Raw genomic sequence first — 72,089 nt, 5'->3', positions numbered from 1 at the left:
TGCAGAAAAATAGATTCGATTATTGTGAAATTCAAACATGAAAAAGCATTCAGATTTGGCGTTTAAATTTAGAATACACAATTTCACTAGGTGTTTTATGAGAAAACAATGAGCAATTTTTTAAATACTGAACAAAAAATAATTTACGCAGAAAAGAGAGTGAACAATTTTTTAAATAATGTTGAACAGAAAATAATATTATGCAAAATCGTAGAAATAGTTTATGCAAAAAACAGTGAACAATTTTTATGAGAAAACAATGAACAGTTTTAGTTAATGCAGAAAACATAATTTATGAATGTAGTAAGCAGATTTGAATATACAGTAAACATGATGTGCAAAGAGCAAATTTTATTAATGTAGAAATAGATTTTATCAATGCAGAAAAATAGATTCGATTATTGTGAAATTCAAACATGAAAAATCATTCAGATTTGGCGTTTAAATTTAGAATACACAATTTCACTAGGTGTTTTATGAGAAAACAATGAACAATTTTTTAAATAGTGAACAGAAAAATAATTTACGCAAAAAAGAGAGTGAACAATTTTTTAAATGATACTGAACAGAAAATAATTTTATGTAAAATTGTAGAAATATTTTATGCAAAAAACAGTGAACAATTTTTAAGAGAAAACGATGAACGATTTTAATTAATGCAAAAAACAGAATTTATGATTGTAGTAAGCAGATTTGAATATACAGTAAACATGATGTGCAGAGAGCAAATTTTATTAATGTAGAAATAGATTTTATCAATGTAGAAAAATATATTCAATTATTGTGAAATTCAAACATGAAAAAGCATTCAGATTTGACGTTTAAATTTAGAATACACAATTTCACTAGGTGTTTTATGAGAAAACAATGAACAATTTTTTAAATAGTGAACAGAAAATAATTTACGCAGAAAAGAAAGTGAACAATTTTTTAAATGATGCTGAACAGAAAATAATTTTATGTAAAATTGTAGACATAGTTTATACAAAAAACAATGAACAATTTTTATGAGAAAACAATGAAAAATTTTAATTAATGAAAAAAACAGAATTTATGATTGTAGTAAGCAGATTTGAATATATAGTAAACATGATGTGCAGAGAGCAAATTTTATTAATGTAGAAATAGATTTTATCAATGTAGAAAAATAGATTTGATTATTGTGAAATTCAAACATAAAAAAGTATTCAGATTTGGCATTTAAATTTAGAAAACAAGATTTCACTAGGTGTTTTATGAGAAAACAGTGAACAATTTTTTAGATAGTGAACAGAAAATAATTTACGCAGAAAAGAGAGTGAACAATTTTTTAAATGATGCTAAACAGAAAATAATTTTATGTAAAATCGTAGAAACAGTTTATGCAAAAAACATTGAAAAATTTTTATGAGAAAACAATGAACAGTTTTAATTAATGCAAAAAAAAGATTTTATGAATGTAGGAAGCAGATTTGAATATACAGTAAACATGATGTGCAGAGAGCAAATTTTATTAATGTAGAAATAGATTTTATCAATGCATAAAAATAGATTCGATTATTGTGAAATTCAAACATGAAAAAGCATTCAGATTTGGTGTTTAAATTTAGAATACACAATTTCACTAGGTGTTTTATGAGAAAATAATGAACAATTTTTTAAATATTGAACAGAAAATAATTTACGCAAAAAAGAGAGTGAACAATTTTTTAAATAATGTTGAACAGAAAATAATTTTATGCAAAATTGTAGAAATAGTTTATGCAAAAAACAGCGAACAATTTTTATGAGAAAATAATGAACAATTTTAATTAATGCAAAACACAGATTTTATGAATGTAGTAAGCAGATTCGAATATACAGTAAACATGATGTGCAGAGAGAAAATTTTATTAATGTAGAAATAGATTTTATCAATGCAAAAAAATAGATTCGATTATTGTGAAATTCAAACATAAAAAAGCATTCAGATTTGGCGTTTAAATTTAGAAAACACGATTTCACTAGGTGTTTTATGAGAAAACAGTGAACAATTTTTTAGATAGCGAACAAAAATAATTTACGCAGAAAAGAGAGTGAACAATTTTTTAAATGATGCTGAACAGAAAATAATTTTATGTAAAATTGTAGAAATAGTTTATGCAAAAAACAGTAAACAATTTTTATGAAAAAACAATGAACAGTTTTAATTAATACTGAAAACAGATTTTATGAATGTAGTAAGCAGATTCAAATATACAGTAAATATGATGTGCAGAGAGCAAATTTTATTAATGTAGAAATAGATTTTATCAATGCAGAAAAATAAATTCGATTATTGTGAAATTCAAACATGAAAAAGCATTTAGATTTGGGGTTTAAATTTCGAAAACACGATTTCACTAGGTGTTTTATGAGAAAACAGTGAACAATTTTTTAAATAGTGAACAGAGAATAATTTACACTGAAAAGAGAGTGAACAATTTCTTAGATAATCCTGAACAAAAAATAATTTTATGCAAAATGCTTGAAATAGTTTATGTAGAAAACAGTGAACAATTTTTATGAGAAAATAATGAACAATTTTAATTAATGTAGAAATTAATTCATATTTTGAAATTAAAATCTTTATATTTTACAATGCTCCTATTTAATTAAATAAAAACATAAAAAATGCTACATATGTTTATGTTTATGTTTATTTGTTAATTGTTATAAAAAAAAAGGTTATAAGGAACTCGAGTTTACTAAACTCGGGTTCCTTACAAGGTACTTGAGCTTGGTGAGCTTGAGTACCATATAAATAAACATAAACATAATTTTATTTATAATAGGTTCTCGAGTCTGGTATACTCGAGTACTGTGTTGCATGGAACTCGAGTTTACTAAGCTCAAGTACCACATTATTTTTTTTAATCACACAAATTCCAGCTCAGCAGTGCCACGGTGGCGGAACTGATGAGGAACTCGAGTTTCATAAACTCGAGTACCATTTGGAACTCAAGTTTTCGAAACTCGAGTTCTAGAAAAGTGGTATTTCCCTATTTAGTTCCGAAACAATGTTTTTTTTGCTACAAATTTATGAAAATTGTGGTATTTGGCCATTTTGGCCGTACAACAAGAAGTCAACAGTGAAGATGTGCATAGAGTATGGTTTTATATATATGTGTGTGTGTTTGTGTGTGTGTGTGTGTCACATTCAATCAAAATATACAAGTGGAATCAAACAAATCATATCCTCCATTAATATACTTCTCAAATCTTCCAAACAATTTTGGATCCTTCTCTTTAAGGACATTAGCAAAGAACATTTGGGCTTATTAAGTGATAATAATAATACAAATCCAATTTAGAAGTCAGCAAGCTAATTTAATATGTCTGGTGCATCGTGCATGCTCTTATATTTGGTCAAAGAATTCCAATCCTCAACACCCCCTCCCCACCCCCCACCAACCAATTGAACAATGAAACCTACTTGATTTCAGTGAAATTATCTTACAACATGGTTCATGAATTTGAACTTTTGGTTGCATATAAGAATGAACAAATAAGCTGAGGGAGTTCCTAGATAATAGAGATAAATTGTACAAATTAAGAAAAGGGGGAGGAATTTTAACTTCCCAATATTACAATTTACACGCTTAAGGTCCTGTAATGCTAAGTATGAAACCTACCCTATATATATATCTGATAGGCCAAGAATGTATTGACCCCTTTAGTAAATTAATCAATTAATTAATCAAGTTAATTAATTAGATTCAATTACATGCAATAAGCATGGTAGTACAAACAAATCACCAATTAATTTAAATTCATCGGAAAATAAATATGACACGGGTGATTTGTTTACGAATGGGGAAAACCACTGAGACAAAACCCCACCGAATGAATTTAAGGTCACCACTCCTGAGAATCCACTATTTTCAAAACAAGCGATTACAAGTAAAGGAATCCCAGTACCTTATACCAACCTACAGTTGAACCCTTACCCCAATACACAATTTGACTTGTAATGTAGTGACAATCTTTCCTTTCAACGCACGGCTCCAATTCCGTGACTAACCAATTGATGCATGGATCCTAGTACGCGACTTACTCCTTTGCACGGATCCAAGTACATGACTAACACACCAACTTGAGAAAGATGTTGGCTGCAAGGTTCTTCAGTTCATCCAAAAGATAAAAATAAAAAAGCTCATTGGTTACAAAACCCTTGGTGTAAAGAGTAGCTTCTTCAATGAAAAGATGAACTAGGTAAACTTTTATCTTCGGTTGCACAATGCATGAAGGGATGTTCTGATTCCTTGTGCAACACCTTGTGACAACTTTTAAAATAATCCTTATATATGTCTAGGGTTGTGAGAAAAGAAACCTTACACAAATACACTTGGATATGCGTGAAAACAGATCTGAAAATTTGAATTTCGTAATTCTCAATAGATACTGTTTTGTTGAGCTGCTATTGAGCATACGCATTAAATCTAGATAGATATGATCTGTCGAACTATCTATCGAGTTTTAATGAACAACACTTTCTTCACTTGTTTCTTGGACAGTCCTGCATAGCTTCAATTCTAGACTTGAACTCTTGTTCCTTGAAGTATTAAACCCATCACAAATCTACCCAATTACAAGTAAAGTGCGTTTTGTTAAAGGATTTGCCAATATACATAACATATGTTCTAACAAGTTTCACATATGTCCTAACAATATTCATAATGATTATTACAGTGTATGAATTTAATATGTAAAGAATGTTTTACCGGACCTGTTATAAATAAAATTTGGTTCTTCATGATCTAGTAATCGATAATCATACCATTCTGGCAACGACTTTCATGATATCATCCATAGTTGGCCTATGCAGAGGGTCATCTTCCAAACAAGCCTTGGCTAAAACAGCTAAACATAAAGCCTCCGCAAGAGGACAATCATCCTTCAAAGACGGATCCATTAAACTCCTCAATTTTTCAAAACAACCACCTTCACTAGCTCCTCCCAAGAATGTGATGGATTCCTTGAATGATTTTCCATTAAGGTCCTCCTGTGCCGAGATTAGCTCAAGCAAAATAACTCCAAAGGCAAAAATGTCTACCTTTTCAGAAGTTGAGCCATGCTGAAGGTACTCTGGTACAACCCATCCTCTGACATTATCTTTACCATCCATTTCTTTCACAGGCCCAACAGCAGCACTAGTTCCAATATTTGCTAGTTTTGCTTTCCAATTTGTAGTAAAAAAAATAATTGTACTACTCAAGCCCAAGTGTGCAAGGGGGAGAAAAGTGCAATAATGTAGATGGTGTAGCCCTGTTGCAATATCAAAAGCAATTTGTGTCCACCTGTGCCACTAGAGAGGGTTAGACAAGCAGTGCCTCAAGCAGCCATTGCCAGGGAACTCAAACACAAGATAAGAACAGGAAAAGTCACCTTCCCCATAACAAACACCATGTAAATTCACAATATTGATGGGATTAATTTTTTAGTCTAAATCAATAGCCTGCCGGGTGTTTTCAAACTTTGTCTGTTGGATCATCACTTCAACATTATTGATCAACCCCTTATAGACCTCGCCGCCAATCTTGTTTTCTTCACTGAAACCTCTAGTTGCTTTCTTGAGGCCCTTTATGATGTACATGAACAATGAGTATTTTATTTCAACAAGGATATCTAGAGATAAACATGAATTTGCAGACCTTGGAGAGCTTCTAACTTGTGAACAAGAGATTAGAGAGCTTCTCACCCTTCAATTTCTTTAATGCCTTTATACCACATGCAACCAAAGCTACAAGTACCAGAATCGCACCAGCAATAGATATTGCCATATACAAATTCCTTGATTTTGTGCTTTTTGGTTTTGTTCCATTGGAAATTGTGGGAAGAAAAGCAAGAGTTGGAGGTGGAGGATCCGGGACATTGAAATCCATGACGGGAACTTCTGTCAATGGTATCAAAACTGTTGTGTTTGGAAAAACGGTTGGCTTAGGTTCTAAATGATTAATAACCCTTAAATCTCCAGGAGAGATACAAAATTTCTTACTCAATGTTTTCCAAAATAAATCATTGTTTTCTAAGATCAAATATGACACATTCTAATTGGTGATTTAATTAAATAAAGAAGTCTGGACTAAGTTTTGAAATATGAACTAGTTACATGTATCAGATGGTCCATGACTTGATGCTAGAGACAGGGGAAGAGGCATGTATAAGGGTGCGGGGGCCATGGCCCCCCAAAATTTTAAAATTTTTAAAAATATATATACAATTATTTTTATGTTCAAGCCCAATTTAGTATACAAAAATCAGAGTTGGCCCCTTCAAAATTTTGAATTAGTCCAATAATGCTCTTAAACAAAATAATTGGTCTAATAGTTATAGAGATATAACTTTATTTTTGGCAATTCTATTTTTGGCAATTCTAGCATCTGCATGATCTTCCACATGGGTTCTCCACCACAAAAGATACATGCTAGTAATCGTCACCATCTCTTGATTAGGCACCCTGGCAGCCTTAAAGTACTGCTCCATATTTCATAGGAAATTCTCCAAATCCATGGCATTCCTGGCACCATTAAAGGGCTTTGGTTTAGGCACCTTTACTTTGGTGGCCACTTCCCCCTCCCTAGGCAAGCCACTCATTGCTTTCTTCAACAGGGCAATTTATGTTTCAAGTTGGCGTTGGGTCTCCCTTACTACCTAGTTCTGGGTGTCCAGTTTAACAACCAATTCTTCAACACGATTCAACACAATATCCCTCTATTCTACAAGATCATTCCCCACCATAGTAGTTTCTATAGAGAGGGCTTCCAATCTGTCACACACAGAAAGTTGTTCCCCCTCTCTAGGAACTTCGAGTATTATCTCCAAGATAGTTACCCTTGTCTTGGTGTTTGAAGACATGGCAGCCAAGCTCTGATACCAATTGTCACAGGGTCAAATTTTCTTTTAAATTTTCTGCCTATGATGGCACTAAGCCCCTGACCTAGTCTCAACCAACACACCACACACACACACTGCATGAATACTTATAACAAAATTATAAAGGGAATTCACACATAGTATTTATAGGGCATCAACCCCAACCTTTATTACTCAATATCAAGTACAAAGGAAGCCTAGAGAATACACACGAAATTCTCTAAGCCAAAATTACACACTGATGTTGACAGCCCCAACAGCCTAAGATAAATGCACAGAAATAAATTACACACTCTGCCAATGCTTCAGTAGCCCACACACTTGTTCTAGCACGTTTTAGAAGGCTTGGCCCCCTACCTAAGCCTTCTCATCAGCATCACAGCCCACACAGCATGCTTATATTCAGCACATCAAGTAACTGCCATCAGCCCACTCACACAAGTCCATGCATTCTGCTAGAACCAACCAGCCCAATGCCTTGCACAGCATATCATAATCACAGTAGCCCAGCACTGCCTTGCACTCAAGCCACCAATGCCATGCACCATCACCTAGGGTCAACACCACTTGCTGCAGCCCAACATCAAAATCCGTCTCTACCCACCATGGCCTTCCTCTGCCATGGCCTTAGGGAATCATATGGAGCAAGGTGCCTCCACATGCTGCACTCATCACACTCATCATTCTGAATCCAACAGGAAGACCAGGCTTGTCCCCCTCAAAGAGCAGTTAGGAGCCTTACTAGATAGGCATGAAGAGCCATTGGTGTGTTGAGAAAACATAGAGCCAAGTGGCTGGCCTGATGTTGCCCTAGCATTCCAATTCCTCATGCCATCATAATCAGCAACTAAAGCTCCTAACACTGTGTCTGTTTAGTTTATGTCCGGTTTAGGCAACAAAAGGTAGTTGTTTTCTTTTTATGGGAAGGGATAATAGGAGAGGAATTAAGAGATGTAGGATCGACTTTGTGAGCGAGTGAAGTATCAATAATCAATATAGGAGGTTGAACTGGGCATAACTTAGGACAGAAATTTCAATGGAAAAAAAAACATTTCTGCGAATCAAAGTTCTTAACAAAAGCTTATATGATGGTGGAAATGTTTGTTCATAATTGTTAGGACATATGTGATTCATGTTATAAACATATGTCAACATTTTATGTAATTGGCTAATCTTTTGAAAAAACGTACTTTACTTGTATTTGGGTACATCTAGGACAAGTTTAATGCTTCAAGAAACAATGTTTCAAGTTCAAGTGTTAAAGCCATGCAAGGTTATCCAAGAATCAAGTGAAGAAGTTTTGTTCATTAAAGCTCGACATAGTGATGAGTTTTATGCTAGGCTCAAGGACATAGTGAACTCAGAATTTAATCTTGGGGAAACCATTCCCGAACCCAAGATTATGAGAAAAGAGCTCAAATCTCTACTCGAGAGATTTCATGCCAAGATCACTGCTATAGAGGAATCAAAGGATATTGACAAGATTCCTTTGACAGAGCTGGTTGGTAAGCCGGGTAAGGGCAAGAGCATGGTATTGAAGGCCAAGAGCAGTGACACGGATGAGTCTTCAGACGATGAAGATTCTAAAAAGAAGTCCTACATCACTAGGCAATTCAAGAAGTTCATGAAGAATGCCAATACAAAGGGCTTTGACAAGGACCACTAGTAATCAAGTTTTTCTCAGTCTAAGAGCCAAGACAAAGTGAAGAAGGATGCTAGGGATGGTGGTTAGTACATTGTTCCCTCAGGACCAAAGTGTTTCAGGTGTCAAGGATTTGGTCACATGAAACAAGAGTGCCCTACTTATCTCAAGTCGATTAGGAAGAGCAAGGCACTTGTTGCTACCTTAAGCGACACTAAACCTGAGGATGATTCTGATAATGAAGATGACAGAATCCTAAATGCCTTCATCACCACTGTCAATCCTACTAAAGGGACTGTAGAAGATGTGGATGAAGAAGAAAACTTGGTGGAATCAAAATTTGAGAAGATGGATGAACAAGATGACATCCATACTGCCTATGCAAAGTTATATAAGGTCTCTAAAAAGCATGAGAAATTGTATAGGTTGGCCACCAAGAAGCTCAGTGATGTGGAGCTTGAACGAGAATAGCTCTCCACCAAGTATGATGAAGTCAATCAAACCATTGGAGCACTGAAGTTTGAAAACAATTTCTTGGCTGAGAAAACCAAGAAGCTTGAGGCAGAACTATTCCAAGTTAGAGCTCAGTTGGAGAGGACCTCAAGTGCAAAGCTTGATGAGATGCTTAGCATTCAAAAAATCTGCCTCCGATTGAACTGGTTTAGGGTATGATTTTTCTTCTCCTAATATTGCTTCTTCTAGTACTACTGTTTTTGTTTCTCCTACTAATAATATTGAATCTGAGAATAATGATACTAAACTATGATAGCTAGTAAGAACATAGACAATGGTAAATCTATCTTAGGAGCACCTCATAAGATTATTAAGAAAGAAACCAAAAACCCTAGGGCTAAGAAGAGTAATGCTTAAAAGTCCAAAGACAAGAAGCAGCATCTCTATCATCACTATGGAGTAGTTGGACACACTCAACCAAATTGCTACAAGTGGCAAGCCACTCAACAGAGCAACAACATGGTCTCAGCAGGAAACCTAAGTCAGTTTCCATCCTCTCTTTCTCCTCTTGGTAAGCTTCTCAAAACCCTAATGTTTCTTTTGAACTTGAACGGTTGCAATTCTTCCCCCTCACCATCGGTTCAAGGTTTCACCAAAAGGAAAGGTTCTTCCAAGGTGTGGAAGGAAAAAGGCTTTAAGTGAGTCAGTCACTTTTTCTCTCTCTCCCCTTCTTTTTTTGTTTTTGCATCACTTGTGTGTTTTGCTTTCTTATTTTCAATCAATCTAGTTTTTATGCATTGCTTTGGTTAACATGTTTTTGTTGTTTGTTTTCAATTTTTTTTTATTAATTTTTTTCCTCCATAAAAATAAAAAAAATTGAAAAATACAAAAATACAAAAACAGTGTGTGTTTGTGTACATTAGTACTTATGTACCTTGTATGGCCAATGAAACAAAGTTATCTAAACTTTGTATCACTTGTAGTTTAGATTAGCATCTTTATACACAACTAAGCAAGTGAGTTTCGTGGCTCGTGTTTGTGATTAGTAAGATTAATTTATCTCTTGTACTTAACACTCATATCACTCTTTTTGACGGGAAGGACTAAAAAATCCTAAGAGAAAGGCATAAATAACCATCTCACCATTGTTGCAATCATGGAATGACATCAGTATGCTTCAGCATAGCAAAAGTGCAATGTCAAAAGCTTAACATAATTGTGTATTTCTTTTCTCTCTTGTATGCCCATGCATGATATGCTTAATAAAAGAAAAATATGCAAAGAAAAATTAAAGAAAAAAAAAACAAAATGCTTTAAAACATGATTGCAAGCGTGTATTCTAGGAGATATGGGAGTTATAGGATGTTCCTCGAAGGTGATAGTCCCCATCAAGCAGTTATGATCGTGTGTTAGTTAAATTGATTTACTCATATCTCAAATCATCATAACATAGAGACACTTATGCAATCTTGCAATGTTTTCACACGCAACACGCAATATTTTTTGCTACTCTTGATACATGTGCAGGTACAATGTTATTTGGTCATCACAAGGTTTACATGTGTTAATGTATGCTCATTAAACTGTCTTAACTTGTTTTTGAAATATAAAATTGGTTAGACTTGTTTACTCTGTGTGTGTGTGTGTGTGTGTGTGTGTGTGTGTGTGTGTGTGTGTTTTTGGATCTAAATGCATGGCATTTTTCTTGATTGAGAGATTTTTTGAGAGATTAAAATGTTTTTTTTATCCTTGGTTGAGTTGCATGTTTGATTGCATTTATGTTTGTGTTTTTCTCTTCTTTGAAAAACTATTTTTTTTAAGCAATCTCAACAGCTCCTCGACACCTCTCGACAGCTAGGCTATCTATCGAGCTCTTCAGCTTCTTTTTATCTCAATCTTGATAGCTTCTCGATCCATCGAGAAAGTGTTGTCTCCTTGATAGATTCTTAATAGCTTCTCGATCCATCGAGCCCCTTTTTGCTGTGGACACCTTTAGACAGCTGCTCGATAGCTAGATCTCTTCAAGCCTTTAAAGCTCGACACCTCTCAATCTGTCGAGAATTAAAAGGTTCTATATATAGAATCCTCACATTTTCAGGTTCACTTCTCTCGATCTCTCTTGACTCCTGTTGACTCCTCACCTCCCAAAACTTCTTTCTCTCACTCCAAACTTCATTCCCAAAGGTTTTTTGAGCCTAGATTGATCTTTCTTCTTCTAGTAAGATCTCGTTTCTCTCATCTATCATGCATTTCATGCTTTCTGACCTAACTTTTGGGGTTTTTGAGAAATTTTTGGGTTTTTCAAAATTGATGAAGCTTTGTGAAATTTTTGGGATGGGTCTTGCCTAAATGGCTTTAAATCATCATGCATTGCATCATATATGCATTAAAACAATATTTCATGCATTTAGATGTGTGCTTGACTTTGTTGTAAATTTGTGTGCTGGTAGGTTTAGATTGGGCTGAGCCCATGATGTTTTTAATTTTGAATGTCACATGTTCAGGCATTTTCATGCATACGTACCTTCAATTCTCTATATTCTTATATATTGATTGTATTGGTGCTTTTATACATGTCTCTCTCTCTCTCACTCTCTCTCTCTCTCTCTCTCTCTCTCTCTCTCTCTCTCTCTCGGTTAGTTGCTCTATGGCACCTAAACAAAAATCTACTCCATCCCGGAGCCCTCTTCATTCCGGGGCATCCTCTTTTGATCCTACCCCCTCTAACATTCGGTTCTATGATGATACAGCCTGACAGGACTTTCAGAGAACTTTTCTAGACGAGGCATTCATTTGGAATGCCAAGTCATTTTATCGGACTTCTCTGACACTGACCTACCCACTGTCATTCACAGTAGGGGTTGGGAGTCACTATGTGATGTCCTGGTCACTTGTCCATCTGTGCTTATACAGGAGTTCTACTCCAATATGCATGGATTTGATTATTCAATACCTCATTTTTCTATTCACGTTCGAGGTATGCACATCGTGGTCACACCGAATATAGTATCCAACATGCTCCATGTCCCTAGGGTAGCGCATCCTGACTACCCTGGTTGTGATCATCTTAAGACTGTGACTAAAGACGAGCTTATGACCTCTTTTTGTGAGCGTCCCTCTGATTGGGGTGATCGTTAGTTCCCTCATTGTTTGGCCTTTGCTAAAGGTCCTCAATTCATTAATATGGTGATGACGTTTGTTTTGCATCCTTTATCTCATTGTAACTCCATTACGGAACCCCGTACTCAGTTTTTGCTTTCCCTCCTAGAGCATCTCACTATAGATTTTCCCTCTCATTTCATTTTTTCACTCATAGATGTATATAGAGATACGGCGACCCATAATAAGCTCATCTTCTCTTTGGCTATCACAGGGATTCTATGCCACTTTTCTGTCCCCTTTCCTGTTTTCGACCACTTCCATGTCATCTGTTCTATAGACGCCGCTACCGTTAAACGGAGCGAGGCGCAGCTTCGTTCGAGGCAGTCCGGGACAGCGATTCCTCCAGCTTCTACAGCTCCATCCACATCCACTCCTTCTTCTTTAGTGGGCGGTGTGACTCTCGAGGACATCATGGCACAGCTTATGCGCATTGATGCTCACGTCGACACTCTTAGTGATGAGTTATGTCAGGTGAACACCCGTGTTAGTCGTATCACACGACAATAGGCTGTCATGGGTGGCTTTGTTGCTTCTCCTCCTCCTACTCTAGGGACTTCTAAGGATGAGGACGATGATGCTGATGTTGATGCTGATAAGGATAATGGTTTGGGCTTTCTTTTCTCACAACCCTAAACATATATAATGATTATTTTAAGGGCCATCTAGGGTTGCGCGAGTATTGAGCAAAGTCTTGTTCATGCAAATTGTGACTAGAGACAGAATTTGCCCTAGTTTTTCTTTCTCTTGAAGAATCTGCTGTCTTTGTACACCATAGGGTTTTATGACCAAGCAACTTCATGATCTTCATCATGTGATGAACAGAAGAACTTTACAGCCAACATCCTTCTCAAGTTGGTGATCAAGTCGCATACTAGGATCCGCGCATCTATTGGTTAGTCACGTACTAGGAGCCGTGTAATACAATGAAAGATTGTCACTACATAACAAGTCCAGTGGGTATTGGGGTAAGGGTTCAACTGTAGGTTGGTATAAGGTATTGGGATTCTTTTACTTGTAACTGCTTGTTTTGATAATAGTGGATTCTCGGGAGTGATGACCTTAAAATCTCCCGACGGAGTTTTTGCCTCGGAGGTTTTCCTTATTCATAAACAAATCACTGTGTCAATTTATTTTCTACTGCATATTTATTTAGTTGGTGATTTTTTTGTGCTGCCACGTACTTTGCATGTTAATTTGATTAATTAATTAAACTTGGCTAATTAATCAATTAATCCATCGCAAGGGGTCAATACATTCTTGGCTTGTCAATAATTTTTACAAAACCCTTACTTTTTGATCTTGTTCTCTTATTATTTTATGCTTTTTTTGTTTTGAAAGGAGAGAGACATAAAAAAGAGCAAAAATACATATTTAGCCTCATTTTTAACAGAGGTGAGTAATGGAACCCTAACTAAGCTAACCTTAGGTGGGTAAAGTGTCAAATTTCAAATCACAGGTAGGCAACTTAAATTTTGGTCAAACCACAAGTGGGTAAGTTGTAATTAGACCTTATTTGAAATTGTGTATTGTATCAAACCTATTAAAAAGTAGATATAGTAACTTTTATCCTAGACTATTTCTAAGATTACTTAATTTACATTACACACTATAGGTAATATCAATAAAAGTAGGATTATATAGTCTTTAAAAATAAATAGGTGCAACTATAATGTTGATCCCTCAAGTTTACCTTATGTGTGTAATTGGTTCCTCAAGTTTCAAGTGAGCACAATTAGTCCCTCAAGTTTTAAAACTGAGTTGTATTAGTCCTTTTACTAACTACCATTAGTGGTATTACTTACATGGTTAACGGAATAATGACTTGACATTTTTTTTAATGATATAGCTTTTTTTATTAAAAATTACAAAATAAATTTACAAACCAAATTAAAACCAATATTTGCAACTGATTCACAAACCCACCGCTTAAAAAAAATCACAAACCCACCCACAAAAGAGAGAAAGGGAGAAAAGAAATCCAAGCATGAACCTACTGCCAGTGGAGACCCTAGCCATAGCTGCCACTGGTGACAGGCCAAGCCCTAGCCACCACCAGCGACAGCCCAAGCCCTAGCCACCGCCGGCGACAACCACACTCTTCCCTGCTTCTCTCGCACACTGCTTCTCTCACACACTACCTAAACATTTTGATGTGAAGGAGTACATCAAAGTGTTTTTATTCATGGATTAATGTTTTTTTTTGTCAATGTACTATCTCGTGTCAAGACCAGTATCATAATCTAATGCCTTATATGATATGGCACTACTTCAAGGTTTTGGCTCTGTTTACAGTTGGTCTTACCGCTCCATGGCTCAAAAGTCACCCAGGTTATTTGCTTGTGGTTGATGCTGAATAGTTAAGGTACCAAAGACAATTTGATGCCACAGGAAGCTCATGTAATAATACATTCACAACAACATTTGTCTGACATTTTTGTTGATGTGAGATGTTGTCATCTTAATATAGCTATTCAGAAATGACTACTATTGTCTAGCTTAAACAAAATAGTCCAATCATGAGCAAGGGGAGGCGGCTAGGGTAGAAAATACTTTTTTTATTATATATAATTTGGTTGGTACCGTGAATATTGTTTCTAACGAGGAAACTAAAATTTTTAATTAAAAACATGCCACATAAGTAACACCACTAACGGCAGTTAGTAAAAGGACTAATACAATTCAGTTTTAAAACTTGAGGGATTAATTATGCTCGCTTCAAACTTAAGAGACCGATTGCACACACATGGTAAACTTCAGGGACCAATAATGTAGTTTCACCAAAAAAATACTACTAGAACTCCTCTCAGTAATAACTTGATGCGTGTAGGATGGAAAAACTACATACAAAGAGAGAATAGTCATATAATCGAAAAGGTCTAGACACCCTTGTTTGTAAAAAAAAAAAAAAAAAAAAAAACACTTCTAAATATATTGCAAAGTTTATTGAAGGTAAAAGGACAAGACTTGAGACTCCATAGTTTGTTTCGGCATAAAATGTTTTCCTACTTGTAGACGACTAAATCTCTAGTTTTAAATAAATCAAACAAGTAAAATAGTTTCACAAATGTGAATTTGTATTGATGAATATGTGGTACAATTCACTTAAATTACAAAAGAGTGATCCTCTGATTCAGTCTCCTTGAAAGACTTGTTTATTGGAATTGTAATAATGTGATTTTGTTTCAAACACCAAAAATCATTCAATTTAATTGAAGGATGGATCGAAGACCCTTGAAACAGAATTACAATGAATCTCTGGCTATGAGCTTGTTAGAAATTCTTTGTTCTTCATGTTCTTCACGTTCTTGTACATTATTCATGTTCTTGGTGCGTTCTTCGTCTTCAAAGGTTTGTAGTGGAAGTTCTTCGGTGCTTTAGAGGCTTGAATCCATAGAGCTTCGTTGATTTATGGTTTGTTGAAATTTCTGGAGGCTTTTGAGCTTGATTCCAGCAAGCTTCAAGATCTAGGTTGATAGCTTGGATGGTTTTTGCTTCAAATGTTCTTTGGTTTTGAGGTTGAAGTTTTTGAAGGCTTTGAAGCTTGATTCCTGCAGAGCTTCTATACTTTTGAGTGCTTCTGAATCTTCTCTAATGCTGCTTATGCTCTAGATGCCTTGGTGTCTCTTTTAATGCCTTAGGAAGGCTTCTATTTATAGGAGTTTAGGGGTGGGTGAGCGACACGTGGCGGAGTCTGATTGGTGACACATGTCACAGTCTGATTGGTCTGCTTATGTCATCGCTTACATGCACTGGATTGCTTATGTCATTGCCTACATGTGCTGGGCTGATTATGTCATCGCTTACACATGCGAGGCTGCTTATGTCATTGCTTACATGCATTGATGCGTGATTGGGTTTCGCATGCATTTTATGCCCTTATTTCAATGACACTTGGCAAATTTCTATTGGTTTTTTAGTAGTAATAGCAAAACCTAGTAACAATACGTGGCACTTTGTAATTGGCCAGTGGACTTGGTAGTATGATGTGTTAGCTTGTGATAGGTCGGAAATTTTCTCTCTACAAATGCCCCCTCAAGACTCGTTCATGCACACAGTTTTGGAGTGTGGTGAGTAAATGAGTCTCAAAAACAGATTTTTGCACTTTACTCTTCAAGTGAATTAGTTGAAGGTGTGAAGCTTTCAGTAAGATGAAATAATTTCAGAAGAGTAGACTCACCCATATGAAAGGCTTTGATGAAACTGAAAAGGGGTCTGCAAGTATTTGAACGTACTTGCATGACTAGGCCTTATTAACAGAGGTTAAGTTGAAGTAATTTTAGAAGAGTATTTTGGATCGTTGGTGGTGATCACAGGTTGTAGAAGATGGGGAAAAGGCGAGGATGTTGGCTAGGTACAACATGCAAAGTTATAGGGCTAGCCTCGCATTTTTAAGAATTCCTAGTAAAGTGATCTCCGGTAAATCTACTTCGGATTATGGTGAGGACATATGGGAAAGTGGTTGAATGTGCTTGTGTTATCGTATTTCCCAAGTTAAATTGAGGTAATTTCAGAAGCCTATGGATTTTGGGTCTACTAGTGGTGGTTGTGAAGAAGATGGCGATGAAGATGAAGTGAATGGGTGAAACATATGACACCATGGAGCTGGCCCTGTACGTCGGGGACTTTTTGGTGTAGATGTTTCTGAGGAGTATACTTTGGAATATGGGACTGATTGCATGCTGAATGAGGTCCGGCGACAAGTTGTTGAATGTGCCTGTGTGATGGGACCATGCCAACGGGCGCTAATTGAAGTAATTTCAGAAGAGTACTTTCTAAAATACTTCAAGTAGAATTTAGGTTGGAGTAATTCCAGAGAGGTACCAGCAATGATGACCTTTGGGTCCCACGTTGGTGGGAACATAGAATGAGGCTTTGGTGACCATTTACCGACACCAAAGGTTGATTTATGATGAGTTGGTACATTGGAGGTCATCGTAAGTGTTAGATGGGGGGAAATTTGTAGGATACCCCAACACCATTTACAACCTTCACCTAATGCCACTTGTTGGAAAAACAAAAAAAATGAAAGATGGAGCTAACTTGTGATCCTGGTTTTAGAAACCAGCCAAGTTGTTGTTTGTTCCAAACCGCTGCTTCTACTGGAAGACCAAGCAATTGGAGAGAGACTACAGGGTCCCTGAGCTTAGAAACAGGTGTCTCTATTGGACTTAGATTTCTTGGCCAACCAAGTCCAAGGATGCATGGAACAACAATACCAGCCTTGTTATGAGTAACTTTATGGAAAAATGAGGTCGTTAAATAGGGAAACAAAATTTGTTTGGATCTTAAAACAGTAAGGATGTTGTGAGAAGAGTTTCTACAGAACCATGAGAAGGTTGGGTTCAAGCTGATTACAAAGTAATATTGGTTGCTAGGTGTTGAGAATGATGAGGCTATAGTGAGAAATGGTTGTGAGAAGGAGGACTTGAAAATTTGAAAGAAGCAAATCTTCATTTCATGATTTAGTGTGTTTTTCTTGGTGAGTTTCAATGAATTCGAACCTTTCATTTATAGCGGAGAGACCGAGAATGGTAGATGGGTATGTTAGGTGAGAATGATGGATGAGAATTTTTTGTGAGAATGGTAGGCACTGAATGGAAATGGTAGGTGGCAGACCGGTGGGCACAGAATGAGAATGGTAGGTTGGAGTAGTGATCCAATGTAATTTCAAATTCAAGACACACTTGTGAGAGTTCATCTGTTCTTTGAAAGGGAAGCCTTGATGAAGTCTAGAGGATAATCTTGAGGGAATCCAAACTAGGGATGGCAATTTCTGCCTGACTCACGGGTACTCGACCCGGCCGACCCTAATGGGTCGAGTTTTATCCGACCTGATAAAGAATAAGGTTGGGTTTGGATTTCAACAAAAAAAAAAAAAACCCAAACCGGGTTCGGGTCAGGTCCCAATTTTTACAAAAATTTGCCCAAACCCGGACCTGACACGACCCGACTAGTTTATATATATAATTACTAAAATACCCTCATATATATATATATATATATATATATATATATATATATATATATATATATATATATATATATATATATACCTATTGTTATAAACCCTTAAATTCTAGTCCTCACTTCATTTCAGCTCACAGCAGCCCACCTTTCATCTCCACTCTTCAGCTCACACAGTCTCACTCACACACTCACAAATCACAATCTCACTCACTCTCAATCTCACCTTCGGCCAACTACCCAACCTTTCACCACCGGTCCAACTCTCGCCGCCGTCCTAAGCTTTTGCTATTGTCCCAAGCTGATCGGCCAAAAACGTATTGACCCCTTGTGATGAATTAAGTTGATTAATTAGCCAAGTTATTAATTAATCAAGTTAACATGCAAAGCGCGTGGTAGCACAAACAAATCACCAATTAAACTAAGTATGCAGCAGAAAATAAATGACATAGTGATTTGTTTACGAATGGGGAAAACTTACACGGCAAAAACCCCACCAGATGAATTTAAGGTCACCACTCCCGAAACTCCACTATTATCACAACAAGCAGTTTCAAGTAAAGGAATCCCAAGTACCTTACCAACCTACAGTTGAACCCTTACCCCAATACCCAATTGGACTTGTTCTGTAGTGACAATTTCTCCTTTCAATGCACAGCTCCCAAGTACGTGACTAACCAATTGCGCGGATCCCAGTACGCAACTTCAATCACCAACTAAAGAAGATTTGTTGACTGCAAAGTTCTTCAATTCATCCACATGATGAAGATCAAGAAGATACTTGGTTACAAAACCCAACGGTGCAAAGACACAGCAACTTCTTCACAAGAGAGATGAACTAGGGCAAGAACTTTGTCTTAAGTCACAATTTGCAGGAACAAGAATTTCTCAATGCTTGTGTAACTTGCCACACTTTGAGGGCCCTTAAAATAATCCTTTTATATGTCTAGGGTTAGGAGAAAAGAAGGCTCAAAGACACATCCATGGATTAGAATCAAAACAAAACTATGAATCTGTTTTTCTTAAATCTCGACAGCTACAGGTGTCGAGGTGCTAACAAGCAGCTGTCGAGCCTCGGGGCTAGACTAGCTTCTTAAAGCTCGATAGATGCAGCTGTCGAGCCAGCTGTCGAGCTTTAATGAAGAGCACTTCTAAACTTGTTTCTTGGATAGACTTGCATGGCTTTAACACTTGATCTTGAAACCTTGTTTCTTGAAGCATTAACCTCATCCTAAATCTACCCAATTACAAATAAAGTGCATTTTGACAAAGGATTAGCCAATTACATAAATAATGAATGACATATGTTCTAAACAAGTAAAACACATATGTCCTAACCAAGTGAAACACATATGTCCTAACAATCTCCCTCTTTGGCAATCCGTGACAAAATCACAGCCAACAAATGAACATATAAGAGAAGTCATAAATCACTCAACTCATATTTACATGTTGAATACAATAAAATCTATCCTAACACATACTCTTGAAAAACTTTGCAAGAAGAGAGTTTATGACAAGTAGACTTTGACAACCTATATTTTTGAAACACTTTAAACAAAACTCATCAAGGCATCTTAGTGTGAAACAGAAATAATAGATTGCATACAAATAAAGAAACATGTGTATAAAGAGAGAAAGGAAACAACACATGTAGAGATAGGTGAAATAAGCATACATCATCATATAAATAGCAAAAATGAGCACAATGTATGTAATAATGGTCACAAGACCTAGGTACAAGAAGAAAACTGTATCTAATAGTAGAGAAAAGAAAGAAAAAAAGAAAAGAAAAAAAGATACAAGTATCCTCACTACATCCCTCAGCACTCAACACTCTCCCTATCAAAAATGTCCTATACAAGCTCTCCCCCTAAGTATGACTACTCTCAAACCCAAAACTACTCTCCATTTTTGTCACGGGTGACAAAAGGTAGAGTGTCAAGTAGACATCTCATCGGTAGAACTAGCATCTCCATCATCATCATCCTCTGAAGCATCATCGTCATCACCATCATCATCCTCAAACGGAGAAGCCACAGGAGGTGGTGGAGGAGAAACCTCGAGAACAAAACCACCCATGGTCGCCTGTCGCCTAGCAATGCGACCAACACGAACATTCACCTGATACAACTCTGTAGAGAGTGTATCCATGCGAGCATCCCTGTGCTGAAGCTGCGCCATGATATCTCCTAGTGACACATCGCTTGAAGAAAAGGAAGGAGCAGATGAAGCACGAGCAGATCTGGATGGAGCGGAACAGGAGGAAGGAGCTATAGGACCTGTCTGTCACGACCTCAACTGTGCCTCACTACGTTTTATAGTAGCGGCATCTATGGTAACCATGACAGAAAAAGGGTCAGAGACAGGAAAAGGGATAGAAAAATGGCGTCAAATCCTCGTGATAGTGGAAGGAGAGATGAGCTTATCACGGGTAGCTGTATCCTTATACACATCTATGATAGAAAGATGAAGTGTGAAGGAAAGTCAATGGTAAGATCCTCAATAAGAGACAACAGAAAACGAGCACGAGGCTTTGTGATAGAGTTGTAGTGAGAGAGAGGATGCAAGACAAAAGTCATCACCATGTTTAAGAAACAAGGACCTTTAGTAAAAGGTCGACATGACGTAAATTGGTGCTCACCCCAATCAGAAGGGCACTCACAGAAAGCGAAAATCATCTCGTCTTTGGACACAGTCCGTAGACGCTCACAACCGGGGTAGTCAGGATGCGCAATCCTCGGTACCTGGAGCACAGCGGATACTAACTCCGATGTGACGACTATGCGCTTACCTCGAACACGAGTGAGAAAGAGAGGTACTGAATAATCAAATCCATGCATGCTAGAGTAAAACTCGTGGATTAGCACGAAAGGACAAGTCACCGGGACGTCACACAGTGACTCCCATTCCCGTTTGTGAAAGACATCGGGAAGGTCGGTGTCGACGAAGTCTGCCAGAACAACTTGGCGTTCCGAATGAACACCTCGTTTAGAGAAATTCTCCGAGAAGTCTTGATGGGCTTTCTCATCACGGAACCGAACAAAAAGAGGAGTAGGATTAGAAGATGAGGAAGCCCTAAAACGAAGAGGGTTCTGGGTCAGAATAGACTTACGTTTTGGTGCCATAGACACTATTAATGTAAACAGACAGAGAGGGGGGGGGGGGAAAGGAACACACAGAAAAGTCCTAAAAACAATTCAAATATAACAGGTATATTGAAGAGAAAACGTATGCATGAGGAATGCATGAACATAGGACAAGCAATATGAAAAACATTATGGGCTCAGCCCAATCCAATCCTACCAGCACACAAACATATTACACACATCTAAATGCATGAGAATATCGTTAGAATGCGAATGAGATGCAATGCATGGAGTTTTCTTAAGATCAAATCTACAAGACCTATCCCAAAATTTCAACAAGAACTCATAAATTTTGAAAAACCCCAAAATTTTTCAAAAACCCCAAAACGTAGGTTTCAAAACATGAAATGCATGAGAATGAGGGAAAAGAAGCTTACTAAGTGAAGAAAAACTTGAAGAAGCTTAAAGAAACCTTGAGAAAAGGAATTGGAGTGAGAGAGAGAGAGGTTTGGAAGATGAAAAGACAGCGCTATCGAGAGAGAGATCGAGAGAAGTGAGAAACGGATCGCACAGAACAGTTATATAGAACCTCAGTAAATCCCGACAGATACAGGTATCGAGAGGTGTCGAGACATCTGTCGAGGTAGGTGCCGAGAAATACAACGTCAATAGATCCAGCTATCGAGAGGGTGTCGAGGAACAAGACAAGACATGAGAACAGATGCTCGATCGATCCACCAGGTGTCAAAAAACTATCGAGAGGACAGAAGGTTTCTCGATCTATCCAGAAGGTGTCGAGAAGCTATCGAGAGGACAGAAAGTTTCTCGATCGATCTAGAAGGTGTCGAGAAGCTATCGAGAGGACAGAAGGTTTCTCGATCGATCCAGAAGGTGTCGAGAAGCTATCGAGATTGCGATAAGAAAAAGCTGAGAAGTTCGACAGACAACCAGGTGTCAAGCCAACTTTTCAAACAGTTTTTCGAGAAGGGAAAAACACAAACAGGAATGTAATCACGCATGCAGCTCAACCAATGATCCAATCAACATATTAGACTCTCAAAATCATCTCTCAACAACAATTTTAAGTACAGGGATCTCAAAATACACACTCACACACTAAACAAGTCTAACCGATTTTATATTTCAAAAACAAGTCAAGACAGTTTAGTGAGCATACATCAACACATGAAAACCTTGTGATAGCCAAATCACATTGTACCTGCACATGTATCAAGAGTAGTAAAGAATATTGTGTGTTGTGTGTGAAAACATCGCAAGATTGCATAAGTGTCTCTATGTTATGACGATTTGAGATATGAGAAAATCACTTTAACTCACACACAATCATAACTGTTTGATGGGGACTATCACTTTTGAGGTACATCCTATAACTTCCACATCTCCTAGAAAACACGCTTGCAATCATATTTAAGTCATTTTTGATCTTTTTGCTTTTATTTTCTTTGCATATTTTCTTTTGATCAAGCAAACCATGCATGGTTATATAAAAGAGAGAAAAGAAATACCCAATTCTGTTAAGTTTTTGACATTGCACTTTTGCTATGCCAAAGCATACAGATGTCATTGACATTGCACTTTTGCTATGCTGAAGCATACAGATGTCATATCATGATTGGCAAGTAACAGTGGTGAGATGGTTATTTATGCCTTTCTCTTAGGATTTTCTAGTCCTACCTGTCAAAAAGGGTGATACGAGTGTTAAGTACAAGAGATCACTTAACCTTACTCATCACAAACAAAGAGCCACAAAACTCAGTTGCTTAGTTGTGCATAGGAATATTCATCTAAGCTATAAGAAATACAAAGTTTAGAAAACTCTGTTTCAAATGCCATTTTAAGGTTCACAAGAACCGATGTACACAAACACACACTGTATTTATATTTTTTTTTTCAATTTTGAAAAAAAAAATAAAGAAAAACTAAAAACACACCAACAAAAACATGTTAAACAAAGCAAACAATGCATAAAACTAGACTGACTCAAAACATTAAAGCAAAACACACAAGTAATGCAAAAAACACAAACAAGAAGGGGAGAGAGAGAAGAAGTGAATAAATCATTTGGGACCCTTTTCCTTCCACACCTTGGAAGTTCCTTTCCTCTTAGCAAACCCTTGAACCGGTGATAAGGGGGAAGAATTGAAACTGTTCAAGTTCGAAATGAACATGAGAGCTTTGAGAAGATCTCCAAGAGGAGCAAGAGAGGTTTGAAGCTGATTCTAGTTCCCAGATGCTAGCATGCCATTGCTTTGTTGAGTGGCTAACCACTTATAGCAATTTGGTTGAGTATGACCGGCAATACCACAATGATGACAGAGATGCTGCTTCTTCTGTTTAGGCTTTTGAGAGTTAGCCTTTTTAGTCCTAGGGTTTTTAGTGTCCTTCTTCTCAAGCTTAGGGGGTGCTCCTAAGATAGATTTACCCTTGTCTAGGTTCTCACTTGCTAAATCAGTTTTAACATTATTATTATCAATTTCAATATTATTAGCAGGCGGAACAAAAACAATATTACTAGTAAAAGCAATATTAGAAGAAGAGAATTCATACCCCAATCCTGTTCGATCAGAAGCAGATTTTTGAATGCTGAGCATCTCATCCAGCTTCGCACTTGATGCCCTCTCCAATTGAGCTTTAACTTGAAACAACTCCGCTTTAAGCTTCTTGATCTTCTTAGCCAAGAAATTGTTCTCTAATCTCAATGCCCTAATAGTTTGATCAGCTTCATCAAACTTTATGGAAAGTTCCTCACAGTTAAGTTCCACATCACTTAGCTTTTTGGTGGCTAGCCTATAGAGTTTCTCATGTTTCTCAGAAAGCTTGTACAGTCTTTCATAGGCTGTATGGATATCATCTTGATCATCCATCTTTTCAAACTTGGATTCCACCAATTCCTCTTCTTCATCCATATCTTCAACAATCCCTTCAAGAGGATTGACAATGGCAGTGAAGGCATTCAAAATTCCGTCATCTTCATTGTTGGAGTCATCCTCAAGCTCAGTGTCGCTCAAGGTAGCAACTAGTGCCTTGCTCTTCCTAATGCTCTTGAGATATGTGGCACACTCCTGTTTCATGTGACCAAAGCCTTGACATCCGAAGCACTTAGGTCCTGCGAGAACAGTGTACTGACCGCCTTCCCTAGCATCCTTCTTCCCTTTTATCTTGGCTCTTGAACTGAGAAGAACTAGATTGCCTACGGTCCTTGTTGAAGCCTTTTCCATTTGCATTTTTTATGAATTTCTTGAATTGCCTTGTGATGTAGGACTTCATCTTAGAGTCTTCATCGTCTGATGACTCATCTGTCTCACTGCTCTTGGTCTTCAGTGCCATGCTCTTGCCTTTACCTGTCTTGCCAATTCTTGTTAACCCTAGCTCATAGGTTTGCAGATTACCGAACAACTTAGTCAGAGGAATCTTGTCAATATCATTTGATTCCTCTATCACCGTGATCTTGGCATGAAATCTCTCGGGTAGGATCTGAGCACTTTCCTCACAATCTTGGGTTCAGGAATGGTTTCCCCAAGATTGAAGGCTGAGTTCACTATGTCCTTGAGCTTGGCATAGAACTCATCAAATGACTCATCTTCCTCCATCTTAATTTCTTCGAAGCTTGTAGTAAGCCTTTGTAGTTTTAAATCTTTGACGGCCTTTGTTCCCTCATGGGTTGTCTGGAGAATGGTTCATACTTCCTTAGCAGTTTCAGTGGAGGATATCTTCTTGAACTCCTTATTAGTGACCGCATTGAATAAGGCATTCAATGCTCTGTTGTTGAAGTTTGCCGCCTTGATCTTGGCTTCATCCTAATCGGCCGGCGCTTCTTTAAGCTTGGTCCAGCCTATCTCCACAGCTTGCCACACCTTCTCATCTAGAGACTGCAAGAAAGTTCTCATGCGTACTTTTCAGTATGCATAGTTAGTACCATCAAACAATGGAGGTATAATAAGAGACTGACCTCTATCCATGACAAACAGGGGTCAATGGATCACACACAAAGATAAACCCTAATCAAAGTGTGCCTACTCTGATACCACTTGATTGGCCAAAAACGTATTGACCCCTTGTGATGAATTAAGTTGATTAATTAGCCAAGTTATTAATTAATCAAGTTAACATGCAAAGCATGTGGTAGCATAAACAAATCACCAATTAAACTAAGTATGCAGCAGAAAATAAATGACACAGTGATTTGTTTACGAATGGGGAAAACCTACACGGCAAAAACCCCACCAGATGAATTTAAGGTCACCACTCCCAAAACTCCACTATTATCACAACAAGCGGTTACAAGTAAAGGAATCCCAAGTACCTTACCAACCTACAGTTGAACCGTTACCCCAATACCCAATTGGACTTGTTCTGTAGTGACAGTTTCTCCTTTTAATGCATGGCTCCCAAGTACATGACTAACCAATTGCGCGGATCCCAGTACGCGACTTCAATCACCAACTAAAGAAGATTTGTTGGCTGCAAAGTTCTTCAATTCATCCACACGATGAAGATCAAGAAGATGCTTGGTTACAAAACCCAACGATGCAAAAACACAGCAACTTCTTCACAAGAGAGATGAACTAGGGCAAGAACTTTGTCTCAAGTTACAATTTGCATGAACAAGAATTTCTCAATGCTTGTGCAACTTGCCACACTTTTACGGCCCTTAAAATAATCCTTTTATATGTATAGGGTTAGGAGAAAAGAAGGCCCAAAGACACATCCACGGATTAGAATCAAAACAGAACTAGGAATCTGTTTTTCTTAAATCTCGACAGCTACAAGTGTCGAGGTGCTATCGAGCAGCTGTCGAGCCTCGAGGCTAGACCAGCTTCTTAAAGCTTGATAGATGCAGCTGTCGAGCCAGCTGTCGAACATTAATGAAGAGCACTTCTAAACTTGTTTCTTGGACAGACTTGCATGACTTTAACACTTGATCTTGAAACCTTGTTTCTTGAAGCATTAACCTTATCCTAAATCTACCCAATTACAAGTAAAGTGCGTTTTGACAAAGGATTAGCCAATTACATAAATAATGAATGACATATGTTCTAAACAAGTGAAACACATATGTCCTAACACAAGCTCTGTCAGTGTCATCGCTCTCCCTCAAGCGACCTTGCCGACAAGCATTCCCTCAAGCGACCTTGCCGACAAGCACTCCCTCAAGCGGCCTCGTCGACAAGCACCTCAAGAGATCAAGCACCTCTCCTCACGGACCTCACCTCGCTGAAGCCTCCACAAGCTTACAAGGCCACAACCCTCTCATCTATCTCACCTCGTTGTGAACTCAAGGTTTTGCACTGAAAATCGTTCATTTTGTTCAAAGAATCAAATTTGTATTTTCTAGTTTAAGTGCTATTTTTGTTGAATAGGATCGGCTTGTTTGATTTGATTTTGTAGGGTCTATATATTAATTCTTGTTTTTACTTTTGATGTGGGAAAATTTTGTAATGAAAAAAAAGGGTTTCCGATCTGTTCAGATCTGGATTTTCTTAAGTGTCCCCTCCTATTTGGTTGCTAAGAAAATCAGTATTAGGCAAACTTTTTTTTTTTTATTGGGCAACAGAATGGGCCCTGAAGTGGCATGGCCCAATGGGGCCCGACGGGGTAGGTCTGGGTCGCGGGTCTTAGCTCGCAAGTCGGGTTTGGGTATTAAAAAACCCAGCCCAAACCCGACCCGTTGCCATTTCTAATCTAGACCAAATGGATGAATCTTTGATAGGCCAAAAATTTATTGACCCCTTGTGATGAATTAAGTTGATTAATTAGCCAAGTTATTAATTAATCAAGTTAACATGCAAAGCGTGGTAGCACAAACAAATCACCAATTAAACTAAGTATGCAGCGGAAAATAAATGACACGGTGATTTGTTTACAAATGGGGAAAACCTACACGGCAAAAACCCCATCGGGTGATTTTAAGGTCACCACTCCCGAAACTCCACTATTATCACAACAAGCAGTTCTAAGTAAAGGAATCCCAAGTACCTTACCAACCTACAGTTGAACCCTTACCCCAATGCCCAATTGGACTTGTTCTGTAGTGACAATTTCTCATTTCAATGCACGGCTCCCAAGTACGTGACTAACCAATTGCGTGGATCCCAGTACGCGACTTTAATCACCAACTAGAGAAGATTGTTGGCTACAAAGTTCTTCAATTCGTCCACACGATGAAGATCAAGAAGATGCTTGGTTACAAAACCCTACGGTGCAAAGACACAGCAACTTCTTCACAAGAGATATGAACTAAGACAAGAACTTCGTCTCAAGTCACAATTTGCATGAACAAGCATTTTTCTATGCTTGTGCAACTTTGCCACCCTTTAACGGCCCTTAAAATAATCCTTTTATATGTCTAGGGTTAAGAGAAAAGAAGGCCCAAAGACACATCCACGGATTGGAATCAAAACAGAACTCAGAATCTGTTTTTCTTAAACTTCGACAGATAGAGGTATCGAGATGCTGTCGAGAAGCTGTCAAGACACGGGGCTGGAACAGCTCTTTAAACCTCGACACATGCTAGCTGTCGAGCTTTAATGAACTTGTACTATTTAGCTTGTTTCTTGGATAGACTTGATGACTTCAACACTTGATCTTGAAACACAGTTTCTTGAAGTATAAAACTCATCCTAATTCTACCCAATTACAAGCAAAGTGCGTTTTGTCAAAGGATTAGCCAATTACATAAATGAACGACATGTTCTAAACAAGTGAAACACATATGTCCTAACAATCTTCCCCTTTAGCAATCCGTGACAAAACCACAATCAACAAATGAACATATGAGAGAAGTCATAAATCACTCAACTCATATTCACTTGTTGAATACAATAAAATCTATCCTAACACAAACTCTTGAAAAACTTTGCAAGAAGAGTGTTTATGACAAGTAGACTTTGACAACCTGTATTTCTGAAACACTTTAAACAAAACTCATCAATGCATCTTAGTGTGAAACAGAAATAATAGATTGCATACAAATAAAGAATCATGTGTATAAAGAAGGAAAAGAAAACAACACATGTAGAGATGGTTGAAAGAAACATACAACATCATCACATATATAACAAAGATGAGCACAATGTATGTAATAATGGTCACAAGACCTAGGTACAAGAAGAAAATGTATCTAAAGTGGAGAAAAGAAAAAAGATACAAGTAATCCTCACTACATCCCTCAACACTCAACACTCACCCTATCAAAAAATTCCTATACAAGCTCTCCCCCTAAGTATGACTACTCTCATAGGGTAGAGTGTCAAGTAGACATCTCATCGATAGAGCTAGCATCTCCATCATTATCATCCGAAGCATCATCGTCATCACCATCATCATCCCTAGAGGCGGAAGCCACAGGAGGTGGTGGAGTAGAAACCTCGGGAGCAAAACCACCCATGGTCGCCTGTCGCCTAGCAATGCGACCAACACGAACATTCACCTGATACAACGCTGTAGAGAGCGTATCCAGGCGAGCATCCATGCGCTGAAGCTACGCCATGATGTCTCCTAGTGACACATCGCTCGTAGAAGAGGAGGGAGTGGATGAGACATGAGCATATCTAGATGGAGCGGAATGGGAGGAAGGAGCTGCTGAACCTGTCTATCGCGACCTAAGTTGTGCCTCACTACGTTTTACGGTCGCGGTGTCTATGGCAACCATGACATGAAAAGGGTTGGAGACAGGAAAAGGGATGGAAAAATGGCGTAAAATCCTCGTGATAGTGGAAGGAAAGATGAGCTTATCACGGGTAGCTGTATCCTCATACACATCTATGATAGAAAAGATGAAATGTGAAGGAAAGTCAATGGTAAGATCCTCAATAAGAGACAACAGAAAATGAGCACGAGGCTCTGTGATAGAGTTGTAGTGAGATAGAGAATGTAAGACAAAAGTCATCACCATGTTTAAGAAATGAGGACCTTTAGCAAAAGGTCGACATGACATAAATTGGTGCTCACCCCAAACAGAAGGGCGCTCACAAAAAGCAGAAATCATCTCATCTTTGAACACAGTCCGCAGACACTCACAACCAGGGTAGTTAGGATGCGCAACCCTCAGAACATGGAGCACATCGGTTACCAACTCCGGTGTGAAAACTATGCGCGTACCTTAAACGCGAGTGAGAAAGAGAGGTACTAAAGAATCGAATCCATGCATGTTGGAGTAAACTCTTGGATCAGCACGGAAGGACAAGTGACCGGGACGTCACACAGTGACTCCCATTCCCGTTTGTGAAAGACATTGGGAAGGTCAGTGTTGGCGAAGTACGCTAGAATAACTTGGCGTTCCGAATGAACACCTCGTTTAGAAAAGTTCTCCGACAAGTCCTGATGGGCTTTCTCATCACGGAACCGAACAGAAATAGGAGTGGAATCAGAAGATGAAGATGCCCTAGAACAAATAGGGTTCTGGGTCGAAATAGACTTACGTTTTAGTGCCATAGACACTACTAACGCAAACAGAAAGAAAAAAAGGGGGGAGAAGGAAACACTCAGAACAGTTCCAACACAATTCAAATATAACAAGTATATTGAAAAGAGAGAACGTATGCATGGGGAATGCATGAATATGTGACATGCAATATGAAAAACATCATGGGCGCAGCCCAATCCAATCCTACCAGCACACAAACATTTTGCACACATCTAAATGCATGAGAAGACTATTAGAATGCAAATGTGATGCAATGCATGGAGTTTTTAGATCAAATCTACAAAACCCATCCCAAAAATTTCAACAATAACTCATTGATTTGAAAAAATATATATATATATATTTTAAAAACCCCAAAACCTAGGTTTCAAAACATGAAATTGCATGAGAATGAGGGATAAGAAGCTTACCAAGTGAAGAAAAACTTGAAGAAGCTTTAAGAAACCTTGAGAAAAGGATTTGGAGTGAGAGAGAGAGAGAGGTTTGGAAGGTGAAAAGACAAATCTATCGAGAGAGAGATCGAGAGAAATGAGAAACGGATCGCACAGAACCTTTAAATAGAAGATCGGTAAATCCCGATAGATACAGGTATCGAGAGGTGTCGAGCCATCTGTCGAGGTAGGTGTCGAGAAATACAACGTCGATAGATACAACTATCGAGAAGGTGTTGAGGAACAAGACAGGACACGAGAACAGATGCTCGATCGATCCACCAGGTGTCGAGAAGCTACCGAGATTGCGATAAGAAAAAGCTGTGAAGCTCGACAGACACCCAAGTGTCGAGGAGGTATCGAGGAGGTGTCGAGCCAACTTTTCAAAACAATTTTTCGGGAAGGGAAAAACACAAACATGAATGCAATAACGCATGCAACTCAACCAATGATCCAATCAACGTATTAGACTCTTAAAATCATCTCTCAACAACAATCTTAAGCCCATGGATCTAAAAAAAAAAACACACTCACACACTAAACAAGTCTAACCGATTTTATATTTCATAAAAAAGTCAAGACAGTTTAGTGAGTATACATCAACACATGTAAACCTTGTGACGGCCAAATCACATTGTACCTGCACATGTATCAAAAGTAGCAAAAAATATTGCGTGTTGTGTGTGAAAACATCGCAAGATTGTATAAGTGTCTCTATGTTATGACGATTTGAGATATGAGAAAAACACTTTAACTCACACACAATCATAACTGTTTGATGGGGACTATCACATTTGAGGTACATCCTATAACTCCCACATCTCCAAGAAAACACGCTTGAAATCATATTTAAAGCATTTTTGTTCATTTTGATTTTATTTTTTTTGCATATTTTCTTTTTATTAAGCAAATCATGCATGGGTCTACAAAAGAAAGAAAAGAAATACCTAATTATGTTAAACTTTTGACATTGCACTTTTGCTATGCCGAAGCAAATAGATGTCATTGACATTTCACTTTTGCTATGCCGAAGCATACAGATGTCATATCATGATTGGCGGGTAATAGTGGTGAGATGGTTATTTATGCCTTTCTTTTAGGATTTTCTAGTCTTACTCGTCAAAAAGAGTGATACGAGTGTTAAGTTCAAGAGATCACTTAACCTTACTCATCACAAATAAAGAGCCACAAAGCTCATTGCTTAGTTGTGCATAGGAATGCTCATCTAAGCTACAAGAGATACAAAGTTTAGAAAACTCTGTTTCAATGGCCATTTTAAAGTCCACAAGAACCGATGTACACAAACACACACTGTTTTTGTATTTTTCTGATTTTTCAATTTTTTATTTTTATTTTTATCTGAAAAGCAAAATAAATCAACAACTAAAAGTAAGCAAACAAAAACATGTAAATAAAGCAAAACAAAGCATAAAACTAGACTAACTCAAAAATAATAAATCAAAACACACAAGTAATGCAAAAACAAAAACAAGAAGGGGAGAGAGAGAAAAAAAATGAATAAATCACTTGGAACCCTTTTCCTTCCACACCTTGGAAGAACCTTTCCTTTTTCCAAACCCTTGAACCGGTGAAGAGGGGGAATGATTGAAACCGTTCAAGTTCGAAAGGAACATGAGGGCTTTGAGAAGATTTCCAAGAGGAGCAAGAGAGGGTTGAAGTTGATTCTGGTTCCCAGATGCTATCATGTTATTGCTCTGTTGAGTGGCTAACCACTTATAGCAATTTGGCGAGTATGACCGACAATACCACAATGATGACAGAGATGCTGCTTCTTCTGTTTAGGTTTTTGAGAGTTAGCCTTTTTAGTCCTAGGGTTTTTAGTTTCCTTCTTCTCACGCTTAGGGGGTGCTCCTAAGATGGATTTACCCTTGTCTAGTTTCTTACTTGCCAATTCAATTTTAACATCATTGTTCTCAATTTTAATGTTATTAGCAAGAGGAACAAAAACAGTAGTATTAGCAGAAGTAATATTAGAAGAAGAGAATTCATACCCTAACCCAGTTCAATCCAAAGCAGATTTCTGAATGCTGAGCATCTCATCCAGCTTTGCACTTGATATCCTCTCCAGTTGAGCTCTAACTTGAAACAGCTCCGCTTCAAGCTTTTTGATCTTCTCAACGAAGAAATTGTTTTCGAATCTCAATGCCCCAATAGTCTGATTAGCTTCATCAAACTTAGTGGAAATCTCTTCACGCTCAAGTTCCACATCACTGAGCTTCTTGGTGGCCAGCCTATAGTTTCTCATGCTTCTCAAAAAGCTTGTACAGTTTCTCATAGGCTGTATAGATATCATCTTGATCATCCATCTTTTCAAATTTGGATTCCACCAATTCCTCTTCTTCATCCACTTCTTCAACAATCCCTTCAGTAGGATTGACAGTGGCAGTAAAGGCATTCAAAAATTCTGTCATTCTCATTGTCGGAATCATCCTCAGGCCCAGTGTCGCTCAAAGTAGCAGCTAGTGCCTTACTCTTCCCAATGCTCTTGAGATATGTGGGACACTCCAGTTTCATGTGACCGAAGCCTTGACATCCGAAGCACTTGGGTCCTGCTGGAACAGTGTACTGACTGCCGTCCCTAGCATCCTTCTTCCCTTTATCTTGGCTCTTGAACTGAGAAGAACTGGATTGCCTACGGTCCTTGTCGAATCCTTTTCCATTGGCATTTTTCATGAATTTCTTGAATTGTCTGATGATGTAGGACTTCATCTTAGAGTCTTCATCGTCTAATGACTCATCTGTCTCACTGCTCTTGGCCTTTAGTGCCATGCTCTTGCCTTTACCCGACTTGCCAATTCTTGTCAACCCTAGCTCATAGGTTTGTAGATTTCCAACCGGCTCAGTCAGAGGAATCTTGTCAATATCCTCTGATTCCTCTATTGCCGTGATCTTGGCATGGAATCTCACAGGCAGAGATCTGAGCACTTTTCTCACAATCTTGGGTTCAGGAATGGTTTCCCCAAGATTGAAAGCTGAGTTCACTATGTCCTTGAGCTTGGCATAGAACTCATCAAATGACTCATCCTCCTTCATCTTAATTTCTTCAAAGCTTGTAGTGAGCCTCTGTAGCTTCGAATCTTTGACAGCCTTTGTTCCTTCATAGGTTGTCTAGAGGATGGTCCATGCTTCCTTAGCAGTTTCAGTGGAGGATATCTTCTTGAACTCCTCATTAATGACCGCACTAAATAAGGCATTCAATGCTCTGCTGTTGAAGTTTGCCGCCTTGATCTTAGCTTCATCCCAATCGGTCGATGCTTCTTTAGGCTCGGTCCAGCCTATCTCCATAGCTTGCCACACCTTCTCATCTAGAGACTGCAAGAAAGCTCTCATGTTACTTTCCAGTATGCATAGTTAGTACCATCAAACAATGGAGGTATAATAAAAGACTGACCTCTATCCATGACAAACAGGGGTCAATGGATCACACACAAAGATAAAACCTAATCAGAGTGTGCTTGCTCTGATACCACTTGATAGGCCAAAAACGTATGGACCCCTTGTGATGAATTAAGTTGATTAATTAGCCAAGTTATTAATTAATCAAGTTAACATGAAAAGCATGGTAGCACAAACAAATCACCAATTAAACTAAGTACGTAGCGGAAAATAAATGACACGGTGATTTGTTTACGAATGGGGAAAACCTATAAGGCAAAAATCCCACCGGGTGATTTTAAGGTCACCACTCCCGAAACTCCACTATTATCACAACAAGCGGTTACAAGTAAAGGAATCCCAAGTACCCTACCAACCTACAGTTGAACCCTTACTCCAATACCCAATTGGACTTGTTCTGTAGTGACAATTTCTCCTTTTAATGCACAGCTCCCAAGTACGTGACTAACCAATTGCGCAGATCCCAATACATGACTTTAATCACCAACTGGAGAAGATTTTTGGTTGCAAAGTTCTTCAATTCATCCACACGATGAAGATCAAGAAGATGCTTGGTTACAAAACCCTAAGGTGCAAAGACACAGCAACTTCTTCACAAGAGATATGAACTAGGACAAGAACTTCGTCTCAAGTCACAATTTGCATGAACAAGAATTTCTCTATGCTTATGCAACTTTGCCACCATTTAACGGCCCTTAAAATAATCCTTTTATATGTTTAGGGTTAGGAGAAAAGAAGGCTCAAAGACACATCCACGGATTGGAATCAAAACAGACTCAAAATCTATTTTTCTTAAACCTCGACAAATAGAGGTATCTAGATGCTGTCGAGACACGGGGCTGGAATAGCTCTTTAAACCTCGATACATGCTAGCTGTCGAGCTTTAATGAACTTGCACTATTCAGCTTGTTTCTTAGACAGACTTGATGACTTCAACACTTGATCTTGAAACACAGTTTCTTGAAGTATAAAACTCACCCTAATTCTACCCAATTACAAGTAAAGTGCATTTTGTCAAAGGATTAGTCAATTACATAAATGAACGACATATGTTCTAAACAAGTGAAACACATATGTCCTAACAATCTTAAATTTTGATCTTGGGAGCTTAAGTTTTGGACACTGCTAGTACTTCGGAGAAGTGGGTCAGATTGGTGGTTTTCAAGTCCAAGATACATAAGTGGATTTCAAAATCAGAATCTTTGTGAAAATCTGAATAGGACAAGTTTTGCTCGGACATCTTAATTCTTGGTCAAAGTTTACATCAAAGCCAACAGCTGTAGAATCACACTATTTAAGCAATTTTGGATCCTCAAATGAAGAAATAGACCCCAAAATTGGAATCTACGCGAAAAATTGCGCAAGACATGTCCTTTTTGAAAATTGTGACTTTTGGTCAAGATTTATGCAAAAGTCAACTTTCTGGAGATTGGACTGTTTGCACAATTTTTGAGTCTCGAACAAAGAACAAATCCCGAAATCGGAATGTACTCAAAAAATAGATTGGGACAGGTCTGTTTTGAAAATTTTGACCTTTTGGTCAAAGTCAAAGGTCCAACTTGGTCGAAGCCCTTCTTTTTTTTCTTTTTTTTTTTCTAACAAGCGGTTCAATCCGGGTCAAGATGAACGAGTCGAATCTAGACAAGTAAGTCAAACTAGGTCGGGTGACGTCATCCATGACTTCATAAAGCTAGAGGGCGTGTCAGTATATGGCGCGTGTACGCGCGTGAGACAGCATGTTGGCGCGTGTTAACGCGTTGGTGTTTGGAGTGGCGCATGTTGCTAGAGGCAGCCACCGCCAAATATTTTAGCGGTGCGTGGCACGCGTGCATCATTGTTTGGGCCTAAAATTTTCAGGTTTTGTAGATATGAGGCCATGGAAGACCCCTATAGGGCCAGTTTTGTGAAATTGTGAACATATTGCACAATTTTGAGGGACTAAGCCATTTGTTCATCGCGAGTCTGTGGCAGCGCATGAAGGTGCGTGGTAGCTCCGTTGTTGATGATCTTTCTGGGTTTTGTGAATCGAGGGCCGCTAGACCGAGTGGTAATGCTACCTTCATAAAGTGAGGTCTGGATTTCTACGAATGTGAAGGAGTAGGCCGTGATCTTTGAAGCTTTTGGCAGCGCATGGCAGTGTGTGGCTGGGCATCTGGGCTTGGAATTTTCAGGCTTTGTAGATCGAAGGACGTAGAAGACTTTTGTAGTGTCGGTTTTGTCAACTTATGGTCAGAGTAACCATTATTATCTCTTACTGTTTTCAAGAGTTGGTGGCAGAGTAGCTATGAACAAGACACTACCCTTTGCCGGCCTAGAAGTTCATACAAGGTCTAGTACAATAGTCTCTTGACCTGTTACTCTTTGTAGACCTATAAGTCATTTCTTAGGTCTAGTGCAATAAATTCTTTCTGACAACATGATCCTTCTATAGGTACTTAGCACAGTATTTTTTAAAAGTATGGTATTCTACCTTTTCACACCTCTTTTTCTTTTTGTCCGTTACTTTCTAAAGATCTCTATATAAGGCCAACTAAGGTATGCACTAAGTTGTACAAGCAGAGTCTCCAATATTATTTTTTAAAATTATGGTATTCTGCCTTTTCACACCTCTTTTTCTTTTTGTCCATTAGTTTCTAAAGATCCCTATATAAGGCCACTTGGGGTATGCACAAGTTGTACAAGCATAGTCTCCGGTAGGTAGCGTAACAAGTGTAGAAAAACTATGTCTTATTTTTTTTCATCTTTAAATTATTTAATTTTTTTTCTTTTTGTAATTTTTTGTTTGTATTAATCCCTTTTTTTTCACAGCTATCATGATGCTCTTTTTCAAGGATTCGAAGATTGGTCAAGAACCAGCCTTGCTCATTTGTAAGGAGAAAGATGACAAGGATGCAAAGGCTACGACTTTGATTGTTTATCCGCCCATAATTGGAATATTTTCGGAGAGATGGGGCCATAACTCTTATCCTCCCAATTTGCCAAAATGGTAACCGCTCGTTCCCCCTGATGGCGGCTCTAACTTGGAGACAATTATCCTTCTTGTTTCGCATAACAAAAATGTTGCTAAATCAAAGCCCTACAACACTTTGAGACGAGAGATAATTGCAAAACATGCCAACTGGGATTTTTCCTTTAGCACGAATGGAGGGTTTTCCTACTCCCATTATTGGGATTGGCTAGAAGATGTACTTGGTCGGTGTAAGCACCTCCTTGATGCGATCCACCTTTACAGTGTTGTCTTTGCCTCCCTATTCATATATGATTATGATGAGAATCTTATGAAGGCATTGTGTGAGTGTTGGAGTCCTTCGACCAATACCCTTCATACCTCAGTTGAAAAATTTTCCATCACACCATGGGATCTTTCCATTCTTGGCGGACTTCCTTGCACAAGTGCATTTTATGATGAAGTGGCACCCAATGCGCAAAAGTTGGATGGAACCAATGACCAAGGACGACCTTATCTACCGTACAGTTGTCGCTACCTTTTCATGGCATATCATCAGCTTCAGAACCGGCTGAAGAGACAAGGGAAAGTGAGTGTTCACGACTAGATTACTTTTTGGTATAGAGGAAATGGCAGGTACCCGGTTCCTAGAAAACCAACGAGACGGACAACCATTCCCAAGTGTAGTCAGAATCCCCTTGGTGTGATAAACGAGCATGGAACATGGTCTGATAAAGAACACGGGGTCTTTGTTGATCTTCAAATTGAGAGTGACTTAAAGGAGAAGACTTACTTATTGGCACTTCTTTCCTGTTGGCTGTGCATATTTGTCTTTCCTAGCAAGAATCTGAATAGCATCCGTCCCCGCACTTTCAAGGTCACTAGTTCCATGGCCAATGGTCATTCATTTGGCCTCGCTCCCCCAGTATTGGCTAGCAAGTTCGGAGCTAGTTTTGCCATTCATTATGTTTATGCCTAGGTAGGTTATTTTTTTCAGAAGCAATCGCATCACCCATGACAAACTATCCGATCCTTTGATGACTAAATACTTTAGTGTAGGTTACACCTCTCCATTTAGCAAATTCTCCGCACGAAAGCATATACAAATTGCCACCAACTTCCTTTGGCATAGGATTGCTTTCAAGAAAAGCTATAACCAGACATTCATTGACAACAATCATTTATCCATTCAGAAGTTTGACTACTTTATGAGCCTTCGCTCGGGGTACTTGTCACTTCAATGTGAAGACCAACACATTGTAAAAGCATATAGTCCTCACAGATTTAGTCGGCGCTTTGGATTTCATCAAGACATTCCAAGTGACTTGAAGGAAGAAATTCATACAGGCTCTTTAAACGATCTATACCAATTCTACCAATCTTTCACTTGCTGCAACACAAATTCCAAGGTACTCATTTCGGCTTTTGCTACAGACTATGGAAGCCAAGTCAGACATAGCTACAAAAAATGGTGGGAAGGAGTTTGTAGAAATGATTTTACCAAAGGAATAGATTTTCTAGCTGAAATTGCCTCCTTCCATGTTAAATCAATGACATCCAACAAATCTCGAAAAGGAAAGAGGGAACTACAAGACTCATACATTCCACAGCCCTTGTCAGAGTTTACACGACATCTTCTTGAAGATCATTGTCATTTAAAAGACTCATCTCTAGATGTCCGAGTTGCTCAAAGTCAAGGCATCAAAGGTTCGCTTGTTGTACCAGTTAGAGATGCCATTAAAATTTCTGAAGAGGAAGTGTGTAATGACTTTGACCATGATTGGAAACATTTGAAAAGTCCAATAAAGGATGTTGATGTGGGACTTCTACTGATCATGCGCATCTTCTTACAAATAGTGAGTCTTCTATCTCGAAGCCATCTACGAAGAGTTCGGATCTCAAGAGGTGTAAGTTTACTGATGCTAGCATGCTGTCCAAATTTCCAATTGAGACAAAAAGGGCATCTCTCTCATCCTTGCAACCGACCAACCCTTTGGAAGTCTCTATGTTTCAGGCCATGGCGCATGTTTCTTCCGTGCGTAGGAAGGGGGCTTCAATGCTAGGAGATGTTCTTCTAAACAGGCTTTTAGATCTTTCCATAGATAGCATCCTCCCACAAGCTGAAGTAAATGAAATTTATAGTGGGGTTGAAAGTCTTGGAGTGGACCCTCGACACTTACGCAAAAATATTGACAAATATTGCGAGGGTGTTGCAGACTATTTGAAGGTGAAAGCATCTCTGAACAAACGACCAAGTCCTGTTATCTTAATTCGATGTGAGGCTGAAGTTGAATTCCTCCTTTCTGAAGCATCGCATGAGAAAGCATCTTTGAAGACCGAGCTTGATACTGTTAGATTGAGGATGGCTGACTTGCGAACCGAGCTCGTCCAATTAGAGCAATCATTGTCTTAAATTGAGTTGAACAAGATGATGTTGTGCAAGCCTTAGAAAAACAACTTGAAGAAGTCAAATCCGCTCTTGTTCTTGAAGACCAGGATATGGAGGCTTTAGAGAAGATATGAGCCCTTCTGGAAGATAATCATTCTAGCTTGAAAGACTTGAAATGGATGTCGTAATCTTTTTGTTTTAATTCCCTTCATTAGTGTCACCATGCTTTCCCCTGTACTATTTTCCATTTTTCAATCAATAATGAAGACTTTATTCTCTGCTCCCTCTTTTTTGTCATAATTTGATAATAAAATTTTTTTTTAGTGTGTGACTAAACTTAGCAAAAGATACTAAGTTGCCTACGTACCCTCGAAAGGGATCAAATCATTAGGTAGTTCAACATATTTTTTTTTTATGATTTTTTTTTCTTTTGAAAAAAAGGGAGGCTCACTTGTGTTATCCTCACCCCATGCCCCACGGCATTTCATGGGTACCAATTGCACAATAGTGGGTATCACCACTAATCGAACCTGAGACCTCGGCCTCAAGGGTGACAAAGGCATCCAACCACTATGCCACACTCGCAACTGGTGACATAGAGTGGAATTTATTATTCTCTATTTTTACGCTTTCAAAGGTAATGAGAAGACATCATGTACCCTTATAGCGCTGCAATGGGCAGTTTAAACTCTTATTGAGGAGTAATCCTCGATTTTCAAGCATAGAAGCATTTGAGGAACTTCCCATTGATGGGGCCGATCCTTACACCCTTATGATCAATCAACTTGTAAGCTCCATTGGTGTAGACTTCTTGCACAACATAAGGTTCATCCCATTTTGAAGTGAACTTATTGCCTATACGATGAGTTGTGATGATAGGTCTTCGAACGGCAAGGACTAAGTCACCAACTTGGAATGATCGTGGCTTAACTCTTTTATTGAATGCAGTTGAAAGACAAGCTTGATTGCACTCAAGGTGTTGTTGGGCCTCGAGCCTTTTCTCATCAAGTGCCTCTAATTCTTGCAATCTGAGCTTGGCATTTTCTTCTTCAGTCAATGCTTCTTGAATGGCAATCCGTAATGATGGGATTTGGCATTCTAAGGGAATGACGGCTTCCACTCCATAAACAAGAGAATATGGCATTGCTTGAGTAGGCGTTCAAAATGTTGTTCGATATGCCCATAATGCTTCTTTGATTCTTTCATGCCAATCTCACTTTGTCTTGGATACTACCTTCTTTAATAAATTGCCAAGTTTTTTGTTAAAGGCTTTAGCTAATCCATTTGTCGAGGCATTGTACATGGAGGAGTTGTATTTTTTTAAATCCGAAATTCTTGCATAGCTCTGTCATCAGCCTATTGTAGAATGGTTTGCCATTATCAGTTATGATATAACAAGAGACACCATATCGATAGATCAAATGAGTTCGAATGAAATTGACCACCGTTTTCTTTCTTCACCTCCCTAAGAGGCACAACTTCTGACCACTTCGAGAACTAATCAGTTGCAGCCAAGATGTATAAATGGCCGCCGGATGACTTTGGTAATGGTCCTATTGCATCAAGCCCCCATGCATCAAAAGGCCAAGAAGCTATAGTTGGGTGTAGAGGTGGTGGCTGGTGGATGAAGTTTGCATGATACTGACAAGCTTTGCACTTTTTAGCATACTCCATGGAATCTTGCACCATTGTAGGCCAATAATAACCCATTTGTTTGGTCCGATAGTGTAACTTAGGACCCAATTGGTGTGCGCCACATATTCCATAATGAGTCTCCTCTAAGGCTTGTTTAGCCTCCTCTTCTCCTAAGCAATGGAGAAACAAACCATCAAATGAATGGTGGAAGAGAGTGTCTTTATAGTAAATGAATCGAGTAGCCCTTCGCTGAATTTTGGTCTTGTGGCGTATATCATCCAAGAGTCTTCCAAGTTGAAGGTACTCAATGATTGCTTGTTGCCAATCTTCTTTTTCAACAGACATACGAAAATAATGTTGGTTGCTCCTCTTTTTCTTCTTCTTCAACCACGAGAGGTACTACCCACCTTTGGGAAATAGCAACTTTGGTTGTCTCTTCTTGCGATAATGCTAAGGTAGAAGCCAAATTAGCTAAAGATTCAACTTGTCTATTCTCCTTCCTTGGTATATTCTCTAATCTGATGGCCTTAAAATTTTCTAGCAACTTCTTCGCGTATTTGCAATAAAGGATAAGGTCTTCCTTCTTGATGCCATACTACTCCAAGATTTGATTGATAATTAATTTGGAATCCCCAAAGATCTCAAGTTGTGATATGCCCATCTCAATGGTCATTTGTAGACCAATAATCAATGCTTGATATTCAGCTACATTGTTAGAGCAAAGTTCGCTTAATGAGAACAAGTATAGAAGTATTTGCCGTTGTGGAGAAACAAAGACTACACTTGCCCCCGCTCCTTCTTGACATGTAGCCCCATCGAAAAACATCATCCATAGGGGCATTACTTCAATGTAAAACACGTCTTTATCCGGGAAATCATTAGAGAACTCACAATCAGATGAAACTGGGTGATCAGCTAAGAAATCTGCCAATGCATGTCCTTTGACAGCTTTCTGCGGAACATATGCAAGATCGTATTGTTGTAGCAAGACTGCCCATCGAGCTATACAACATAAAACCACAAGCCTAGAGAGGACATATTTAATCAAGTCTGCCTTTGCAATCAAATGGACCGTATATGCTTGTATGTAGTGCTTCAATTTGTCTATGGTAAAGAAAAGAGCAAGACACGTCTTTTTAATAGGAGAATAATTTAATTCAGCCCCATTGAGAGTTTGACTCAGATAGTAAGGAGCTTTTTCTTTCCCCTCTTCATTTTCTTGCGCCATGAGAGCACTTAGAGATTTTTCCTGCGCTGCGATGTACAACACCAGACACTTTCCTGGGATAGGAGCACCTAAAACTGGAGGGTTAAGCAAGTATCTTTTGATGCTTGCAAAAGCATTACTACAAGCCTCATCCCATTTGAAGTGCACATCCTTTTTCATAAACCTATTGAAAGGTGACACCGACCAACCAAGTTCGAAATAAATTGTCATATGTAGGCAAGCTTCCCTGCAAACCTCTAAGTTCTCACAGATTTTTGGGCTCCTGCATTTTTTGGTTAGCTTCAATCCTAGATTGGTCAATTTCAATACCGCAATGCCTCACAATGAAACCAAGGAATTTTCCAGATGTTACGCTAAAAGCGCATTTGAGGGGGTTCATTTTAAGCTAATACTTTCTAAGGCAATTGAACATAGATCGTAGATCTGTCAGATGGTCTTCTCTCCTTTTGGTTTTAATCAACATAACACTCCACGTATTTATGAAGCACATTATCAAAGATCTTTTGCATGGCCCGTTGATAAGTAGCCCCAATGTTCTTTAGTCCAAAAGGCATTACTTTGTAATAGTAAATACCTTGAGGAGTATAATAAGCTCTTCATCCTTAGGATTCATTTGAATTTGGTTGTAACCTGAAGAACCATCGATGAAAGATAAAGCTTCATGACCAGTAGTGGCGTCAACCATGACCTCAGTGATGGGTAATGGAAAATCATCCTTAGGACATGCATTGTTCAAATCACGGAAGTCAACGCACACCCGAATTTGTCCATTCTTCTTTTTGACAAGGACAATTTTAGCAATCCATTCCGGGTACTGTACTTCATAAATGAAGCTCGCCTCAATTAGCTTATTGACCTTGGTTTCTATTTGAGGGATAAGCTTTGACCGAAAGCATCTTTGAGCTTGTTTGACTGGACGCACGCTCTTCTTTACTGCCAAATGGTGTAGAGCGATACTTGGATTAAGCCTAGGCATTTCCTTGTAAGTCCAACCAAACACATCTTTATATTCTTCCACGCGCTTGAGGTATCCTTCTCCTTCTTTAGGTGTGAGAAGCGCACTGATGAAAGTTGGCCCAGGTTCTTTAATAGTTCCTAAATTGATCTCTTTAAGTTCATCAACTGTAGCCTATCCTCCATCTTCCAAGGCTGAGGGAGCTTCATCGACCTCTTCATTGGTTACTTCAGCATCTGACAGTGTACCCTCTTGTACTGTAATATGAAACGAGGATGATACCTCTTCAATTTGCTCATTGTGGACGAGTGACTAACTTGTGTGTACAATTGTTCGCCTCTTGACTTTGAGCGACCCTTCAGTGCTAATATCTAGGGTAGAGCTATGTTTCATGCATGAAGGAATGCTACTACGGATCTCATCATTAGCTTTCACCTCCTTTTAAACCTCAAAGTTTATTGAGTTTTGAGAGCAACTATTAACGGGCTTTTTTGTTGCCCCCAATCAATCAAAGACTGATTTATACGCAAGAGTGTCCCAACTTTGTGTTAAATAAACTGTATATAACCTGTCAAACACTGTGATTCGTGATAATGAGGCCTTGATGTGATCGAATACCGAGACGCATAATGAAGAGTGATCTTTTCTTTGATTCAAACTTTCGCCGACCTCCACTGTTATGTATTGGGAAGTTGAAGCATTGCTTCTTTTCTTGATCCATATTTGAGCTAGTTGTTCTGGAGTATAACCTATTCCGGTCTTTGGGATAGGAATTTCACGCCCTTCAAGCTACATTTTCCTTTGTGTTTTTCTAAGGCCATGCATCTTTTCTCTAGTGGCTTCTGGAATTAGTTTCCCTAGGTCCCTTTGTTTTGAGAAATCATAGCCTACTCTAGCTAACAGCCTATATGCCTTTGGGTCAAACCATTCTTTCGTTCGCTCACTTGGTAGAATACCATGTTCTGTCAGACTTTGTAAAGACCTCACGAATCCATTTAGTGGCTTCGAGGCCAAAGGATTTGTGGATGAAGTTAAAGGCATGACATGATTTTCTTTCAATATGACTACATCCTCCATCGTGAGCTTTGTAGGAGGCCTTCCCATGTTTACTGTAGATTGAAGGCATTCCAAGAATGGTGATTGTCCATTCTTGCGGCGTGATAATAGTACATAACGGAGGAATTGAGGGTTATTGGAAGGCGTTGAAATTTCCGCTCTCACTGTAATACTTGGTAGATTCACTAGAATGATCATTCCCATATTCTAGATCTTCCTTTGGGGAAGGAATATCCTTTCTAGTGATGAATCTAACATGCTTCTTTTCAACCTGCTTGCTTTCCATGGACGAGATCTCAACTGGGAGAACTTCATTAGGAATGTCATCTTCTACATAAAACTTCGCGTTAGCAAAGTGAGCTTCAGTCTCAGCAAAAGGCTTCAAGTCGGCATTGACTTTCTTTATTCCACTTTGAAGGTGCTTGAAACATTGATGCAAAGTTGACGGCACTATTCCGTTTCCATGGATCCATGGACATCCTAACAACATGTTGTAGGTTGTCTTGGCATCAATGACATGGAACAAAAAGTTGCTTGTCAATTCTCCAGTGATTAATTCCAAGTGTATCATGCCAATTGCACATTTTTCTCCTTAGTTAAAACCTTGTATGACCAAGCGACTGTGCGATAATTCCTCCATAGTAAGACCATTCTTATTGTCATTTTTGGTAGTATATTAATAGCTGAACCTTCGTCAATGAGAATACGATCGATCTTTTGTTCATGAGCATAACCAGAGACATAAAGTGGACGATTGTGAGGCTTAAAGCCTAACAACAGATCCTTGTCAGTGAAAGTTAAGTCTGGAGAGCACGCGTAACATTCCTGCATTTGTTGAAGTGTATTGGTATAAGGGGTGTACATCTCTGGCTCTTCAAGAGCTTAGGTGAGCACTTCTTTTGGTGAGGTGGAGGATTGCGAGGGTTCAACTTGATCAACCTGAGATTGGAGTTCCTTTAAAGATGACAAAGTCTCATTTGGACACCATGGTCAACACCCTCCTTTTTTGTCATGAACTTTGTAACAAGAGACCATGTGAATGGCCTCTACTGAGTTGTTTTGAAAGAATTTTCTGGGGAAGAATTCTTCCAATGTGATGAGATTTTGAAGTTTTTGGGTTTGTGCCGAATCGTCATACATTTTTGTTCCCAGTCTTTCTTGCCTTTTATCACTCCTTCTTCTTGACCGAGGCTGAATCTGGTTTTGTGCTCTTCTAGATTCTTAGGTGATCAAATGAAGAGGGAATGCTCGTCTCTTCTTCCATCTCCTGGGAGTAACCATCGTCCAGCCCTTTTCCTCATCCACTGTTGACCTTTTATCATCATTTTGAGTTATAATCAGATGCTTTTTTGTGAGAGCTGAACTTGAATAGGTTCCAGAGAACCAAAATGGATGAGCGTGGTATTTGCCCCCTGCTTAGTAGTTGGAGACATACAACTAGGTAACCTGCAAGCAAATGTTGCAAGGTTTAACTGAGCAACATCATTAAATTCCAAGTCGATTTTCCTTTCCTTGGCTAGCTTCATGATGAGTTCTTTAAGAACAAAGCATTTCTGGATTGGATGGCTTATGGTGCGTTGATACTTACAATAGTTTGGGTCATTAACTTTTCCTATCTCTTTCGATTGTTTGCATTCTGGCAATTCAATTAATTTCAACTTGAGCAGTTGTTCTAGCATTTCAGGCATATCGGCATCTAGGAAAGGATACACTTTTTGTTTCCATTCCTTAAGTGATGAGCGACATGTCTTATGTCGTTGGCCTCCCTCAGGCCTCTTCTCATTAGCCTTCACATTTCTTGTTGAAATTTTGACTGTGGCAAAGTTGATATTCATTGAGTCTTTGATATTACTTTTCGCATTCCTATCATTTTTCCTTATTTCCCATCTTTCTTTCCTTTCCTCAAGTACGGGAGGTTTTGTATTTCCATGGCTAGAGATACTCAATTCCATGTCGTGCACACGAGTTGCTACCTCTTCAAATGTTTGGTGTTTTATCCCTTGAAGGATGTAAAGAAGTCTCCAATCCTTTGATGCACATGTCTATAGCAGATAGTTCAAAAAGTCTATCCTTGCAATCCAAACTCAAACCGATTGATATAATCAACAACAGGCTCATCATTCCATTGCTTAGTATTAGTAAGCTCCATCATGCTTACTATGCGACGTGTGCTGTAAAATTGGTTAAGAAACTCCCTTTCGAGAATTGTTGATTGATTCAAGTTCAAAATCAGTGTACCAATCAAACGCATTTCCCTTGAATGAACGGACAAATTGTTTCACAAGGAGGCTTCCTTGAGTTCCTGCATTCTCATAAGTTTCTACAAAGTGAGCAATGTGTTGTTTTGGATTGCCCTTCCTGTCAAATTGTAGGAACTTGGGAGGTTGGTACCCATTTGGCATTCTTATGTTGTCAATGCACTTTTTGTAGGGTTTTGAATATATGAGGGCACTAGTGGAAGAACCCCCATATTGTGCTTGAATGGTATTTTTTATCATGTCTTACAGTTGTTGGATAGATATCGAGACCATTGAGGTGGAATGTCCGTGTTGAGAAGTGCCTTCACCTCCTTTTCCTCTATCAACCCTAGCATTTTCTCCTTTCAAGGTAAAGCCAGGTGGGTGGTCAGGGCCAAGACTTGATTCACCCGAATCTTGTACCTCTAGCTTGTTTATCAGGGTTGCAATTTTGACGTCCTTATCTTCAAGTGCTTTTGTGAGAAGGATGACCCTTTGTTCCATTTCAGCCATCTTTTCTTCCATGGTAGAGGTGTTAGTCATCATCACTGGCATGACCTCTAGATATGATGGAGAAAATGATGAAATAGGATGAGTCAAAGGTACTTCATTCTTTAAGTTTCTCATCACAAGTGAAAGTTGATAGAAAAGGTTTCTGTTGTGGATGATTCATTATCGATCTCCAAATCTTTCGAGACAAATGAATCATTGGCAGTAAATTCCCTATTTGCAAGAAAGTACAGAGAAATGACAGTATGAAGTTTGCTTTCTTTGGTTGTTGGGGTTAAAGTTAGTCCAGAGCCTTGGATCGACTACGAGTGATTAGGCAGACATAATCATCGGCAATGATCAACCACTGATTTTCGGACATTCTTGCTAGAGGTCATTGAAGCTGGTAGCAAATCGAATTTCTTTTCTTTTGAAGGAGAAAGAGATGAGAGGTAGAGATGTCCCACCGGGCATGCCAGAATTTGTAGATGACTAAATTTCTAGTTTGAAATAAATCAGACAAGTAAAATAGTTTCACAAATGCAAATTTGTATTGATGAATATGTGGTACAATTCTCTGAAATTATAAAAGAGTGATCCTCTGATTCGATTTCCTTGAAAGACTTGTTGATTGGAATTGTAATAATGTGATTTTGATTCGAACACCAAAAATCCTTCAATTTGACTAAAGGATGGATCGAAGACCCTTGAAACAGAATTACAATGAATCTCTGCTATGAACTTGTTAGAAATTCTTTGTTCTTCGTGTTCTTCACATTCTTGATACGTTCTTCATGTTCTTGGTGTGTTCTTCATCTTCGAAGGTTTGTAGTGGAAATTCTTCGGTGCTTTAGAGGCTTGAATCCGTAGAGCTTTGTTGATCTATGATTTGTTGAGGTTTCTGGAGGCTTTTGAGCTTGATTCCAGCAAGCTTCAAAATCTAGGTTGATAGCTTGGATGGCTTTTGCTTCAAATGTTCTTTGGTTTTGAGGTTAAAGTTCTTGAAGGCTTTGAGGCTTGATTCCTACAGAGCTTCTATACTTCTGAGTGCTTCTGAATCTTCTCTAATGCTGCTTATGCTCTAGATGGCTTGGTGTCTCTTTTAATGCCTTAAGAAGGCTTCTATTTATAGGAGTTTGGGGGTTGGTGAGCGACACGTGGCAGAGTCTGATTGATGACACATGTCACAGCATGATTGATCCGCTTATGTTATCGCTTACATGTACTGGATTACTTATGTCATCGCTTACACGTGCTGAACTAACTATGTCATTGCTTATACGTGCAAGGCTGCTTATGTCATCGCTTACATGCGGTGATGCGTGATTGGTTTTTGTATGCATTTTATACCCCTATTTTAATAACACTTAGCAAATTTTTGTTGATTTCTGAGTAGTGATAGCAAAACCTGGTAACAATACATGGCGCTTTATAATTGACCATATTTTTTGGACTTAGTAGTATGATGTATCAGCTTGTGATAGGTCGGGAATTTTCCCTCTCTACATTACCTAAAATATTTTCAATAAAAAATTATTTGTTTTCTGTATTATTATTGTGACCAGAAAAATGATTTTCTAGCATTTAGCTGCAACAAAAGTTCCCATCAATGGTGATGGTTGGGGAATGAAAATGGCGGATGACCGATGATGACAACAATAATGAGCTCTTGGTGGCCAATAATGACAGCGATGCCTAGCCATAATGGTGATCATGATTTTTACTTAGGTTGATTTGACCTAGTAAAACCTAGCCTAATCTGCTAATCATACCAAATACATAAATATTGCCCATACAATTGGCGATTGAGGCATCTCTGGGTTTTCATCCATACAAGCAAGGAAACTAGTAAGTATTCTGCTTTAAGATCCAATAGTTGTAAAAACTCCACAATTGCTAAAAATTAAGTAATGATCCTTAACAATACGCCACCAAAGTTCAATATAAATAAGATGTCATGCCATGATTAATTTGAAGTTGAACATTTAATATTCATAACCTTTTTAGTCTCTTTGGACAAAAAGAGAGGGTTTCTCTTAATGAAGCATCGAAAACACTTAAGTAGGCACTACACGGATCTCCTTAATCTTAATTGCTTGCTTTTGATTTCACTTATTGCTAAGGTTTATTGCTCAGTCAACTGTATCATCAGCTATCATTAGTTCTTCTCAAATTTAAAATAAATAAAAAATAAAAATAAAAACTATCATTAGTTATTCTTAATTATTCTAGCAAAAAGCAACAAGAAATAGCCTGAATAATTTCTTTACCTTTCCCAATTAATTTTGTTAAACTTTATCTTTTTCATTTAATATTATCATGTTCCTTTTCTCCCAAAAAAAAAAACAAGTCATATTTGATATATTGAAATTATTATCTTTTAGAGTTCAAATGATAGTTCAATAATAATAGTGTCCTTATACTATATTGTCTCATGTCTGATTCAAACTCCACTTCCCCTTTTTCCGTCTCTACTATCTATCTATAAAAAAAAAAATTATATATATATATATATATATATATATATCTCATTTTGTTATTGAATGTTCCAATTTAATCTGTAATCACTAGCTAGCATGGCTACCAATGCCATTCATCAATAAAGTTTTATTGTGTACCCTTACGCTTAACCGGACCAAAAATCGGTTTGTGATGAACAGGCTAACATTTTATTGAGCAAGAAGGCTATGGATAGAATTTTTTTTTTTTTCCTTCACTAGAAATGTCAAAGGAAGCAGATGTTGCTTTTTTTTTTTTCCTTCACTAGAAATGTCAAAGGAAGCAGATGTTGCTTTCAAAAAAAAAAAAAAAAAAAAAGGAGGAAGCAGACGTTCAAATGAATCTTCCGGAAACCCAATTTTTGCGATAAACTTTCCTACTGCAACACTCTGACATGTGGGTCCACGTTGATTTGTAACTTTGAAAAATTGCTACCACTAATAAATGTGGACCAAATTTAATCTTTTGTAACAAAAAAAAGTGACAACGGAAACGGATGGGAATTGCCAGATACATTCAAAAATCACTCTCCTAATTATTATTTCAATTAATCACTTTGTGTTATGTATGTAATGAGAAGGGTTATCTATCAATTAAAATTTGTTACAAAAGTATTGTATAAATGTTATAGACATAGCATTTTTCTTATACAATTGTCTTCTTGTTTGCTATAGAAACATATATTCTTGAGTCCGGTTTTTTATCATTGTAAGTGCATCCATGGATTCCACACCCAAACAAAAGAATTCAAAATTTAACTCGGTTTCAGATCAAGGTAAGCGCATCCACAGATTCCACACCCAAACAAGAGAATTCAAAATTTAAGAGGAAAATTTTTGTTTTGTTTTTTATTTATTTATTGAGCTTTATGGAAATGTGGGCTGAATTACAGAGAAATCTAGGTGTGACGACTGGCAATGCCAAACACATCCAAAAACAAAAAACAAAAAAAAAAATTGCAAAAAGTCAAATTTTATAGTAAGCACGATACATGTGGTATCTTGTAATAACGCATGCCGGCATACATATGTAAGGGCATTCTTATCAAGAGTCTCAAATCCTATAAATCCTATTTTTTAGCATCTAAATCTCAGAAAACCATCTCCATCAAAATTGGTATATTCTATAAAATTTACAATCTTGCTACAGTGCACTCTCATTTTTGAGAGCGCACTATAGTAGTATTGTAAAACAAAAAATAGTTTTTTATTCACCCAACTCATTTCTCATTCTCTTTCCTCTCTCACGTCTTTCATCTCTATTCTCTGTTCTCTGTTCTCTGTTCTCTATTCTCTGTTCTCTCTCCGTGGTTCATGGTCAGTTGTGCTCGTCGCCGATCTCTGCTCGTCACCGATTTTTCTTTTCTTTCTTTTTTTTCCTCTCTTCTCACCAATGGATCGTGGTGGTGGTGGTGGATCGTGGATCGTGGATCTTGGTTGAGATTTGCTCCGATTTGATGGATGTTGTTGGTCTGATTTGGTGGATTGTGGCTGAGATTCGGTTTGATTTCTTCTTTAGAATCTCCGGTGGTGGCTGAGATTTGGACCGATTTTGGGTTTTGTGGTGTTGTCTTCGAATCTCTAGTGGTGGATGTTGTTTTTCTAAGTTTTGTGATGAATCTGTGGGTCTCTGTCGGTCACCGATACTGTTGTTTGGATACTGTGAATCTGGATTTTGTGTGGATACTATTGTTTTTTGGGTTTTGTGGTGAATCTGTGGGTCTCTGTGGGTTTTTCTGCATAGTGTTTTTTTTTTTTTTTTTTTCAGTGGTGGTGGCTGGGATGGATATGGGTTTGCTGGGTTGAGATGGAAGAGAGTGAGTTTGTTGGATAGATAGGTGGGTATGGGTGGTTGGTGTTCTTTTCGGGTGGTGGTGGATAGGCTGGGTATGGGTTTGCTGCATTGAGAAGGTCAAGTTTGCTGGGTTGAGAGTGACAGAGAGGAAGAGAGAGAAAGAAATATAATTAAAGAATAAAGAAATAATAAAAAAGAATATTTAAATAAAATGGTAAAAAATATAGAATTTTTGATATTTGGTGTATTGTAAAATGAGATGTTAAAAGCTAAAATTTTGGGTTTTAGAGTGGTATATGCTAAAATTTTTACTTTCCTTGATGAGGATGCTCTAATAGAAGTCTAACATACATGCACGCACACACAAACGCAGACATATGTAATAGAAGGACTAAAGATATATAGTATGGTGTGGGTGACTATCAATTGCTTGTGAAATGCAGATGGGCACAAATAGATTATACACTTTCCCGAAACAATTAATGAAAAATGAAATAAGAAATGTTACCCTTAGCGGAGGATTGATCCTAACAAAATGTCCAAGATTCAAGCCTAGCTCTCATATATGTTAAGATTGTTTGGGATTATTAGTAAACAGAAAAAAGAAGGGTAATAATATGTTCTTACATCTACTTTATTATTTCCACTTTTTTGTATTTATTTTTCATGTTTTAAATGTGAACATATTTTTTCCATCTTTTAAAATAGGTTTTTTTAAAGCATCAAATGGGGTGTGCAGCCAACCCGCCAAAACCGACCCGACCCAACCCAACCCGGTGGGTTGGTCGGTTTTTAGGGCTTGGTAGGTTGGGTTGGGTTACAAAATTTTTTTAATAGCGAGTCGGGTTGGGTTTGGGTCATAAAATTCCAAACTTTCCAAACCCGACCCAACCCGACTCATCCATATATTTAAAATATTTTATATAATTAATATTTTTTTTTGGATAACCAACTCTTCCTATCCTTTTTTTTTTTTTTGATACAAAATAAAATTTCTGCTCTAACCTAATCTAAGTGTATATGTATGTGAAGCTCCTTATCCTATATAAAAGCCAATTAGTTCAAACAAACCCTAATAAACTCATCATATCCTATATAAAAGCCAATTAGTTCAAACAAACCCTAATAAATTGTTATTGTTATTTAGTCATTAATGTTGCTTGCCTTTAAGGAGTTACATTGATACTAATTTTAAGGTTTTTTTTAATATATTTATATTTATATTTTTTATACTCAATTTAATAATAATAGTAATAAAAAAAATTGTTCAACCCATGGGTTCAACCCGACCCATGTGAGTTGAGTTGGGTTGAACTTATGTGATGGGTTGAGTTGAATTTTTTTAACCTACCATAAGTTGAGTCGGGTTAAAAGAATTTTTTTGACCCAACTCAACCCAACCCATGCACTGCATCAATGGTGAATATTTTATAAAACATTGGATATAAAATAGTGTAAATGAAAAAACAAAAACAAAAACAAAGCACAACACCTACCGTACGGATTTCCCAAAAAAAAAAAAAAGTCACTGTTGAAGGGGTTGGTGTGATGTGTTTGGCTCACGCCCCCTTAAAAGTCTCAAACTAGTACAATTAAGACTTAAGAGGCCGCACGCAACCCGCAGGTCTCCCAAACTGACCGTATCCTCTTCTGTTTTTCATTTTTCTTAACCACCCTCCTTACCCCAACGAAATAAAAGAAAAATCTGCCAAATATTTTGGTTGGGGTTGTTGTTTTCTGTATATTGTTATTATTTGAAAACTTCTGTATGTAATTTTAATCTTAAGCCAGGCAAGTGATCTACATAAGACAAATCTAATACATTACCTGAAAGGATTAATAATTTTTAAAAAATAAAATAAAAGTTTAATTGCCCTCATATATAGAAATGTACATGGTTTTTTTTTTAATAAATAAAAGAAAGTTACATGCTTTGATATGTCGTTGATACTTTGTGGTTACTGCACAGGTGCAGATATATAATTTCAACCCATAATTTTCTTTTAAAAAAAAGTAAATATAGTTCACCTTTTTTTACCATTGTAGCAAGAAAATAATAAATATCTAAGCCAACTATTAATATTACTTTTTTATTTACAAATAATCATTCATCACATTAACAGTATGTAAAAAATTTTGTAAAATAATTTATATCTTTAATATTATTCAATAATTAATCTTCCTACAATGGCGGAAGAAGCAAAAAGGTAAGACCGTTTGCCTACCATAAATGGTTTTCACGTTGAAAAAGCAAATAAAATCATACTTCTAGTTTTTAATTGGAAGTATAGAAAAGTGGGAAATAAAAGGTTCTGATTCTCTAAAAAGAAAAGTAATAAAAGGATCTATTCTAATTATATATTAATAAAACAGATGATGTTATTAATAATGGCATCTAAGAATTTATTTTCAATGGAAAAATTTTGTATGGCTTCTACTCCTTCCACAAAAAATTTTCCAAAACAATGAATTGTTCTAGGACTTTTACTTGGTGGGCTCACCATTATTCTAATTAAAATAAGATTTGCACTCCACCATTGTGAAACAATAATAAATAATCTAATGAAACAAATGCCATGTTATTGACTAATTTGGTCAACTATTACATCATCGTGATTATAAGATTTGGATTAAGATTTTGGGGCATTTAAAGAGGCCATACTCTAGTCTAAAGTCTGAACATCACCATTTACGTCGGTCCAACCACTACATGTTTAAAAACTTTGATATATGTAAAACTTTTTTTCTGTTCTCATCATCTCCTTAAGGAAGATTAAGATCACATGAACTAATTCATTGACAACATTACACATTTGCATTATGTTTGCACTTCAACCATGTACCACGGATTATTGACCTAGAAGCCAAATTCTTGACTATTATGTGTTTTTTTGCGGTTTTGAAATTTGCATATTGAACTTATGAACTTTGGACTACTATACTTAACTTTTTTATGTTTAAAAAGTGGCCGATTGTGTACAATAGACTGAATGGTCCCCTTCCTCGAGGCCATAAATGCTTCTTCGGTCTAACTTGAATTTTTTGGATTTGTGATGTCATATGTATGACTTTGAATTAATATAAAGTTTGCCTTTTTTTTTTTGACATGTAATACATAAGTACCATAAAATGTTTGTCTTTCTTATTTTTAATCAGAAAATATTTGTGTTTCATGTGGCATCTAATTATCTAATCAATGAAAGAACTTTAATATTGCACAGAATCCAAATAAATTAGGAGGGAGCTTCCATTAGTGATACAGAAGGGGTTTCAAAGAAAAATCCTATTCAATTTTGTCCCAAACACGAAATTCTTCTAAAAATGGCTTGGGTAATTCTCGGACTTCCTAAAGAGACATTCTCAACATTCAAAAACCGTAAAGTTCGCTTTGACCTTTGGCGGCTGGATGATTTTTGGACTCTATATTCAACTTCAACCACTAAATTGAAATTTCTTGGCCATACGTACAAAGAGTTGACAGCTAAAATACAATGGTACTCCCATTCTTTTCTTTTTCTTCTGGAATATAAAGTTTCTCCTATATTATTTGAAGGAACAATCACATATAAAAATATTATTGCCTTGCCACATTGTTAATTTCCAACTCACATGCTTTGATTCTTAAACATTATTTTTAGTTTTTTCAGAGAAGTTCACATCAAAAACCAGTTCATTTAACACTGCATTTTTTATTACTCTTACAATACAGAAATAGCTAAGCCTAGCCAATATACCTACCCAACAACCTAATTCCCCAGAATATAGAAAGTTGTGCAAATTAATGTGACAATAAAGAAAAATTCAAACCTTACATCGTAAGTCAACTTAACATTCGTCACTATGGACGCAATCAAAAGGACCCTTCCCAGCACATTTGAAGAATAATTCAACAAAACTAACAACAAAAAGACACCTGGTCGTCTTCTAAATGCTACGTTAAAAACATTGTAAAAAAGGAAGGTTAGAGGAAATTACTTCACCTCGTGTTCCAATACGTGTTCAAACTTGGTAGCTGAAATGGACACTGCGTACGTACGAGAAGAAACTATCTATGTCACTTAATGTCAAAACTCATTTCTCTATGTTCATATTACAGAGTTGATGCCTATATAAGAAGCCAAGCGCTCTATCTTCTCTCCACCACACACATACTACAAAAGAAAACTAGGAAGTCCAAAAAGATGAAGCTTGCAACCCAAATCTTCTTTTGTGGCTTCTTCATTGTTCTTGTTTTGCATCCACACCCAGCAACATCTCAGGAAGTTGGTAAGGCTGCTACACTTCACATGCATTGAAATCCTTATTTTGTTTTCAATAAACGAAACATGTATGTATGTAAGCGACATAAATGACATGGAGAATAAGTTAAACAGTGCATTAATTTTCTTTAACTTTCTTCAAAACCTTTCTATATATACTCTAGCTTGTTTATAAGTAACCTTCCATTTTTAAATGTGTTTTAGAAATTTAAGTAAATTGTATAGTAAATTGTATATTTCTACGCTGAGCTATAGGGTAATTAGTTTCTGCTTCTTCTTCTTCTTTTTTCTTCTTTTTTTTTTAATTAAAGTTTTTGCCGTTAGACCCTGTCAGTTATTTCGTAAAATTGTGCTGTTTTGATACTTATATATTGCCTCCTTCTTGTTATGCTTAATGGTTGCAGAGGATGAGGGAGAATTTAATTATGATGAGAAAAGTGAAAAGGGACCGTCTCGATGGGGGGAGATTCGACCCGAATGGAGCATGTGTGGACATGGAACAATGCAATCTCCAATTGATTTGTTGAATAAGAGGGTTGAAGTGGTGTCCCATTTGAGGAGACTTAAGAGGAGTTACAAGCCCGCTTATGCCACTCTTAAGAATAGAGGTCATGACATGATGGTAAGCAAAACGAGAATTCTAATTACAACTTTTAACAACTAGCAAAAGCACAGGGGCGGCGCCATCTGGCCTGAAATTTTTTTTATATATATAATAATTTAAATTTTTTAATTTGTCTACCCTTTAAAAAGATTTGGATACATCTTCAATTTTTTTTATGCCAATAAAATTAAACTTTGCTTTTTAATTTGTTCTACATTCAGTGGATGAATGATTGCTCGATTGTGTACATTGAACGAGATGTAATTTGTAGCATTGATAATGAGACAATTATACAACGATTTCAAAATATGAAAACTAGTAAAATACAATTATAAACTTTATGTATTTGTTTTTTTTTATTTATTATTATTGTTGTTGTCAATATATGAATTTCTTTTTTTATTAAATTGTATAATTTATGCTTTGTAATGAACACCGAAGAAAAATTTCTGAAGTCGCCACTACAAAAGGATATGAAAAATCAATGTGAATCCACCAACTAGAAGACAAGTCAATAGGGCTATATGTTTTCCAACGTCAATTCATAATGATTTAATATCATCTATAAGTTATCTTATTATCTTAACGACAATGACCCTACAGATTGTTAATTACGCTATTTTATTATAGAAAGTGAGGTGTAGTTGAAAGTTGGGTTTGGTGAGATTTTTTTGGTTTCTGGTGAAGACCATAATTAAGGAATAAGTATGAAATCAGCAAATTTATTTATTTTATTCCTCTCATCTTCTTTCTACTAACTTGTCTTTGTTTGTGAATGCAGCTGAAATGGGAAGGCGGTGCAGGATACATTCAAATAAATGAAACTCAATATGTACTCAATCAGTGCCACTGGCATTCACCTTCTGAACACACTATCAATGGCCGGAAGTTTGATCTTGAGGTGCATTTGGTTCACGAGAGCTCGGATGGAAAAGTTGCTGTGATTGGAATCATGTACAAGATCGGGCGTCCTGATTCTTTCTTATCATCGGTAAGTAAATGTTAAAATAAGAGTTAAATAATTAAACTCACTATTTCCTATTGTTTTAAATTTTTGAGATAATTATTAATTAATCATATATAGTATCAAAACATATGTGGTTCTCAATTCAAATCGTGTGTCTACTTTATTTTGTATTTAAAAAGTTGAAAATTGCACGTACTGAACCTCATATATTAAGATTAGTGTAAGCTTTCACACACGTATTCTCTCTCTCTCTCTCTCTCATGCATATTGGGTTAATCTGTTCACAGTTGACGGATCATTTAGAAGCCATTACCAACGCCAATGAAGCAGAGAGCGTGGCGGGATTGATTGACCCAAGGAATATAAAGATAGGAAGTAGAAAGTATTACAGATATCAAGGCTCTCTTACAATTCCCCCTTGTACTCAAAATGTTTCATGGACCATTGTGGGAAAGGTTTGCTTCAAGAACTCATTCAACTAACATTATTTGTTCTAAGATGTAACTTAATGTTGCCCTAATACTCATCTAACTCATCAGGTGAGGACTGTTACACAAGAACAAGTGAAGTTGCTTCGCGTGGCTGTTCATGATGTGAGTAACTAAACATGAGACATTTTTTGATAGTGTGTCTTGGATAGTTGGGTTTAAGTTATATTTAATGTAACTTTTTTTCAATGTTAGATCTGTGTAATAACTTTCTATTGGATATGTTTTTTGATAATTTCACTATTGGATCACATTGTCTTCTTATATCATAATCATACATGATTACAAAATATCAAGATAATTAGAATTATTTGTGTTCTTTATTTTTTACTTGCACAAAAAAATTTTATTAACCAAATCTATATTATTATTGAATATATGAACTCATGTTTTGTGTTTAATTTTTAACTCAAAAAAACTTAAAATTTAAATATCTTATACATGAGAATTATAAGATTGTTACTAATGAATTATTTTGATATTTTGTAAGCAATTTAGTTGTAAGAGAATATACAACCTAAGCATTTATTGAAAAAACATATCTAATAAAAAAATATAACAACGGAAGTACATTGACAAAAGTAATAAATGAGATAGAGTTCCCACAAACCCTCCATTTCTAATACAATTTTGATCAGTCCCAAATTTTTAATGCACAAAAGTACAACATATATATAGTAGTATTCTTGTAGTTACGCTATTTGTTTGATTTTTTTTTTTTTAATGCATTTTTCAGGCTTCAGATACTAATTCAAGACCACTGCAACCAATAAATAAGCGCATGGTGCATTTTTATAGACCAAGTGATCCCAAAGACGATTAAAATCTTCATCAACAGAGAGTTAGGCTGGAAATAATGGGCGAATTTTCTTCAAAAACAGAGATATTTTACTTTTTTTACCCACTACCTTGTAATTTTTAGTCACAGTCTAGGGTTCCCAGCCCACTTATAGTTCAGAAGTAGGGATATAGTGATGGTTAAATACAGGAATTGGGTCTTGAAGCTTTGACGGGTACATATAGATTACCCTGTATTGTATATCTAAATAAATGAATTAAATTTATAGATTCACATTCATTGTTGCTTAAAACAAATGCATGCAATAAAAACATGGGAAAGAAAGGTGGATTTAGTAGCAAAAGGACCTACCCCTCACGGAATCATAGGCCTCACAAAATAAGCTATGGAAATTTTGCCTACCAATCTTCCATGTACAAGGCAATATTGCGTTTTCAAATGCATTTAATTCCTGTCAGCCTTAATGGTGGAGTAACAAATTAATGATGAATATGTAGAAGCTCCCTTAAAAAATGGGATGAGCCCAATATGGGAGAATAGTTGGAGCAAAGGTAACATAGCCCTCACACACACACACACACCAAAAAAAAAAAAAACTTTTCCATGAAGAACAGTTGAATTTAATTAGCCATAACAGCAAGCCACAACAGAAATCATACAATGACACGTGTTAAAATTTAAAGGAAAAAAATGAAGTTGATGTAGAGAGTGTAGAGAAAGAAGTAAAAGAATAATTATGTACTTCAGTTTGATAGTTAACCCTACCTGTAAAGTTGAAAGTCTCAAAAGGTTACCTCTTACTATATTGAATTATTTGTTACAAAGAATCTAATATAAGGTATATTATATATAGGAAGATATTTGGCTTTATTGGTAACCTTAAAACAACAGTAACCCATAGTATTACAAAACAACAATAGTTCATGATATTTCACAAAATCATATATGATCGATTTATTTATGAAATAACCTAATATATTTTATCAATATATAGCATAATAAAAGGCAATTTGTCTTTTGCTTCTGTTCAACTTGAAAAGAACAACTATTTGAGGTTGTATAAAATGCACTGAAAATTTTACATGTGCTCTCACATTTCACGTCACTTGAGCCCACTTCAAAGGCAGAGAGAGGGTATATGAAAATTTATGTGGCTTCCGACATTTTGTTTTTTAAAAGATAAAGCAAAAGGGGAAGAGCTTGTGTCCAAGCAAAAATGAATGGGATCCAGCATTGGTAGACAGTAGAACAAGAATTCAGCAGTGAAGACGTGCATAGAGTATGGCTATATATATATATATATATATATATATATATATATATATATATATATATATATATATATATATATGTCACATTCAATCAAAAAATACACATGGAATCAAACAAATCATATTCTCCATTAATATAATTCTCAAATCTTCCAAAAAAGTTTGGATCCTTCTCTTTGAGGACATTAGCAAAGAACATTTGGGCTTATTAAGTGATAATAATAATAATAATACAAATCCAATTTAGAAGTTAGCAGGCTATTTTTATGTCTGGTGCATCGTGCATGCTCTTATATTTAGTCAAAGAATTCCAATCCACACCACCCCCTCCCCCGCCCCCGCGAAACAATGAAATTATCGAACAACATGGTTCATGAATTTGAACTTTTGGTTGCATATAAGAATGAATAATCTTAGGGAGTTCCTGGATAATAGAGATAAATTGTACAAATCAAGAAGAGGGAGAGGAATTTTAACTTCCAAATATTACAATTTACACACTTGAGGTCCCGTAATGCTAAGTATGAAGTCTGCGCTATATATATATGGGTCATGTTAACGAGTGCCCTTAGGGCATTGGTTAACAATCCATTTTAAGAAAGTTTTGATATCACTTTTATGGGAAATGAAAAAAGCTGTCAAAATATTAATTATTTTTCTTTCTTTCCCCATAAAATTTTCTTTAAATGGATTATTAAACTGTCAAAACATTAGCATTTCCCTCTATATATCTCTCTCTCTCTCTCTCTCTCTCTCTCTCTATATATATATATATATATATATATATATATATAATATTACAGTGCATAAATTTAATAACTAAAGAATGTTTACCAGACCTGGTAATAAATAAAATCTGGTTCTTCATGATCTAGTAATTGACAGTCATACCATTCTGGCAAGGACTTTCATGATATCATCCATAGTTGGCCTTTGCAGAGGATCATCTTCCAAACAAGCCTTGGCTAAAACAGCTAAACATAAAGCCTCTGCAAGAGGATAATCATCCTTCAAAGATGGATCCATGAAACTCCTCAATTGTTCAAAACAACCACCTTCACTATCTCCTCCCAAGAATGTGATGGATTCCTTGAATGATTTTCCGTCAAGGTCCTCCCGTGCCGAGATTAGCTCAAGCAAAATAACTCCAAAGGCAAAAATGTCTACCTTTTCAGAAGTTGAGCCATGCTGAAGGTACTCTGGTGCAACCCATCCTCTGACTCTATCTTTACCATCCATTTCTTTCACAGGCCCAACAGCAGCACTGGTTCCAATATTTGCTAGTTTTGCTCTCCAATTTGTAGTCACAAAAATATTTGTACTACTCAGGCTCAAGCGTGCAAGTGGGAGAAAAGTGCAATAATGTACATAGTGAAGCCCCGTTGCAATATCAAAAGCAATTTGTGTCCGCCTGTGCCACTGGAGAGAATAGACAAGCAGTGCCTCAAGCAGCCATTGCTAGGGAACTCAAACACAAGATAAGAACAGGAAAAGTCACCTTCCCCATAACAAACACCGTGTAAATTCACAATATTGATGTGATTAATTTTTTAGTGTAAATCAATAGCCTGCCGGGTGTTTTCAAACCTTGTCGGTTGGATCATCACTTCAACATTATTGATCAACCCCTTATAAACCTCGCCGCCAATCTTGTTTTCTTCACTGAAATCTCTAGTTGCTTTCTTGAGGTCCTCTATGCTGTACATCTACAATGAGTATTTTATTTCAACAAGAATATCCGGAGATAAACATGAATTTGCAGACCTTGGAGAGCTTCTAACTTGTGAACAAGAGATCAGAGGGCTTCTAGACATGAACTTCTTGCTCTTCAATTTCTTTAATGCCTTTACACCACATGCAACCAAAGCTACAAGTACCAGAATCGCACCAGCAATAGATATCGCCATTTACAAATTCCTTGATTTTGTGCTTTTTGGTTTTTTTCCATTTGAAATTGTGGGAAGAAAAGCAGGAGTTGGAGGTGGAGGATCCGGGACTCTGAAATCCATGACGGGAACTTCTGTCAATGGAATCAAAATAGTTGTGTTTGGAAAAACAGTTGGCTTAGGTTCTAAATGATTAACAGCCCATAAATCTTCAGGAGAGATTCCGAATTTCTTACTCAATGTACCTGTTCATCTCCTTCTATAAAAGGGTATGTCACAAGGTATTTCACTCTTTTACTTCTAGTGAAATTACCAGGACAAGCACATCTCAAAGGCACTTGAAGTTCAGAACCAAACTTGGGCTCCTTTCCTTGAGATGGATTTGCCCCACTAAGGATAGGCGATTTTAGTAACCCTTCAAAAACTCCACAAGCAATCTCAGAAAATGTCGTGTTACTCAGGACTTTGTAGCTGACATTTGCTTGGAAAAAACGGTCCGAGCAAACACAATTAATTGGAACAAGAACTTCCCTACCCGATTTAAGTTTCTCATCAGAAGATGTAACACTATTCTGTTGAAGCACCTCGGTGGAGTTCAAGTTGAACAAGTCCGAGATGCTTGAAATAGTCTGAAAACATCTGTTAGCTCTGTAGACTAAGAATGCGGGGCATGAATTCTGGAAGGAATATTGGCATTCATCTCTTGAACCATTGCGCGGTTCTGAAGAAGAACAATCTGATGGGTCATAATACTGTTGAGCGAAGCAAGAATTTATGCAAATCCAGATGACAAACCAGAGATAAATCATTGTTTTATGAGATCAAATATGACACATTCTAATTGGTGATTTATGAAAATAAAGAAGTCTGGACTAAGTTTTGAAATATGAACTAGCTGTATGTAACAGGTGGTCGATGACTTGAAGCTAGAGATATCTTTGGCAGGACCAATATGACAGTTGTTGTCAGCAGTAATTTGCCAAATGCTGTTTGAAACTAGCAATGATTGGTCGGTGACATTGGAGATGGTCTGCTTTATTTATTGATGATGCCGAAGAAATCACAAGTAAAGTCGCGAGGATTCTCCAGATCGAAGCAAAACCTGCGAAGAGAAAATAAAGGACCGAACAAAGAGCACCGGTGTGGTGCCAGCCAAAAACCCTCCGATGGTCAAGTTAGAGTCTTTTCAACAACCTTAGAGTGCCAGAGTTGGGATAATTGCGCGTACCTTCGCTTATGAGGGTCCTTGGGGTATAGTACGAGAGCATAGAGAAGACTATTTAGTCTTTGCTCTATTCCTAAGACAAAAAGTTGCATGGTACTCACCAGATCAATAGCAACAACCAACAATCAAGGCAAAGAACCGCACGCCACGGCACTAGAGAGGCAAGTCCAAACGCTCGCGGCGGCAGTTGAGTGCCTCACCAAGCAAAATCATGATTTAGAAGAGCAACTACGACAAAGGAACACACACCAAAGTGCACTAGAGGAAGACCAGGAAGGCGCTAGTCCGGAGGGGAGGAACGCGGTAGGGCCTGAGGGTAGCAACGCCCCGACTAGACCAGAGCGGCAGGAGACCAACCAGCCGTCTGTCTCGGACACATTACCGCCTCATATCGCAGTTGAGATGCAGCAGATGAGGGAACGTATGGACATGATGATGAGCGTCCTGAGGGGACAAATCTCTAGCGACCTGGACGACCTAGTCCATAGAACATATGCGCCCTTCAAAGCACTCGTGAATTCATACCCTCTTCCTCCAAAGTTTCGCATGCCACACATCGAGAACTATGACGGATCCAAGGACCCTTTGGATCACTTGGAATCTTTCAGGACCCTAATGCATCTTTAGGGCGTGCTAGACGAAATCATGTGTAGGGCTTTCCTCACCACACTGAAAGGACCTGCAAGGACTGGTACAGCCGGCTGGCGCCTAACTCCATCAGCACTTTTAAGGAATTAGGCGCACAGTTTGTATCACACTTTATCGGGAGTCACCAGCATAAGAAATCTACTGCATGTCTATTGAACATCAAGCAGCGAGAGGACGAGACCTTAAGATCATACTTAGACCGATTCAACAAGGAATCCCTCTCGATAGACAAGGCCGATGACAAGATACTTGTGGCAGCATTCACGAACGGGCTACGGAAGGGTAAGTTTCTGTTTTCTCTATACAAGAATGACCCAAAGACTATGTTCGACGTGTTTTACAGGGCGACGAAGTATATAAACTCAGAAGACGTGTTACTGGCCCGAGAGGACAAGCCCAGAAAGAGAAAGAGGCAGGAAGATGCACAACCGGACAGGGGACGAAAAATGGCAAGAATCGGAGAACGACGGGATGATCGACGACCCAAGCCGCCTACAGGAAGATTCACGAACTTCACTCCCCTAAACGCGCAATTATCCCAACTCTAGCACTCTAGGGTTGTTGAAAAGACTCTAACTTGACCGTCGAAGGGTTTTTGGCCGGCACCACACCGGTGTTCTCTGTTCGGTCCTTTATTTTCTCTTCGCAGGTTTTGCTTCGATCTGGAGAATCCTCGCGGCTTTACTGGTGATTTCTTCGGCATCACCATTTATTAATCATAGATCCCCATGTTCTAAAAGGTCAAAAGTATAATTAAAAAAAAATTTATTTGAAGAATTAAGCCTGTGATTAAAGAACCATCAAATGCCGACCGTTGGAAATTAGAACACTGTACATAAGTAAGCTTTTTTAGTTCATCCTGCTTGTCCTTTGCTACAAACAGCCTCCCTAGTCCCCACAATATTAAAATGACACCAAATTTTCTTGCAACAAATTAACTAAACCAAATTTAAACATCAATTTCACGAAATCCTCAACATATATATATATAGCAATCTATGGTGTTAGCTCCATGTTGATTGCTCTCTATTATCAAGCTAAGACCAAGGTTTTGAAACTCGGACCGTTCATTAAATCGTAAAAAGAAGAGGTTTAGAGTTTTTGAGGTCGAACTGATATTGAACCGGGGTTGAACCGTAATGATGTCATAATTAATTAATAATTATTTAAAATATAAATAAACATATTAAATTAGTATAAATTAAAAAATTAACTAAAATGGTTCAATTAAAATAAAGATCCATATTTCAAATATATTTTTCATATCATAATTTTTACAAAATAAAAAATATATATATCAAATCTTAAGCAAATATAGATATAGTATTTATTTATTTATATGTTAATTATAATATGAGAACTTGTGGGCATGTGGCAAATTGGCAATACACATATATACTGGAGGCTTAGTAGTACAAGAATTATTATTATTATCAAGTTACATCATGTACCTTTCCCATGGCTGAACATTCAGCCCATTTTCTATACAAGAGTCTGGCAGTAGTCACGTGGAGGCTTAGGAAACTTCAAAAATAAATACAAAACAAAGAAAGAGAAACCACATATAACATAAGTTACATAGCCGTGTTATGCGCCCGCGCGCGCACAAAAAAAAAAAAAAAAGAGGAGATTGGTGATTACAGAGGAGTGGAGTCAGACAGCAGAAGAAGAAGAAAAAAAAAAAAAAAAAAAAAAAAAAAGAAGAAGAAGAAGCTACTGCTTCGTGGAGCCACCCCTGCTTCGTCGTCTTTTTGACCTGTAAGGGTTGATTTCTTCATTTTTGCTTTTTTCCTTCTTCTTCTTCCTTTGCTGCTTTTTCTTCTCTGTTTTTTATTTTTATTTTTCTCCCTTTCATTTCGTTCCAGATCTGAAAAAACCCAAAGTACTGCTGAAGTATTGGCCGAAACTTTGCCAAAAAAGGAACCATCTGAACCTCAAAAACCGATCACGGTTCTCAAAACTGTATAGTCCGACCACGGTTCACACGGGTCCCTGTTTTTTTCTCATACGGTGGTTCTTGAAGCTAAAAACTCGCAAAACTGAGAGGTTCGCGGTTTTCCCGCTCGGACCGTACGGTCCGGGTTGGGTTTCAAAACCTTGGCTGAGACATCAATTTAATTTTTGGTGTAAGCAAAACTCGAACCTTAAATCTCTTATTTAATTATAAGAAATTTTACCAGTTAAGTTAACTGAAACCTACATTCTAAACATCAATTAGCATTTTGATTTTCAAGGACAATTTCAAAATTAAAATTGTATTTACTCCATGGGAATTAGCTTGCAACCATATACAAATAGAAAGCTCTATATCTCTAATTTCCTATACATCAAATGGCTTGCAATTTAGAGCTTTCTAAAGGGAGCTACGGTCATTTAACTACATGATATATGGGCCAAGAGCATCCTGAAAGCAATTTTTTAATTTTCTTATTTCTAATAATGCTTATTTAGGTCTTCTTAATATCCTTTCCTTTTAGATTCCAATAAATCCTGTTGATAAATTTGTCTAGCTGTGGTTTAAATATTCTGTATAGTCTTTGAATTTTATTAAAACTAGTTGCTAACCTTTGCATTGCCCAAAAAAACTATTAAAAGTGAGATCTGAATTTATGGCATTAGAATGTATTAAAATTCATATAATATAAATAACCTATAAATAAATACTTAATTAAGTATTTTTTTTTTAGTGACTCAAGCCTTATACAAAATCAAAACACAGATTAGCAACTTAAGTAAACTCAATATGACATCACAAAAAATATACATAATTTAAAACTAATGATGATGACAATTTTAAACGTTTGTGACATATTCAACACATTAGATACGTTGCTTGAGGAGAGACTGTTCTAGAGACATAGGGATGAAGCTTGATGCATTAGGTTTAGGGTTTCCAGAGAAATAATTCAGATTGAGCCTTTAAACAAATGATAAAAGAAAATAAGTTAATTTAAAAAAATAATAATGATGTGGAAAATTGTGAGGAAGAAGAGTTTGTAAAGATATCTTTAGCTTGAGGAAGAAGAAGAGTTTCAATTGAAAAGATACCTTAGCTTGAGGAAGAAGAGTTTGTAAAGAGCAATGGCAATAGAAATAATTCAGAAGAAATGTTGTATATATATAATTGTAACTTTGTAAGTCGTGATTGCTAGCTGTAGTCGGTTTGCGTGTTGATGCGACCATCGGACTCCGATAAGCCTCCATATGTGGCGCGTGTGGAGAAGATCGAAGCAGATCACCACAACAACGTGAAGGTTAAAGTCCGATGGTATTATCGGCCGGAGGAGTCGATCGGAGGGCGGAGACAGTTCCATAGGGCCAAGGAGCTGTTTCTATCAGACCACTATGATGTTCAGAGTGCACACAGTACTATTGAGGGCAAGTGTAGAGTACACTCCTTCAAGAACTACACTAAGCTTGAGAATGTTGGAGCTGAAGATTACTTTTGTAGGTTTGAGTACAAGGCTGCTACTAGAGAGTTCACCCCAGACCGTGTGGCTGTGTATTGCAAGTGTGAGATGCTATATAACCCGGACGACCTAATGGTGCAGTGTGAGGGATGCAAGGACTGGTTTCATCCTTCTTGTATGGGTATGACCATTGAAGAAGCAAAAAAATTGGATCATTTTCTGTGTTCTGACTGTTCATCCGATGATGATGCCAAAAGATCCTTAAATGTGTTCCCTGTATCACCATCTGTTGAGGCTAAGGTGGAGCCAAAGCGCAGGAAGAGATGACTGACTGTGACACATAATGGAGAGGTACTCATTTCTTGCTCGTCTCCAGTATTGTTGTTGTTGTTGTCGTCATTGTGTGATGTGGAATTGTACAGTGTAGAGAAGATACTGTGCTTGCACAAACCAAAGGTTTGCAACTACTTAATAAATGAATTAGTTTGCTGAATGGTACTAGGTTTGTAACTCTTTAATAAATAAATGGTTAGGTTCTAAAAATTTAGGTGTACATGTTTAGAATCATATTTTTATTGTGTTGGTGAACCGAGAATAAAACATGTTTAATCTAGGTGTTAGGCAATGCTTAAAAGTGTTTGTTTCAAGGTTGAAGTTCAGCTGACTGTAGAAAAAGGAAGTGTGGTTCTACCTTGCTCGACCAATAGAGAATTAGGCTTGACCAATCGAAGATCGTAGGTCCAGTTTTTTTTGCAGAATTTTTAAATAGGCTCAAGCTCATGAAAACGTTTAGGGTTTAATTTAAACCTCTCTATATATAAAAGTGAAACCTTAGCCACATTTTGAAGACTTTAGAGAATCTACCGGAGCAAGAAGTACAATCAAGCGTTGGTAGAGCACAGTTACTGCATCAAGATCATTACTAATGGTGATCTGAGACCTTTGAGTGCGATCTCAAAGTCACAAGCAAGGTGGCTTGTGTTGGTGTAAATCCAAGGAGAGAAAAAGTCCGTGGATTCAAAGTTTGCACATGGTCATGTCAGTAAGTTACTACATGAGGTAGCAATAGATTTAGGGTTAAATCTAACTATAGGAACTTCAATTCTTTTATAGTGGATTTAGTTTACCTTAAGAATAGTTAGGTCAAATCCTCCCCAAGTTTTTACCTTGAAACGGATCGTTTCATTGGTTTTCCTAGGTCATCATACCGTGGTGTTATTTACTTTTCCGTTACTGTGCATGATATGATTTATTATTGTTTTAACCTAAATCTGAATAATAAACCTAATAATCAACTTGGTTAATTAATTAGGTTAAACAATCTAGTTTAAGGGGTCTAAAGAAATAAACAATTGGTATTAAAGCGAGTTCACTCTGATTGGATTAACGTCCCGAGTGAGATCCTTGATCCATGTTATCATGGATAATTTTAAGTGTCTATCTGCTCATATTTGTGATTATTTGAATAAAAAAGACACTATTGCTTCCTTTGATCTTGTTGATGCCTGTGAAACTTTCCATAGGGAATTAACTAAATCTATGAAAATTACTAAGAAATTCAAGCAAGAGTTAAAATTGGCTAATCTTGAAAAAGAGTGATTGATTGTGAGATTGAATGAATCAAATAAAAAGAATAAATTTTGGGTACTTACAACTTACCCACTTATGGTTTGGCTGAAATTTAAATTGTCTACCTGTGGCTTGAAATTTAGCATTTTACCCACTTGATGTTAGCTCAGTTAGGGATCTGTTACCCACTTTGTTAAAAATGAGGCTAAATATGTATTTTTGTTCTTTTTTATGTCTCTCTCCTCTTAAAACATAAAAAACATAAAAGAATAAGAAAAAGCAAGACCAAAAAGTAAGGATCTTGTAAAAATTAAGAACAAACATTACCACCACCATAGAAGCTTCTCTCTAGGATCATCAAAAATTAGGTATTTTTTGGGTTCGCCTTCACAAAAGTGTTGACCCAAATTTATCATGTATTCGAGTCTTTCCTTTGCAGATTACTAATGACAAACCCCTTAAGGACTTGAAGTTCTACAAGCTTCCATTGCCCCTTGGGCATACGAGCTAGTAGATAACAATTAGAAAGATCCAAATACCTGAGGTTCATGAGTTGGGCTATCTCCTTTGGAAGCACCTTTAGATTGTGACGCTCCTTGAGATCCAAGATCAACAAATTGTTGTGCTTACCTATGGAATTTGGAAGCTCAGTAATTGGAGAGATCCCTTGAAGGCTTAATTCTTTTGAACTCGTCAATCCATTTAAGAATTCAGTGCTCTCCACTTCAATGTGATATTCAATTGCTCCAGGCTAGCTTCCCAGACAAACAACTTTGGCATTTTCATCTTCGATAAAATGCTTGGCTCTTTTGTCTGTACTACATTTATATCTTTCATCTTTGTTAACAATGCTAATTCAAGATCAAAAGAAATTCTCATTAACATTAAATAATGTAACGAGATTTTCCAAATCTTTTTCTGTAAACAAGAAGGCACTTGGGTTGTGGATGACCTAGTAGTCGTACCCAAAGGAGAAACAATCAATCTTGGAACCAAGGATGATGTATCAACTGTGAAGAAAGTTGGATGTTGCTCTACATTCTCTTTGAAATTCTATCTCATGTTCATATCTTTGTAGAGGTCTGCAACTGAATGATTTTGTGTGTGATATGTTTTGACAGAAGCTTCTTCATTCATAATTTTTACAAAACTCTCACTTTTTGATCTTGTTTTCTCTTATTCTTTTATATTGTTTTTATGCTTTGAGAGGAGAAAGACATAAAAGAGAGCAAAAACACATATTTATCCTCATTTTTAACAAAGGTGGGTAACAAAACACTAACTAAGCAAACCTCAGGTAGGTAAAGTATCAAATTTCAAACCACGGGTAGACAACTTAAATTTCGGCTAATTACATGTGGGTAAGGTGTAATTAGCTCATAAACTTTTGACAAATCAAATTTCCTCTAAAGATGAGAAGATGAAAAGCTTGGAACAAGAGTTAGTTGAGTCTAAAACTAAACTTGAAAATTTGACTAGTACCAAGTCTGTTGTTGTTAACAAATGTGTTTTTGTTTCTCTTAAGCCTAAAATTGAAAAAATTTATATTCCTCCTTTCAAGAGGAATCATTAAAAAAAAAAATAGAGACTTATTTTGCTAGGTTAGACAAAGTTAAAAGTTCTGATGTAGACGCTGAAATTTCTAAACTTGAGTTTAAACCTGCTGTTAGAGTGTATAAGAAATCTATTTTTGTGCCTTCCTGTCATCTTTGTGGTGTTGGTCATATTAAATCAAATTGTTCTTTGCTGAGGCAAAAACCAAAATCTGAGATTAGATCTGTTGTTAAGAATATTGATATTCCTAAATTTGTTCATGTTTGTCACTTTTGTGGTGTGTCTGGTCACATTCATTCTAACTGTCATAAATTGAAATTTAAGCATTCTATGTTTCAGTCTAGGATATGTGATGATATTTTTCCTGCTATAAGTCCAAATAAATTGTTTCATATGCTTTTGAAAAATTTAAGCTTGTTGGCTTGTGAAAGGAAATTGTGGGATTTTAGTCTCTCTAAGAAGAATGGTGTAATCCCTCAAATACACTCTGCTTCTCATGGTTTTTCACCTACAAAGCCAAAGATGCGTGCTATATGGGTGAGAAAAGATTCTCTAAGGTGAGTGTTATTTACTTGTCCTTAATTTAATTCTTTCAATTATTTGTGGACATGTTTTCTTTTAGTTTTTAGTTGTTTTATTTTCTTAGGTTGTTTTGACTTTTTTTTTTTTTTAAATCCAAAATATTGAAAATTTTCAAAAGAAAAACATATTTTGTTTTGTGTCTAGTTTTATTTTTCTTGAGGATTAAACGAATTATGATATCTTTCTCTTGATTTAGAACATACTTGACATTGTGGAGAAACATAGAAAGTATGTGTTGCATAACTGAGTGCATAAGCTATTGCTGATTTTGTATAAGTATGTACTAGTTTGTACATGTACTCATGAATTAATTAAGAAATTGATATTTCTTATTTGTGTACCCTTTAAACCTTAGTTGAGCAATGTTCATGCATTGTTGTCTACATTTTGTTCATTTAGCATAGTGTGTGCTTTTTGTTTTTGGTCATAATGAAAATTTGAAAATCCAAAAATATTTGTTTTGTATTATACATCTTCAAGATGTGTAATTAAGAATGGCCTATGAAATTTACATTTTATAACTGTGTACCTTGTTTAGATTTGATAAGCTTTATTTCTCTGCATTTTGCTAATTTGTGCTATGTAGCGCTTATATTGTGTGAGTTGTTTATGGTTTTTAAACACATGCTTTTGATTTTGAAGTCACATATATTGATTGTAAGGACTAAAAAATCCTAGAAAAAATGCATAAATAATCATCTCACCACTGTTACTTACCAATCATGAACACTTGTGTGCAAATCATAAAAGCCGTGCTCGGTAAGGTGTAGCATTTGCACAACAAAATACCTAAGGTTTTATTGTACAATAGATAAAAGAAGCAAAATGAAAATTGAAAAGTAAAGAAAAATATGCTATAAAAGAAAAATTAAATTCATATACATAAAAAAATATTTGTATGGTTGCAAGCGTGTTTTCTAGGAGATGTGAGAGTTATATGATGTAACTCTTTAGGTGATAGTCACTTTCAAACTTATGTGATGAATAATGTAGAAATTGTGCTTATTTTCTATCTACATGTCACCTTGTGAATATCTCATACACTTACTAGTTGCACACATCACACACAAAACTTTGTTAAACTTGGTACATGTGATTGTGTGTTAAGTTTTGTGGCCTTCCAAAATTAAACTTCTTGATGTGTCTAATGCATTTTGGGGAGTGAGGAAGAAAAGACTGAAGAAATTTCATAAAGGTTGAATTTTTCTTTGAAAATGTTGGTTTTAAAAATCATTTGAAGTCATGAACATACATGTCATGTCATATCATAAAAACTGTTTTTCAAATGATTCTAAAGAAGAAAAAAAAAATTAGAATTTTTTAAAATTTTTGTTCTTTAGAATTCGACCAATTGAGCCTATTTTTTGACCGATCGAAATGTGAAGAAGAAAATTATGTTTTTCAGCTTAAAGTCTCAAGTCCCTACAATTCCTTCCCGATTCCTTTTGACCAGTCGAACCTTTTCTTCATGTAAATTTTGATTCCTGCCTGATTCCTCTTGACCAATCAGATTCGATTTTTTAAAACATATAGGAATCAGATCTGAGTTTTTCAAAAGCTTCTTGTCTTTCTCTCTAATTCCTCTCTCGATCCCTTCTCACCAAAAAAAAAATTGTCTTTTTTCTTGGTCAAAGCTTCAAAGGTTTTCTTCAAAACTCTAAGGTAAGACACTTTTGCCCCTTCTTTTTCATCAAATTACATGATCTCATGCATTTTTCTAGGATTTTTGCACCTTTCAAAATTTGGGGTTTTTTATGCTTTTGGGCTTTTTGATGAAAACTAAATCATGGGTTTTTGTTCTTGCATCATATAAAAATGATTCACATGCTTTAATTTCAAAATTATTGTAATTGATTAAAAATTTCGATATTAGGGTTCTAATGTTCTTGAGAGATTTGGAGATTTTGTGAAATTGGATTAAATTGGAAAAAATTGACCTGTGTGATTGATAGTTTGAGTAATTATAACATGATTTATGATTATTATATTGTTCAATTGATTAATATGAAGTTTGTTTTTAAAAATTAGGATTTTCAAAATTGAGGTTTTTGTGAAATTCTTAATTTTCTTGGTCAATTTTCAAAATTGTGATGGAATTAAATTACTTTAGAGCATTAGAAA

The 72,089-nt window shown here is 36.9% G+C and overlaps 4 protein-coding genes and 2 pseudogenes across 4 annotated transcripts; 2 read left to right on the top strand and 4 right to left on the bottom strand.

Moving 5' to 3' along the window:
- Positions 1-4,771: 4,771 nt before the first annotated feature.
- LOC142606258 (lysM domain receptor-like kinase 4) lies at positions 4,772-7,421 on the bottom strand (annotated as a pseudogene).
- A 31,590-nt stretch (positions 7,422-39,011) lies between these two features.
- LOC142606257 (uncharacterized) lies at positions 39,012-39,957 on the bottom strand. The gene is made up of 2 exons (XM_075777641.1): positions 39,599-39,957; positions 39,012-39,045 (listed from the first exon to the last, which is right to left on the bottom strand). The coding sequence occupies exons 1-2, from the start codon at positions 39,955-39,957 to the stop codon at positions 39,012-39,014; spliced, it is 393 nt and encodes a 130-aa protein (XP_075633756.1).
- Positions 39,958-41,043: 1,086 nt separating this feature from the next.
- On the bottom strand, positions 41,044-44,177 carry LOC142606256 (uncharacterized). The gene is made up of 3 exons (XM_075777640.1): positions 43,861-44,177; positions 42,234-42,737; positions 41,044-41,839 (listed from the first exon to the last, which is right to left on the bottom strand). The coding sequence occupies exons 1-3, from the start codon at positions 44,175-44,177 to the stop codon at positions 41,044-41,046; spliced, it is 1,617 nt and encodes a 538-aa protein (XP_075633755.1).
- Positions 44,178-54,824: 10,647 nt separating this feature from the next.
- Positions 54,825-58,102, top strand: LOC142606967 (alpha carbonic anhydrase 7-like). The gene is made up of 6 exons (XM_075778349.1): positions 54,825-54,972; positions 55,370-55,587; positions 56,351-56,560; positions 56,824-56,991; positions 57,076-57,129; positions 57,761-58,102. Exons 1-6 carry the CDS (start codon positions 54,888-54,890, stop codon positions 57,845-57,847), a joined length of 822 nt encoding a protein of 273 aa, XP_075634464.1. The 5' UTR covers positions 54,825-54,887; the 3' UTR covers positions 57,848-58,102.
- Positions 58,103-59,979: 1,877 nt separating this feature from the next.
- On the bottom strand, positions 59,980-61,789 carry LOC142607244 (protein LYK5-like; annotated as a pseudogene).
- Positions 61,790-66,023: 4,234 nt separating this feature from the next.
- On the top strand, positions 66,024-66,670 carry LOC142605492 (chromatin remodeling protein EBS-like). Its single transcript, XM_075776888.1, has one exon. It carries the CDS (start codon positions 66,027-66,029, stop codon positions 66,588-66,590), a length of 564 nt encoding a protein of 187 aa, XP_075633003.1. The 5' UTR covers positions 66,024-66,026; the 3' UTR covers positions 66,591-66,670.
- Positions 66,671-72,089: the final 5,419 nt, after the last annotated feature.

This window comes from Castanea sativa, chromosome 8, assembly GCF_040712315.1.
Source record: "Castanea sativa cultivar Marrone di Chiusa Pesio chromosome 8, ASM4071231v1".
Lineage (NCBI taxonomy): Eukaryota > Viridiplantae > Streptophyta > Magnoliopsida > Fagales > Fagaceae > Castanea > Castanea sativa.
The sequence above is the reverse complement of the archived record's forward strand: the minus strand, read 5'-3'. Positions and strand labels throughout refer to the sequence as shown.

Excerpts from the sequence above, each read along its gene's own strand:
- LOC142606967 (XM_075778349.1), top strand. The coding sequence starts at position 54,888 with ATGAAGCTTGCAACCCAAATCTTCTTTTGTGGCTTCTTCATTGTTCTT. Across the intron at positions 54,973-55,369 it reads AGCAACATCTCAGGAAGTTG|AGGATGAGGGAGAATTTAAT; the intron begins GTAAGGCTGCTA and ends TAATGGTTGCAG. Across the intron at positions 56,992-57,075 it reads CATGGACCATTGTGGGAAAG|GTGAGGACTGTTACACAAGA; the intron begins GTTTGCTTCAAG and ends CTAACTCATCAG.
- LOC142606256 (XM_075777640.1), bottom strand. The coding sequence starts at position 44,177 with ATGTTGTTAGGATGTCCATGGATCCATGGAAACGGAATAGTGCCGTCA. Across the intron at positions 42,738-43,860 it reads CATTCTAGTGAATCTACCAA|TGCGCTTCTCACACCTAAAG; the intron begins GTATTACAGTGA and ends AACTTTCATCAG. Across the intron at positions 41,840-42,233 it reads AAGGTATTTACTATTACAAA|GTTTATGAAAAAGGATGTGC; the intron begins GTAATGCCTTTT and ends ACCTTTCAATAG.
- LOC142605492 (XM_075776888.1), top strand. The coding sequence starts at position 66,027 with ATGCGACCATCGGACTCCGATAAGCCTCCATATGTGGCGCGTGTGGAG.
- LOC142606257 (XM_075777641.1), bottom strand. The coding sequence starts at position 39,957 with ATGCCATATTCTCTTGTTTATGGAGTGGAAGCCGTCATTCCCTTAGAA. Across the intron at positions 39,046-39,598 it reads TACACCAATGGAGCTTACAA|GGGAAAGCATGGTGACACTA; the intron begins GTTGATTGATCA and ends AAAATAGTACAG.